Source organism: Liolophura sinensis, chromosome 11 (genome assembly GCF_032854445.1).
Source record: "Liolophura sinensis isolate JHLJ2023 chromosome 11, CUHK_Ljap_v2, whole genome shotgun sequence".
NCBI classification, from domain to species: domain Eukaryota; kingdom Metazoa; phylum Mollusca; class Polyplacophora; order Chitonida; family Chitonidae; genus Liolophura; species Liolophura sinensis.
Window position 1 is genome coordinate 4,447,503 of NC_088305.1, and position 66,403 is coordinate 4,513,905.

A 66,403-nucleotide genomic window follows, 5' to 3' on the forward strand; every position below is an offset into this window, starting at 1 on the left:
GAACGTATTCTTTTTAGAATTGCTATATTCGGGAGTGTTTGACTGAAAGGCAATGGAGTGACGGGTGTTTTTGTTGTGTGCGACTCGTTGACCATGTGATTTAGCAGTGGTGTCGGGAAACCCAGCTGTGGGAAATTTGTCATCATGGATCACGGGGTGACTTTGCCTAGCAAAGGATGAGGATCTTCTAATATTCGCAAAAGTATCTCTGTCAAGCAACAAATCAGAAGTTTCGATTCCTATATCTGGAATGCTGAAATGCGTATGACGGTTTGGACGTTCTATCGCGCTAGTGACATGTCTAGGTTCGGAAAACGCCTTTTCATTATCATCACATCTCACAACCGTCGCCTTAAAAATGTCAAATTTTTCTTGCTTCTGAGAACAGTTTATATGATTTCCAGGTTTCTGTTGTCGACTCTCCTCTCTGCACAGGGATCTAGGATCATGTCTGTTAGTCCTTTCCGGGGATGGACACATCGTAGGGTCTTCTTTCCAGGCTCCCTTAGGAGTGTTGTCAGTTGTGCCATGGTTGTTCTTGTGCCAGGTGTTTTTGTGGAAGTCGTTCTGCGTAAAGTGGTTGGAAGCTTTGGATTGAAGGGTATCTGGGTGGGGGGTGTTTCTCTGGTGCAGGTCCAACGCAGTGGGATATTCCTTTTTTGAGGAAACATGCCCAACATGTTTTGACCGATTAAGACGTTTACGTTTCTTTCGCTTTTGTTGCTTCGCGTGTGGAAGACCAGAAACTTGATTGTCCTCATAAAGCCGGGTTATCTGATCACCTATCTGAACCGTTACGCTGACTGGAAATGGACGCACCATGGCGTCTAGTTGGTTGGCTTTATTCTGAAGATTGTTATGAGGGAGTATGTCCGTTTGGGGGTTGTTGCGGATGACCTCGATCGAGTTGGGTGTGTTTGACTGCAGGTCATCCGTGCAGTATGCGATTATTGAAGCGTTTACATTGTTCTCAGTTTGTGTTTGTACATCGCTCCTGGGCACCTCGGGCGGGATAACCAAATCATCAGCTGGCGGGATATCATGAGGATTTTCCCCGTCAGCATTGGGTTCACGTCGTTGCTGTCCATGCCCTGTGTGGAGTTAGAAAAGTTATATAATTACTTCACCGAAGGAAACCGCAAGATGAGAATTACTCATTTATGAACAGATTTTTCACTTCATTTGTACAGTACATGCATTTCACTGCGAGACTGATATAAGGAACTGAAAAAATCTGGTGAGACGATTTTCTTTTTGCTTTCGAAATTGAGAACGGTAAGCACTTAATGAGGATATCTGCTTGCCTGTCAATGACTGTGACATACGAGCTATGGGTTCAGGCCTGGGCTTTGACAGCGAATTACTACCTTCCCCACCCACATGACAATAAACCATAACAACATCCGCACGCGATATTACAACGATATCACAAGCTCTTCAGTAACTTGCGGGGGCCTCCGTGGCTCAGTCGGTTAGCGCGCTAGCGCAGCGTAATGACCCAGGTGCCTCTCACCAATGCGGTCGGTGTGAGTTCAAGTCCAGCTCATGCTGGCTTCCTCTCCGGCCGTACGTGGGAAGGTCTGGCAGCAACCTACGGGTGGTCGTGGGTTTCCCTCGGGCTGTGCCCGGTTTCCACCCACCATAATGCTGGCCGCCGTCGTTTAAGTGAAATATTCTTGAGTACGGCGTAAAACACCAATCAAATAAATAAATAAATAACTTCAGTAACTTGCCAGACTTTCGTGATTCACCCCGGGAGCGCCGGGCTCCTCTACCCGAAAAACTGACCCTCACCGTATAATTAGCAACATTGTGAATAAACAATGAGTAATGTGTTGCATACCAGAAGCATAAATATAAAAAGTCCATAACTCTTATTCTAAAGATCAGGGGTTTGTCAGACATACTTCAGAGAGATATACATCACAAGGGGAAATCACAAATACAATAATCCGCCAGCAACGCTTGTGTGGTCATTTGCGTAGTTTTACGTTCACAGAAGATCTCTTATCTTCCACCAACATGAAGGGTATATCTGCACATGACATATGGGTAAGTGACTTGTGCAAACGTGGAATACACCGGTCCCTCCATATTCGCTCATCCATTAAGGTGACCGCCATCGTATACATCGTATAAGTGGGAAATTTTTGAGTTTGGCGTTAACATGTAGGTAATATGTTATTTACCTAAATTAAAAGTTGCACATAAAAGAATTCAAACTAACCTGTCTTAACCAAATAGGTAAAAAACACCAGAACAACCAGTAAGCTTCTCCAAGGATCTTCAGAAGAAACTGGGTAACCTTCAAATAGTTAAATGAAAACACAGCTTTAACATTTAGGTACACATTCATACTTTACTTGTTAAAGCATTCACAGTTTGTCATTTGAGGTGAGATTGTGCGCGAAAAAGTTATCCTCGTTGAAATAGGTCTATTTTAATTGTAATGGCGAAAAAGGTGACAGTAATGAGGGAATGAATAAATTAAATACGATATAAGGTAGTAGTGTAATGACAATTTTGTTTGATGCTATAAGAATGAGAGTTGATGTAAATAATACAAGAAAAGAGCCAGAATGTTAAAACCAGACCTGGGACGACAGTGTGATGATTGGCAAATGATAAGCTACCTAAGTTAAGGTTTTATTCTATCCTTTCATTCAAATACTCAAATACTAGCAAAGTACAAGCCACCTAGATTAAGCAGAATGTTAACTTTAACTGATTGGACGTCACTGGTGTAGAATTACTAAAAATGCTGTATTGTCTTCACGCTTAACAGGCAGTAGCATTAAAACAATGCAAAAGGGACCAGACATATTTAAGACAATTTGTGTTAAATCTAAATTTGTTTATTAATTTATTTGATTGACGTTTTACGCCGTACTCAAGAATATTTCACTTGTACGACGGCTACCAGCATTGTGGTGGGAGAAAAACGCAGAGGCCAGAGGAAACCCACGACCATCCACAGGTTTGCCGCCAGACCTTCCCAAGTAGCCGGAGAGGAAGCCAGCATGAGCTGGACTTAAACTCACGGCAACATGAGCTGGACTCACAGTCGAAGGCTTCTGGGTTATTGCGCCGTGCTGACGTCATTTGTATTAAAATCGCTGTTTACAGCTGACAGCTGTAAACTTGTATACCTCACTTTTATGTAAAGCTAGTTATCTGACTTTATTTGTGTTCACTTAATTACCTGCATTACAGGGTATTTCGTGCGAGAATCTTACAAAATATGCAACAGATTTGTAAAAGCGCCCCATTTCTTCTCCGCGTTTATCTGGTATGCTCTTCCACATTTCTCTCTCTAAATGGCAGTGGCCCATTTCTGCTGACCCAACTACCTGTGCTGTCCATTGAGCAAGGACGTTCAGTTACGAGCTATGCTGAAATATGTTAATAACAAAAAAACATACTGAGTATGTTTCATATTTTACTGATGTTTCTGGTCGAACGTTTTATGATTAAATCAGTTGTTCACGTATTTAACAGCTAAACGGTCTAGTATCTCCTGTGGGTGTATCGTATACACAGGTATATAGTTACGATAAGATTAATTGAAGGCATGACTGGGTTTTGAAGACACCCCCTATGTAGAGCTGTATGTCAGCTTCCACGTCGGAGGGTGGACAAAGTTCAAAGATAAAATTACATAAAGTTCAGATGCAAGACTTTTAAAACTTGGTTGAAAATACGGTCTTCTACATTTGTTTCGATAAACCAAAGTTTTTATAGTTGGTATTTGAGATCATTTCTTGATATATATTGTATTTGCATAATACTGCTATAAGTGAAGATGTAAATAAATATATTTGGGATAGAATTTTGTCTTTTGTTTGTAAGACAGACATTGGAAGCCAACCATGTTTATGTCATCCTTTTACAAGGACAAAGACATCATACTTACCGCCGGCAAGCTGATTGTGTCCCGATTTCTCCTTGAAACCACCGTTCATGGCAACGTAGGTGTTGGGGCCATGCCAGTAAGTGGTGCCTAATGCTGTCACAACCATTATCACGACAATTGTCAAGGCCGGATGATGCCGTAACCTGCCATGAAAAATACACAAACAAAAAAACGATCATTGCCATGTACTGATGGACGTGGTACTTCACTTCAGATTTAATATATTTATTTATTTATCCATTTATTTGATTGGTGTTTGTTGCCGTACTCAACAATAATCCAACTTTTACGAGTAGTCACTTATGCAAAGCGGGGCGGAGCCCCCGCGGCAAACCCACGATCTCAAAAACACCTGTACTGAATTTAGTCTAGGCGAATAAGAGGGATGCAAAATAAATATCACACTTATAGTCATAGAATATTAAAATATAGAGCAAGGTTTATCACACAGACAACTAAAAACTATGCGCAAAAATACTTTCATTTATTTTTTTTTTCAGATTATTTTAAGAGTGTTGAAAGGCTTCCAAAAATAAGAATTTTAGGAACATTATTTCAGTGATATTTTACTCATGGGTAAAAAGAGTTATACCGAACTTCAGTGTCGTGATTAGAGGTGGAAAAACGTCCTGTGATGTGAGAGTTCTTAAATTCTGAAGTCCACCTTAGAAATCAAATGTTTGAACGCCTTTAACACTGCACAAAAATCTTAAAAAATAAATGAAAATTTATTCATGCATAGATTTAGGTCGTCTATTTAGTGATGTATACGTCGATTTTTGGAGGTTTTTTCCTTTAATACTCAGACAGACAAACTCTGTTAAAAATTTCAAAGCAAACGTACATATTGTACTATTGTACCCACAAAGGCATCCTGAACAGATGTGATAATCATCCGAGACTCCAAACGTCTTACCAAAGAGTAATGTTATTCAGTTAATGTTTTCACTGCGATACCACCTTATTAAAACATTTTTACGTTTCAGTGTCATGGAGACACGAAGATATGTTAAATAAATAAATAAATACTGAAAATAATAAGAAAAAATAATTAGAAAATAATGCATTTATATGCTATATATATATATATATATATATATATATATATATATATATATATATATATATATATATATATATATATATATATATATATATAGCTCATGCTGAAGCTGCCAACTAATTATCCCTGATTTATTACATGTTTATGTTCATGTTCATTATTACTTTGTTTGTTTTCCCGATATCTGAAATTAACACAATTTGCATGAAACATAGTAATAATGCATAATAATTTTGGAAGTAAAATTTCTTTAAGGACTTGTCTTGGAAGACTTTGTCAAGAATTGAACGAATGCTTGCTGTTCAACGTCGTACTTAACGTTTTGTCAGTCACATGACGAGGAGGAGTCATAACGTGTATGTATGTATGCCTATACTGTATCTACTTGTGACAAGGGGAGTGCATGTCGCCAAAGTGCTGCCCCCACTGAAGTATTATGCCGCGGACACCGGATATGACACCTATCTAGCCACATTATACTGACACCGGGTCAGCCAGTCGTGATTCATTGGTCTAACGTCTTAGTAATGAGCGCCAAGCGCAGCAGCATCAAATACGATTTTTTGGTGTGATCAGAAATCTTCGGTATGACCAGAAGTCCTTTTCATTCTTATAGCTTTCTTATAGCTAGTCTGCCCGGCATTTTACATTTTTCTTCGATTTCTAACACATTATGTTACGTTTCTGCGCAGCTATGTATTTTTCTTTCTCTCTATTGCGCCGTGTTCACAAGTGTTGAAATAGACTTGAAATAGATGTCTACTGGGCCGTGGAGACTAGCTCCACAGAGGAAGACGGCATAAGCTCGGTTTGAACTCATAGCGACAGCATTTGTGAGATGCTACTGGCTCATTGCAACGCGCTGGCAGACTTACCCACCTGACCACTGAGGCCCCTGTGGTTGCTCTAGTTTTACTCTAAACACATACATACTGAATAGTGAGTGCTTGGGGTTTAACGTCGTACTCTTTTAAAGTCTTAGGTGTGACTCGATCCAGGATTGATGCTGTATCTACCGGTCCCGAAGCGGACGCTCTACCAACTGTGCTATCCAGGCCGGTTTACTGAATAGTAAAAGCAAGCAGCGTCCACTGTGGTTACCACACTTTTTACTGTACTTCTATCTGCACTAGTACTGCCTTTAATGGGTCACTATTAAATGTGTCACTGGATCATACATTGTATATTTAGCACACACACGTTTCCTACAACATGGAACTACCTCGGGTCAGGTATGACCATATAATTAGCTAGGATGACGTTTTACTTTATATAGTATACGGTTTGAGTTACATATAGAAGATCCGGGAAGAAACGTAATTTGACCGACATAATACATTATGTGTAATACATCACAGTTTAACGTGTTCAGAGTCCCAACTCGTGACATATAGTGCATGTATAGAAATAGTCTACATGCTGACGCCGCATGAATAATTAGATCGTTGCGAGCCCTCTGTATAATTTTATATGTATAAAACTGCAGCATAGCAAGTAAAACGACGAGTTAAATGCAGTTTGCAAACGGTCACAGATAACCTGTGAAGTACGGTTGCACGATTTGTGACGACACCGCAATATGTTGAGTAATTCTAGAGTAGCGATTTCTGCACTTTTTACTTAATTCTTCTTAAGCCATGGTGCGGGTAACTTGCTACCATTTAAGCATTTACACGAACAGTTAGAATAAAACACTGAGGTAAGGTAATTGACAAGAGGCAGTTACGTGTGAAAATTTGCCAATTGTATTACGCTATCGTCATTGCGTTGGGTTTCCTCACAATACCGAAAGTTTTCTATTATATTACGATAGTTATTTAAGTCAGTAGCGCAATACTTACATCCTGTTTATCTGCTCACCCAACTCCATCATATCAGTGTCTGAGCTGAAAGGGGAAGAAGGCAAATTTTATACCACACCCGTGATTTATTTGTTCAGCTATTATTTAAGAAGGTTCTCTTTCACTTTTTATTTCTATTCAATTTTTTTTTTCAACAATGTAACTTTTAGGGCGGCTCAGCATTAGACCCGACTTTGGTATAATACTCAACATCAATTGGAAGAAACATGCCTTAGCATGTTCCAAGTCGATAATCGCAAGATCCATTTAAAAAGCAACGTTTTACACTAGCTCCCAAAATGCAAAGGTATTAACAAATTATACAATAGGAAATGAAGCCGGTAACACACAAGAGAGCAGCGGTTATCAGTTTTCAATGATGCCGGGCAGACAGTGGATATTCCAGGCATGAATTCCATATCAAAGTTTAAATTCGTAGTCCATTAACACTTAAGCCTATATAATAATATCGTACATTTATTTCTGAGCAGTATTTGAGGCGATAGAACCGAATACATGCAAACACGTACAGGGAGTGATGACATATAATCAGTTAGAATATATAAGAAAACTTACATAGGTCAATATGTAAATGATAAGTAGCTTCGCGAATCAGTTTGTAACGATGCCAGGAAGAACTTTAAGTCATTTAACGTGCGAATTCCAAATCATATTTCTGGTTGAAAATCCTAAAACCTACCCCTTCAAGTCCCCATGAAAAAGACGCACGTCACAGCGGCTTTAACTACAACTGTGATTGATTGTAAAGTGGCGAGACAGACATTCGTAAACTTCCCACATACTTAATATGTGTCTTTAAAACAACAAATCTGCCCACATATACTGATTTGGTAAATAACTGTGTATTTAAACGAAGTACTAAATAATTACTAAATAAACAGTAGATAAACATAATGAACACGATCTCAATAAATAATATATATGTTAATAGCAATACTTGCACACATTAATGCAACATTGCGAACCCATGGAAAGGGAAGTCAGTCATTTAAAATAAGTATACGGGTATAGAGTAGAGCATTGCTGTATTTTAGATGATTGAAGTACTAACAAGAACAAAGGAATGAATGAATGAACTTAACAGCTACAATACGTATCCAAAAGTAAAATAATAATACGAAATATACAATTCATCTCAGATCTATCGAGTGGGATGTCATTAACTTTATTCAATCATACTTCTTATAGTGCATGCGCCGCTTTAGATCACTGCAACAACCAAAGCAAATTTTGTACAGAAACCTTTGACAGCGCCGACGTCACTGGGGACACGGTGATGAGACACGAAATGATGGCAGAAAACACAAAAAGGTTTGTCTAACCCTTCGCTTTTAATAATACTTTATATAAAAAAATATATAAAATATGCACAACTTAATTCATTCCAACAGACACCTGAACCACTTTTATCGACGAATGCTGATAAAATAGTTCCGTGCAAGTGGACACCAGTGGTAAGACTGGGTCCGACTCAGCTCCAAAGGTCAAGCATGTCTAATGCGGCAGTGATGTAAAGCGAGCGTAGAGAGCGGCGCATACATTGTGAGGAGCATGCTATTCAGTATCTAACCTAGAATTTCAAAGGGCAAAGTGAACACACATACCTTAAGCTGTAAACCTTGAAGACTCCCTCGAACATTAGAACCAAGAAATTCCAATGAAATAGAATGAATTAATCATCATGGCTTAATGCCACATCGGCACCATTGAAATAGACAACTGTATCAATTAAATATATTATTATAAGTAGCATTGGTCGCCTTCAATTATCTGGGAATCCCCTCTTAGTCATTCTGGAAATGCCCTATTTCTTGGAATTCACCAAGTTGCTCAAAAAAAAAAAACAAAAAAAAAAAAAAACATTGGCCTACTAACTGACCTACTGGCCACATTTTCACTTTCGATTGTCAATCAGGCCGTTACAATGTGCGATCGCACTGTATGCGTAGGTGGTGAAGCAGCCGAGATGGATTAGGGCTCAGACTACATAATTCATAAACTCGTCACAGTGCTTAATTCATCTGCACTGGAAGTTGGAAAATATTGATATATAGTTTCACATGATTGTGTATCAAATGATATTTTAAAACGGCATATGAGTTATCCTAAACTAAATGGGCGTTAACATCGTTGTATTTTTTTTACCTAATTCTACTTCTATACTTCTACTATTTAACCCTTTACACGGACAGTTAAGCTTGATTACATTAATCTATAGCACAAGTAAATAAACGAAGTAATTGCGACAAAGTTCAATTAGACGACCTCACTATTTGCACTTTAATCAACTTTAAAAGAATTGTTAGTCAGAATTATTAATATATGAGTTACGTATTCACACTACTCATTTAGATACATAAATAGTAGCAACTTGCACTCTCTCCGCTAGCACTAGGTACATAAAAACTAATGTGATAAGCTGGACAGAAAGTCTGCGGTCTGAGTGATGCTAGAATGTATTCTGTTATTATGACATAGTATTTATTTATTTACTTATATGTTTATTTGATTGGTGTTTTACGCCGTACTTAAGAATATTTCACTTATACGGCGGCGGCTAGCATTATGGTGGGAGGAAACCGGGCAGAGCCCGGGAAATCCACGATCATCTGCAGATTGCTGACAGACCATAGCATAAAATCATGTAACTCTGTTCATGTAAATGCTTAAATAATGGCACCTTACATACATCAAATATGTTTAGGTCACTCGTGCTTTAGCTAAGGACACATCTCTTAACACGTTCACGGGACGTTTATTTCTAAACGCCATTTTTACTGCATGTTTATGACGTCATTTGAGGTTTAATTATATCTATCTGAACAGTAACACTTCCATGGATGCCTTTCGTATCACTTTCATTTTCACAGATAGTTGATTTTAGTTGTGCCACTTCATGTTTGTTAATTTAGTTAATGTTAATGTATTTAGTTGATTGGTGTTTTACGCCGTACTTAAGAATATTTCACTCATACGACGGCGGCCAGCGTTATGGTAGGAGGAAACTGGACAGAGCACAGGGAAACCCATGATCATCAGCGGGTTGATGACAGACTTTAGCATAAAATCGTGTAGTTCTGTGCATGTAAATGCTTAAAAGATAACACCTTACATACCTGTTCTAAGCCACGGGGTATTTCAGTGTAACTATTCACAATGGAAAAATAATCTAATGCTATAGTTCGGAATGAATTTCATACATGCAACTTAGAACTTCAATAATGACAAACTACGTTTCCTTTATCTCCTTAGCTGAATGTTTACATCTGGAAAGGATATCATATTATACTTATCTAGCCTACTTGGATATAGCCTCGTGCTAAACATATATATATATATACAGATATATATATATATATATATATATATATATATATATATATATATATATATATATATATATATATATATATATATATATATATATATATATATATATATATATATATATATAAAATTGACCGCTTCACATGTAAGACTATATTTACATGTATGCAGATTAGCAGCAATTAGCTAACATATAATGTAGAAATAATCTTAAACAGCCTTCTTTGTAAAAAATGCTCGTATGATTACTCTTAAACTAAATGAAGGTTGCAACAGGACAATATGCCATAAACTTGTTACAAATCTGTGACCAGTTTATAACTCATAAACTTGTTACATCTGTAACTAGTGTATAACTCATAAACTTGTTACATCTGTAACCAGTGTATAACTGCACACAGTACGCTTAAGGACAAAAATGTATCAATGGCATAATAATATTCAGTTGTCTGTAAAACTGCTTAGTTTCTTTGTCTTCACACTCTACACACTCACTATAAGGTTAAGATTAAGATTAAGATTAAGTAACTATTGTTTCAACAGTGAATAACTTTTCAAGTGGCTCACGTTTGGTAGTTTACGTACAATAGCCTTATGAATACAGGGCTGTAGAAACAACAGCTAACTGCGTATAGTTTTCTCACACCAGTTAAATATTTAAAGGTATGATTTCTCTAGAGGAATTAAAACTGACAAAATCAGTTTAATACTATTATTTACATATTGATTTATTTAAAAAAAAAGGCAACCATGAACTTAAAAATATGCCGGAGCTGAGTGCTTTGGCAGGGTAATGCAAACATACATATATACAAAGGACAACACATGGCCTATCCCCATCTCCGTTACCTGACATCTACTTTACAAGGAGATGCGGTTCCCAAGCACACACCTTGGTAAGGTCCCAAGACACCGCCACAAAATCTGATAATTAACAAGCTTCATACAACGTTGGAGAAGATCTAACAGCAAATCCTACAATTTCCCAGACAAGGTTTAATGATCTTTATTGTGACATACGCATGTACTTTACTTTGACCGTATATTCTTTGTATTTAAGAGTTTTGTTTATTACATTTTTAAAACGTTTATGCCATACTGAGACCGTAAAAGTGTGCTGGCAAATATTCTGAATGAACAAGACTTTAGTAACGCTAAATGTCCCCTCAGCTAATGGCATTGTCACCCAAATACCAGGTAAGTATAAATTTCGCTTTTATTTATAATGGCGGTGTGTTACTTCCAGCACACCTTGTACATGTAGCCCTAGGCCTGTTTAACAATATTATGTGAGAAACGTGTGACAGAGAGAAATCCCCGTGAACCTCATTCCCTGCGGAGGCAATTAGTTTTAATCAAAGTTTGTTAAGGTTCGCTAACAGCCTAAAATTGTGGTGCCTAAACTGGTAGCTATGTAAATTTAACATATGATAGGGACAGGAACTGTAGGCTTAAGTCCGGAGAATGATTAGAGTCGTTGTGATAGCGCCAAACTGGTATCCAGACTGTTCTAAACGGTAAAATAGTCATGGTTTTTATCATTATTCTTAATTAACGGTAATTGCCCGACGTTGCAAAGTGTTGTTGTGACTGATGATCGATGTGGGTAGTTAAATTAGTACAGAAATTTTAAATCTAACGACAGAGTAAATCGCACAGCTGTGTTGTTGTTGTCTAGCCCTAGTCAAAATGTTTAATGAAGCTAGAACAAGTATTTTGTTAAATATAAGAGATATTCGGCACTTAGTGACTTCCACTAATAGGAGTCAGATCGGTTACGAGGTCTTATTGTCTTATATAGCGTTACGATGATTACAGGTAGGCCTAAATATCAGATGAGTTTACGGAGAATTTGCTGAGATGCCGTAGCCTGATAACCGGTCCAGTGAAATATACACAGTCACTACCATGGCAATCGGGGGTCTGGCAATTAAGAGATTTGTATAGTTTTTACCTGGTAAGGATCATTGTTCACATTTTCTGTATACCGGTGTAATGTACTTCTGTGGTGAAGCATGCTAGATGTTATTATTAAATATGTCATTGAATGTCATATTTTGTGGGAAATCCTATTTGAGTAGGCCGACAGGTCAATTGGTGTTTAATTCGTGCTTTTAGTGACGGGTGTTGAAAACAGTTTCATTTTAAAAGCAATAAACTTTATGTATGCTTATAACCTATAAAAGGCTTTAACTCGACCGCCTATGGATAACAACTCGTGTTAATATATATTAGACAATCACTGCGTAGCTTATGCGTAACGCTGTTGACCTAAATGGTATTTTTCAGAAATGAAAATGAAAATTATATGTACTTATCAAAATTCCGCGGATCTCCCCAAACGTTGTTAGTCCACTTTTCTGATCTAATTCTACCTCTCATCATTAGTACGGCAGTTCAGGAGAAACCTTACCTGATGAGAACAGCTGATTTTACCGGTAATTAAGATGTTAAGCTGTTATCTCGCGGACTCTGTAGGTGGATCCCTCAGGTAGGTCTCCTGGGTCTAGACTACATCGATGACGTCACTAATATATTACAGGTTGAGCTAAATTGTAATTACGAACTATAATTTAGGTGTGTCTTGTCTCTCACAAAGCCGTAGCGGATTAATGTAAATGTGTTGAAGACAGAAACCAGATCTCTCAAAATATCACTGCTGTGAGATGTGGTAGCTACTCAAACAAGGCGCTGTACATGTACCTCAAGGGAGACCAATATTATAAGCGCTTGACAGAGCTATTCCCCTTGATTCAACCAAAACTGTTTTATGTAACATTCAGTACATGTACAGTTAGGTGGGCATGACTTTCTGTCACGTTTTATGAACCCCTCTAGTTTATGCGTATTTTCCGTCAGTGCTCGAAAAATATTCGGAAATGACGTCATCGATGAACATACTGGGAGCATGAGGTCAGCTTAGCGACCACAATTTGTGTGTTCCCCCAACAAAGTTGTTTTGACAGATATCACCGTTGGCAGCAGGCCACTTAATTGCCGGACAGACCGCTTTACCTAAGAAAAGCTGTAGTCTATAGCCATTCTTACGGACAATGGAGAAAACTGAAACACTTTTTGGTCGTTTGCATGTTAAGCAACTCTTCTCAATACGTACAGAGAAATAAAAACCAAGCATTTCATGTACCTTTTTAAGTTAACATTTAAACCACGTCACACGTTTGATACTGCATACTTTGATACTACTTTTGTTGTGGCAACATAGACGAGTTGTTCATAATAATAATTTCCAGAATCCAAAAATAAGCTCTAAAATTGGGCTTCAGGGTTTGACAACTGAAAATGACTTTGTGGGATCAATCCCTGCTCAGATCAGACATCTGAAAAAAATTTAGATTTTCAGGAATTCGTGTAAAGCTGACCTATAAAAACTGAAATGCACGTGTAATGTAGGAACTCCTTGGTCAGGAGACTCTACTCTGTGAGAATGGTTCCATGATGCTTTCAACATTTATTATGGTTAAATACAGTAGACGAACCACCTCGATACTATCTCACTGGACTGAATTGAACGCCGAGGAGAGCAATGAACACGCATACAGGCACCTGTGGTTATGCATCCGATCACTCCACGTTAATTATAAAGGTGCAGTAAGCTTAGATAGACCGGAAGAGGAACAAGGCGAATAATAAAACTAAAAAGATATACGTGTAGCCGCGGATAACATCCTCTCAGGGATATGTTTTTTTTGTTTTTTGTTTTTGGTAACTTTCACCGCCATAACCTATCGGCCAAGTCATTAACGAAAGTTTTAACCAACGCATATTTGTGAAAGAGGGTCCAGTATGAGCAAATATAAAGGTGTGGTGGGGTGGGGTGGGGAGAGGGTTGTAGAGTGAGTGAGTGAGTGGTTGGGGTTTAACGTCGTGCTCAACAATTTTTCAGTCATATGACGACGAAGGCATCATTAGGGTGTATGTAGTGTACCTCCTTGTTGCAGGACGGATTTCCACCGCTCTTTTATCTAGTGCTGCTTCACTGAGACGACTTATCGAAGGCAAGTAAGCCGTCCCGCCTGAGCCATTATACTACATCTACAGTTATTTTCCTGGGCGTTGCGTAAGATCATAGTGTAGTCTCATCCCTCTCCCAAACGTCCTCTTAAATCCTTTTAAGGCAAATCAAAAACACGAGACCAATCCACTCGGTCGACAATGTCAAATATCAGAAAGACAAATGAAAACGGACAATGGAAAAATGATCTCATATGGCTATAACATGAGACTGTAATCCGCTGCTAACTGTATAGTGGCGAAAAGTGACGCTATTCATTTTCCCAAGAATCAAAATAGGAATGATATATATCAGTTTTATATATAAAAAGGATTACTCTTCCTTGTAAAATGTGTGGGAAATGAGTCGTCTTCGTGGAATGGAGGCATTACCAATTTATTAAAATACAATAACTAAGCTACCACTTAACACATTATTTGATATATTACACGCCTGTGCCAAGTAATCACACTGATCGTATAATTACAGTCCAATCGTTTCAAGACAACGCCATAACGTGCATCGACGTCATCGAAAATAAATCGAAGGGTGTGCAACATGTATATAGATTGAAGAGTTCAAACTCGAAACTTCACTACTACATTAATAAATGTTGATTATAAAGGTCTGGCCGAGCACATCAGTAGTAAGCCAAAGTCTGTCCAATGTGAAACTCTAGTTTTGACTTTGACGTATAAGAAGAGCAGGGAGGGGCGCATGCGCTGTGAGGGTATGCTCTAACCCCAGTACTATTCATACCAGTGTTGAATGACGGAGAATCATGTAATACCTCACAACATTTTTGTGTACGTTTCAACCGGAAAATACTTCATGTATGTTGATGATAAGTTTTACTCTTAAACAATAACCTGAAAAGAATATACCAAACGTCATGACATCTGTATTTATGTAAGTAAAAATGCACAAGGAAAAAACTGGGGATATGGCTCAGGCACGAATACAAACGAACATATATTTACCTATGCAACAGCCAAAAATCAAAACCGCAAAACAACTGGATTTGTAGACTGGATCCTAAGCTCAGGGCGATCTATGTAGCAGTAATATCAGAGAAATGGCAATCTGGTTATCATGGCAAACTTGCCACAACACAAAACTACCCAGTAAGTTCATACCTAACTATGTAGTAGATATCAGGACAATGGCAAGTTGTAGCTCAGGCACAAAATCATATCTATTTATGTAGAATATGTAGGGATTATAGCAAGGTGGCTAACATGGCAACGGTAAACATGAACAAATGTGATTCGTGACACATCATAATATCTGTATCTATGTATCCACCAAAAATTAAACCTGCACGAGGGAAGCAATTATGGTTCTAGCCGAGACACAAAATCATATATATTTACGTAGTATATGAAGGGATGATGGATAGAATCCACCGAGTATTCAAATTGAGTATGGAAAACAACTGTAAATATAGCCCGAACACGAATACATGGAGACAGACAGACGGACAGAATTGCTATGACATAATACGACCAGCCAAATGGCGCCGGGCCTGTATAAAGAGGATTATACTTTCGCTGATATCTTGCAAGAGTTAATTACATAAAGTTAACTACTTTTGGAGTATAGGTAACAGATTATTAATTTATTTATTTGATTAGTGTTGTACGCCGTTCTCGAGAATATTTCACTTATACGACGGCGGCCAGCATTATGGTGAAAGGAAACTGGGCAGAGCCCAGGAAAAACCCATGACCATGCGCAGGTTGCGGCAGACCTTCGCGAGCACGGCCTGAGACGAAGCCAGCATCAGATGGATTTGAACTCACGGCGACCGGATTTATAGTGTTTTACGCTGTTCTCGAGACTTTAAAAGAGGAAGTTGTAACTTCTTTGCTTGGCGTTCAGCATAAAAGGGATAGTGCAACGACTGGTTGACCTGTATCGATATAATGGCTAGGGCGGGCCGGCTTACTTGCCCTCGGTAAGCCGTCTCAGTAAAGCAGCACTGGATAAAAGAGCGGTGGAAATCCGTCCTGCAACAAGGAGGCACATCACATACACTCTAAGAATTTCTTCGTCATCATATGACTGAAAAATTGTTGAGTACTACGTCAAACCCCAAGCACTCACTCACTCACTCGAATGTAGACGTAGCCCATAGCATACCCGGAGCGCCGGAGTCCAATAACAGGGAAAGCAATGTTAAATAAAATATTAGGGTGCTATCCTAAAACGTATTGCATATATTGAACTCAGTAGCACAAGGTTGACGTTCCTTCGTTGATTCCTTGTGCGCATTCTAAATAACGCAACATACAAACTTCATGACAGCATGTATGCACGTATGCTTGAGGTTTTATGTCGTCATGACTTACTGTATTGTGTATTACAATCAATATGAAGCAAACTGTTTGGTGTTGTATCTTAAAAAGTCCTACATATATTGAGCTCTGATTTTGTATTTATATATAGAGCACAATAACACAAGGGTGATATTCCATCGCTGATTTGCTGTGTGAATATTACATGTTGTAAAGTACAAAATTTCGTGATAGTTCATAGTGTGTTAAAAAGTATGTTAAATGAAATGTTAGGGTTGGTTCTTAAAACGTAGTGTTGTCGTCATATGACTGAAAGCCTTTTAAGAACGACCTTAAACCCCAAGCATATATAAAAGAAACGTACGGTATGTATTGAGCTCAGATTTTGCACACATGTAGAGCACATTAACACGAGACTGATATTCCAGCGCTGATTCGCTGTGTGTATAAATTGCAATCTTCGCGACTTAATGTATTTTGTGCTAAAATCTATGTTAATAAGAAGTAAATGTTGGTGCTGATATCTCAAAAATAGGCCGTACGTGGGAAGGTCCGCTAGCAACCTGCTGATGGTCGTGGGTTTCCCACGGGCCCTGCCCGGTTTCCATCCACCATAATGCTGACCGCTGTCGTATCACTTATGCTCTGTGTGCATATTCATTATCGAAAACTAACACATTCAAGACTTCAGTACTTCGTGTATTCAAAAGAAGCATGTGTCTCCCACAGGTGAGCTCTCGCGTGATCTGGCTAACAAATTTAAGTTCCTATTTGTTTGCCCTGTGTTTCTGTATTCAATACATAGACCTGCTTCCTATGCTTATATTATTTTTAAACTTTATCTTTTAACTTTTTTAAAAATTTACCGATAAGTAAAACTTTTTAATGTAATGACTCCGTCAGCCATCTCAAATTATACACCCAAAATCTCGTTGCATTTTGTAAATTATGACATATAATTATGTTTCTGAACAAAAGTTACCAACATTTTACCTGTCTATATATTGACAAGGAGCTTGAAATTTGTGTATTTGAGCTCGCACCTCCACAGTTGAAGTCCAGCTGTCTACTGATTGAGCTAAATTTTAATTCTCACAAACTAATGCTAGTATAAGCGGTGGAAGACTGCTCCCGATACAGACTTGTCTTCAATCTAATTGTGCTCATGAAGAGTAACATGTGCTCAAAACATATTTCTAAGACCAAAAGATCAGAATCAGTCGACTTTGTCAATGACAAAAGTTTACGTAAAACAAAGACCAGGTGCACAAAAGTAAAGCGGAGGTCGTGCGCGCGTGTGTGCAGGTGCCATTCCCTATCCACACGACCCTCCATCCATCCACCTCTCTCCACCTCCTTAATCCCCATGCCCTATGAGGTCATAGAACCCTGCTTCACGCCTAACCAGTCATTTTTCACCGCTACTCACTCAGGGTTAGGATCTATTTACCGGGGCTTCGATCGTTACTCAGAATTAAGCCACGTATCTTATATACTACCTGGTCGATTTTTGTATGTGTGTGTTTTTTGTTTTTTTTTGGTGTTGTTTTTTGGAAAACTCTCTGGTTTCCGTCTTTGCAATGTCTTAATGGCCGCCTTCTAGACGACGTAGGGAATACGAATCGGTGGCATTGGTGGGAATTATCTAAAGTTGATGATGCCCGGGGAAATAACAATGCAAATAAACGTCAGAGACAAACTTTCAGCCCAACAGCCACTGTCAATGGCTTCGTCTTTTTCGAGCAGACGTCACATTTATCTTTTTTGTACTTTGCAGGAACGCAGTCTCTTTCCCATAATGATGGGCTTCGTCCGTAAAAAAAGTAAGCAAATGAGAAGCAAGACTTAGAAGGTTAAACCAGATGAGACAGAAAGGACAGTTCCCCGAGGGCGCAATACATAAACATAATTCGTTTCCCGATGAACATAACCTAGTCACATAATCATAACCGCCTGCACACATAACCATAACCACCTGTTCACAAAATCATAACCGCCTGCTCACATAATCAATACCGCCTGTTCACATAATCATAACCGCCTGATCACATAATCATAACCGCCAGTTCACATGATTACAACCACCTGTTCACATAATCATAACCGCCTGCTCACATAATTACAACCACCTGTTCACATAATCATAACCGCCTGTTCACATAATCATAACCGCCTGTTCACATAATCATAACCGCCTGTTCACATAAACATGTCAGCCTTTCCACATAATCATAACCGCCTTTCCACATAATCATAACCGCCTTTCCACGTAATCATAACCGCCTTTCCACGTAATCATAACCGCCTTTCCACATAATCATAACCGCCTTTCCACATAATCATAACCGCCTTTCCACATAATCATAGCCGCCTTTCCACATAATCATAACCGCCTTTCCACATAATCATAACCGCCTTTATAAGCGTAACACCACATGAACGATAGACCATACTTTATTTATTTCTCAAATGGAATGAAACTCAGTGCCATACTCAAAGAGTTTTTCGTACGAAGATGGAAAAAACATGAATGCCCGCAGATAAAACTCACTGTCCTTTTGGGAAGTTACTGTCGCACTTTTCCATAGATATGCAGTGATATGATGATATATGATACTGGCGGAGGACAAGTGGTCTTCAACTGACGTCACGTGGCGCATACGACCACACGAGCCGTCGTGGAGCGCGCATTGTCACTAATGCCACACAAGAAGTATGAGTGTGAAAATCTACAAATTCTCTGTCCAATAACGCGTTTGAACAATATTGGGCAATATTGATTGAATCGTTAATTACTATGCCAAAAAAAAATGTATTCCTTGCATGGAGTGTACTGGGTGTTGTATTATCTTCTAATGCATAACTGTTTCTATTTCATGTCTGAAAACACCAGAAAGGCAAAAGCAGATGTCTTGTCTATATGTACAAAAGTATTCTTTTGGTTCCATGTTTTAGCTGTGATAGATTTAAATGTGTCCTTTACGTTGTATATGTTATCAGCTGTGCTTATAAAAATAGGTTACCTGGAATTGTACCTTTCTTCGTAAACGTTTAAAAAATTACATCTTTACATTAAATAAAGAAATAATATCCATTCAACGAAATTCCAATAAAACCATTGGGGCGATTTTATGAGCCTGTGATGTAACTCCACCGCAATGCTACTTCGACATGATATCTGCCAAAATGATCAGCTTAAAAGAGGTTGTGACAATACTGTGGGTTTTATCCGAGGTGAAAAAAAAACGCGTCTGTCGGTGAACTGAAGCTTTGGAATAACGAAAACCATTTGTCATCCAGCAAACAATAATTGATAATTTTACTGTCTGCATTCCAACCGTTTTTGTTGACTCACCACTGAGCACCAATCAGCATGACCGAAAGCGATGGTTCACGTATTAAACTTGTGCCTTTATATCGGAGATTTTCTGTTCATCATATAGTCTTCTATATGTTATTTCTGCATAAACAATAATCCTGACGTTGGGTTTGCATTGCTTTTCAATGATTCTATGTTGTCATCACATTTAATAAACATTTATATAAACATAATGCAAGCGGACCAAGCCTCGGGAGCTAACAGCCCACTAGCTGATTCCTGGTGTATGCTGGTATACATCATACAATGTTTTGGACGGATCGTGCAAGCGGACCAAGCCTCGGGAGCTAACAGCCCACCAGCTGAATCCTGGTGTATGCTGGTATACATCATACAATGTTTTGGACCAAACGGACCAAACCTCGGGAGCTAACAGCCCACCAGCGGAATCCTGGTGTATGCTGGCATACATCATACAATGTTTTGGACGGATCGTGCAAGCGGACCAAGTCTCGGGAGCTAACAGTCCACCAGCAAAATCCTGGTGTATGCTGGTATACATCATACAATGTTTTGGACGGATCGTGCAAGCGGACCAAGCCTCGGGAGCTAACAGCCCACCAGCGGAATCCTGGTGTATGCTGGCATACATCATACAATGTTTTGGACGGATCGTGCAAGCGGACCAAGCCTCGGGAGCTAACAGTCCACTAGCTGAATCTTGGTTTGTAGAGGTATACATCATACAATCTTCTGGACGGATCGTGCAAGCTTACCAATCACTGAGTGCCAGCAGTCCACCAGCTGAATTCTAGTGTATACAGGTATATTTTATACAATGTTCTGGACGGATCGTGCAAGCGGACCAAGTCTCGAAGGCTAACACTCCGTCAGCTGAATTCTAGTGTATACAGGTATACTTTATACAATGTTCTGGACGGATCGTGCAAGCGGACCAAGCCTCGGAGGCTAACACTCCGTCAGCTGAATCTTGGTGTATACAGGTATACATCATACAATGTTCTGGAGAGATTGTGCAAGCGGACCAAGCCTCGGAGGCTAACACTCCGCCAACTGAATCTTGGTGTATACAGGTATACATCATACAATGTTCTGGACGGATCGTGCAAACATACCAATCATTGAGGGCCAGCAGTCCACCAGCTGAATCCTTATGTATACAGGTATACTTTATACAATGTTCTGGACGGATCGTGCAAGCCGACAAAGCCTCAGGGGCCAGCAGTCCACCAGCTGAATCTTGGTGTATACAGGTATGCATCACACATCGTTCTGGACGGATCGTGCGAGCGTACCAATCATTGAGGGCCAGCAGTCCACCAGCTGAATTCTATTGTATACAGGTATACATCATACATTGTTCTGGACGTACGAATCCTTGAGGGCGAGCAGTCCACCAGCTGAATCTTCGTTTATATATGTACATGTATACATTACACATGTTCTGAATGGATCTTACGTTTTTGGATTAGTAGTGGTTTTTGCAAATGTCAGACTTAAATTCTTCATTATAGGACGAGGTTTTATATCAAATATCTTTGTAGTGCTACTGGTCGGAAACGTGATTCGGACTTGATGTTGGAACTGTTCGGTATATAGCCCGTAGATTTAACTGAAAATACCTTTGTAGTGCTACCGATGCGGAATATGATTCGGACTTGACGCTGCAATTCTTCGTTATATAACCCGTGGCTTTAATACAAATACTCTTGTAGAGCCACCGGTCTGAAACATGATTCCGAAGACAAATGGAAAACACTGTAATTAAAAGCCAAAGTATATTTCTAATTTATGAAACCCTGGCGTAGTTGTGAGAAATAGAAGCCTAGCCGCCATAACTATATGTATATGAAAACAAAGTGGACATTCTGTTACTACGTCTACCACATAACAAATCTCTTAGAATTCGCAATACACATTTTCCTCAATTCATGCATACTTCAATTATCTTGGTCTACAAGCTTGGATCAGTTCCAAGGCACTCTGAATTTTTCACAACGGCCAATTTTCTGCATTGTCTTCTGTCCTGATCCAGGCAGCACTATTTAAACCTGATAAAGGCACTTGGTCGAAATTGCTTTCTGTGCCTCTGGCTAAACGTTCATTGTTCCGAACAAAGTGAGACTGGATGAACAGATTAAGACAGGACCACATGAGAGGTTCGGCTATGACAACAGATAACACCACACAGCAATGCACTGGCTCGGTTAACATGGAAACTCTGCCGATGATTTCTCACTGCACAATATCACCGGGATGTTAAACCCAATCCCCGCGGGACAGAGTATATCGATTGATGTAATGAAAAATTAGGGCATTTTACCATTACGTAAAGCGCGGTTTTCCATTGTAAGCGTCAGATATGCCCTGTGTCGGACGGAGCGCACAATACATGCAGAGTAGTTGGCAAACTTAATGCACGTAATACTATTAGTATAGTGTAAGATTTGCGGGAAAAACACAGCCGTAACTGCCACTGTATGTCGAAATATTAAACGCCATTTCAAGGAAATCCAAATAATACCTACTGCTGCTCAGCACTAGAGGTTAGAAACAGTACTGGTTGGCCCGGTATCAGTATGATGAGTGACTTTGACTTTGCTCGACTTTGACGACAAGCCTATGTCAATATTTTAACTGTTGCTTGCTTATTGGGCAAAGTAGGTATCAAAGCTTTTTGTCCTTCGACCTGAGTTACAGCATTTAACATTATTACTGTCGCTTATAAAAATAATGCAGAGGTGTGCATCTGTGCGTCGAAATAGACATTCGCATTCCAGGCGTCTAGTCGTTCCGTGTCAACAATTGCCATGCCAATTCCCATGTCGACGTTTGACTCACACCAACAAAGAAGTAAGAAAAGTAAATAGTGGGATCATACATAGATAAGCAGTCAACATTGATTAACGCTGATGGAAAGACAGAAGTGATGTTCTAGGAGATTGTGTTAAATCAGTGTAAAATTGTGCACCATGCTAGGCCATCTTAGAGTCTTGGACGACACATTTGGTCTGTGATTTAGCAACGTGTTACTTCGGCTGCTGTTTGGTCTAATTCCTCTGGTGACAACGCTACACTAAGCCTGCAAATAATGCTGAGCGCCAAGCTGTTAAGGTTGTCTTGTTAATGGGTGGAACCAAATCCTGGTAAGAACGTCATTCTATGTACAGCTGCACCAAAAGTGGCTACGTACAGCTCCGTCAACAATTCAGAAAACAACGCTGTTTTAGAGAACAGTTGGCTAATACCTCACATAGCCTATGTCCCATTTATAACATGAGAAACTGGCATCCGTCAGACAGTCTTGAAAAATGTTGAGAACTTTCGAATACAACAACAAAAACAACATACACAAAACATCAGAAGACTCCGATTAGCTTTCTTCCGTAAAGCTAATTTCTTCACAAGTTATTGTTGACACGCAGAACAAGAAAACATCTGCGCACATCTCTTCAAGTGTATGTTGTTGTTGTTGTCCAAAACGCTGTGTGTGTTCTGTTTATTGGACAGTCCGGTAGACGCTAGATACCGCGAGATAGTACGAAGCTTGGCAGAACTTAAGACATGAAGAAACTGCTATAGATAACAAAGGATTATACAATGTCCAGACGTTAAAAATAACTTGCAAAATAAAATGAATACATGACACTGGCCAGTATGGAATCTCTGGCCGAGGCTCATTCGAGAACATTTATTTAAAGCCAAGTAATAAAAGCTGTCTAGAATTACCAGATGCACAAACACAGAAAGCTTCAACTTTGCTAAATTAACCATGTAACAAACCCTGTTAATATCACAGTATGCTTTAGTTATTATTAATTGTTATTTAAGCCAACCACGAGTCTCCCAATTAACAAACGTTTGCGGGTGACTCTACATAATCTTTCACACGAGAGAATACTCTGTAGTGAAACTTTCATACGTACATTTAAATGATCTGGTTTTAATCTTCATCATATCCTACATTCGCACTGAGTTCCGTTGTTAAAATCCGAACTCAATAAACAGACTGCCTGTTAATTTAACGTAAACAGCAGCTGGATTAATTACAAAATCACGTAAACTGGACCAAGAGTAACATTTTTATGTTCATGTAATTCCACATATGAGTATAGACCATGGAACAGTTCACCTATTGCACGAAACAACACATTTGTAACAGTCGCCACGTCGTCTTACATGATCCCGCAGTGTTCATGTCCGGTAACATGCTATAATACAGCGTGCTATGCTTTCCATATTCTCTGGATACCATTCAGCATGCCCATGAAAGTCAGTGCTAGATACTATTCAATATTCATATTCGCTTCAGTATTCAGTAAAGAGTATTCGCATACTATTCTCTATTCACCATCCAGAAAGTATTCTGTTAACAATGTCAATGCCTTGTGAAGTTTCACTATCCAGACAGTACTAGTATTCATTATTCATACGCTGCAAAACATTGACTCTCCATGTATACAATTCAGTACTATCTACCAAGATGAAAGCACGCTATTCACATGTCTTTTCATAGTGCTGTCTCTTTCATTGTGATCACAGATAGCTAACACAAACTTAGCATAAACTTGTCCTTATAAAGGACATATTATTTACCACAAACACAAAAAATCGCATGCCTAAAATCGTTATATAACACTGTGACAGGGCATATAGTATTTGTGGTATATTTATGAGTCCACCATCAGTTTCCACAGGAAAATAATCAGCCGTTAAAAATAAATTCGGCCGATATAGTTCCGTGTTTCAAATATGGGCACCACTAAGCTGCGCACTGTATCAAAGTATACCATGGTAACCACGTGATGCGAGATCGAATGACAGCTAATAACACTTCATTGGGTATATACATATAAGGAAAGTCTGGCAAACATCGACAAACGCCAATAACTTAGTCTGCTTCGCATCCTCTGGATAACGGGCTTCCAAAGCACTATAAAAAGGTGAACCGATAATTCTGTGACAGAATTATATTTTACTCCTCCTGTGCTATCGCATTCTTCGTTCAGTGTCGTCCAGATTTCGCTATTCCAAAAGTCACATACTGTTACACTTTAATGGAGGTGAGTCGTGATTCCGGAAGTCGTGATTCCGGAAGTCGTGATTCCGGAAAGCATTACACCAATATTAACAGTCTTAAAATCATTTAAATACACCATGCCTCAAAACATTTATAATTGTTAATTGTCAAATGTCGTCAAAAGACATGATCTTAGATATGTAAAACCACAAATGCTGAAATGAAAAAAATGTACGTTCCAATGTCATCAAAAGAAAAGACAGTGATGACATATCATTTCTATTACACGACAAATTCATACATGGAAGCATCTATTCAAAAACATAATCACTTTCAAATTCACGCGAAACTGTTCCGAATAATTAGGGGAGACAACTTCCTCAAACAGTCCAAGAAAATAAATATGAACATATTTTTAACAATGTTAGTATGCGCAAGTCGGGTGAGAGTTGAGACGTCTAAGATCGCAGCCAAAAGCACTTGGTGGAAATGGAATTGGTGTTCAATAATCCTTAATGCAACTGCGACGCACTCCAAGATCACATAACGGAACAGCTCTTCACGGCCTCTTTACGTAACTGAAGCTGAGCATCTTGGACCCCGCTGAAGCGCTTTCTCCTAATGAAGGACCGCTGTCGTTTGAAGGTGGGCGTGTGTCGAGTCCCGGCTGACGACAGCGCCGCTACTTCTAGAACGTCCGTAACGCTCCGTGGACAGGATTTGGCGGAGGTTTCTGAGTACACCAAAGCACCGATTTGTTTGGCAAGACTGAGACCCTGTAACAACGGGAACGGGAGGAGATGTATTAATACATAATGGGAGTGTGTACGCTTGTTGTGTTGCATTAACTCTTTTACTATGTCAGTTCTCAACTGATAAATCGCAAGTTTTTACATACACGACCCAGGAGGAAACTATAAAAAGTTAAAGATAGCAGCATACGGAGCAAACACAGGGAACCAACGACAGTGTGATTGTTTGCAAATTGCCACATGTAACGGGTGAAACCAGACCTCTTGCCGGTTTACCTCTGTTAGAGTCTTATTCTAACTTTTCCTGTAAATCCTTAGGTAGTAGCAACTTATGCCTTCCATTAACGCCATGGTTTTGTCAGAAATAGGTAAATAAATGCAATTTTGTGAATTATACAGTATCATTGCAGCACTTTATTATACACAAACTTCGTACGGATTGCTTAAAACGTTGTGTTGTCGTCATATTTAACAAAACAATAGCACGAAAACAATGCAAAGGAAAGATATTCGACGAAGTGTAGAGGTTTAGGGTTGGACACTCACCTGATCGTATGATAGTACTGTTTGTTTTGTCTTCTCTAGTTTGGATATAGTAGACGTGTCCGTCCGGAGATCACTCTTACAGCCTATTAACATGATCGGCTGGTTTGGACAATATTCTCGAATCTCAGGATGCCACTGGAAAATAGAAAGATCACAGCATCACAGAATTGTATGTACATATCTACTGGTATTCCTGGACCACTACAAGCAATAATAAATTGGCATTTCCATTTGAATAGCGTATTTATTCGCATATGTATATATTTGATGGTTTACTTACGTCCTGTGCTAATAGTGATTTTATGAGTATAAATGACAGCAATCGGGAACAGATCATCGTGTCAATATTTTGTTTAGATCTTTAACCAGGTTAACAAACTTTTATTAAACGAGTATGATGGAGACTCTAGACAAGTGTTACCATCTCTTGATGTGATGTGATATTTATTTCTGTAATTAATTGGTGATCAACTCCGTACTGAATAATTTTTCACATATATAGCTGCGGTCGGATTCATGCGTTGAGGGATCAGCATGCATGGACTGTAGAGAAAACCAAAGCCTTTCGCCCGGAACCTGGATTCGAACTCACGACTTCATTACTGAAGGCCCTGACAGTCGGAAAGATTCAGCGCTTTAAACATCAGAGCCGGAGAGGGTCGACATTGTTTTGTTATATTCCAATCTCATGCAATCATGAAAGTTAAAGGTTTTCTACAAAAAAGCATCAAGCACACAGCAAGAGTAAAATATCAGTCTTTAATGACACGCTCAGCACGATTCAATATCTGAAATTGCAAGTTGTTTACTTTCTAAAGGTAAAGAATGTTCTCCAGCGAGAAACCTGCTCGAGTAATATTCCATGATCAAAAGCACACAGTTTTTTTTTCTACATTACATATTTGCTCTCGTTCATATTTCTCACCCTGGAAAAACAAGTATGACAAATAGTGGTGTTTAACATCTAGTTGTGTACAAGGTTTCGTTTATTCCTGATCTGGCGTCTAACAAACAAAAAACAAATGCTAGGCATGTTTAACACGTCAGGCCACACTCCCGAACAAACGGCTTAACAAAGTTGGTTAACGCTGCTTGAAAAAAAAAAAACAAAAAAAAAAAAGACAGAGAAGCAAATCTTCCTCAAACAAGTTTATCCACTGTTGTAAACACCTCGTCTAAAGTATACGTGGTCAATTAAAGGCTTCTTCAGTGAAAAAGATTAAGAAACCCAAAACACGGACTTCTGCTTGAAAGAGCATCTCACCTTTGTCTTTACGTTTTCCACGGAATCTGGGTCCCCAATAGAGAAGCATACCAACACGAGGTCCGCATCTGTGTAGGACAAGGGCCGTACTCTGTCATAACCGCTGTCACCTACAGTGATAAACAAATTACAACATATAATCCAACGTATGATTTATTTATCTATTTATTTATTTCACTGGTGTTTCACGCCTAAGTGAGTATTGCACATAAACGAGGGCGGCCAGCATTATGGTGGGAGTACATAAACATACTGAAACGACTTCCTATGATCGTTAACTGTTAAAAGATGACACTTTTTCACATCAAAGTTGATACCCTTCATGCTCATAGTGGACAAGGCAATTAGTGATGTAGGTAAACGCAGCCTGGTTCCTTTTATTACTCTGTTTGAGACACGAGTCAAACTGAGTGCTGGGAAATTCGTGTATTTTCATATGGCCTTAAAATACGACATTGCACAAAAATCACCAATCACCGCGAAGTTCTTTACTTATCCTTCAGTCATTTTTTGTTATCGAGACGAGGGTGACTTCTGATATACTTATATATTTCTTGTCTTACGTTTTGGTGCAGCTTGTGCTACATTGTGCAATATCACTGTGATCTGGCTTGCCTTCAGATATGGTATGGTTTGTCTTAAGCTATGGTATGCCTTGTCTAACTCTTTGGTAAGGCTTGTTTTAAAGCGTGGAATGGCTTTCCATGTCCTAGAATTTCATGGGAAGAGATTCAATACAGCCTCCATAAAATCAGTCTAACAACCCATCAACATTTCCAACGACGGCCTCACTTATTCTGCCTATTGTGTCATTAGCCGTGTAAAACGGCCAATTTCTGAACTGTCGAAAAGATACTCTAGGTACAACACATTTTTCCTGGAGCGACCAGAGGTCTATCGAAAAATTGCTACCAGGTAACAAGTGTTTATGGGAACCGCTGAATTTAATTTTGGCAGCAAGATCCAAAAACCAGGCAGGCGCTAATCAGGATATATCGGCTATGAAGGCTGACTGTTTCTCATTCTGGGTGTGAGAACCGATGAGTAAGCTACGTCTTGGAAGGTAGGTAGGTATAGGTGTGTAGTGTGGCTTATCTGACCTCATCAGACATTATTCGACGGCAGGATGACAGGAGGACGAGCTAGACAATATCTAACCATTACACCGATGACGAAACCTCGCTGCCCTTCCTTATACATCCTGGCTACATCGAATCCTAGACACTCTGACATGCAAACAGATAATATTGACGAATTTCCCAGAAAATTAAACAGGCATATTTGTCGGTACATGGCTTATTTTACTTAACTACCATCGCGTTTTTTCATTCAAGGCAATTAATGGTAAGGATTCGTGATGAGCCACATTCAACACGTTTTTATTATTACGCCAGTCAGAGAGAAATGTACATGTATGAGCAAAAGACAACCAATTATTAAATGTATAAATCGGTCAGCCCTTTGAAATAAGGGCATTGCAAAGCTTTCTCATTGTTCGTCATCGTCGATTTCGCCTCGAAGAACCCCTTTGTACAGCATTACCTAACGTCAAATGGCACATCTAATGGAACAAACGTTACACAGTGTGAAAATACAACACATTGAGTATTGACATGACAATGACTGGCTTACTTTATTCTTCCCCGTACTCGTTTCTGTACAGTGAAGAACAGCAAGGCGTCCGACTAGGACAGAGGCTATTCAAACAGAATCGAAATCGTGTCTGTTGTTGTTGAGCATTTATACATCAAGACTCTGAATTGAACACAACGTAACTTCCGACAGTTTGAGATTTTGTGAGACTATCGTCAATGATATCATTTTTACGGTGTGTTACAGCAGTTGCGACAGATCCGTTCTATGTTTCATGTACATGTGGTACATGTGAGTATAGACAAACTGAAATTCTCCTCTGTGAACCAGCTTATCAAGGGAGCATACAAAAACTGAAACTCACCTCTGTGAAGCAGGCAATATTGAACCAACTCTGTGAAGTCAATGAACATACACAAACTGAAACTCACCTCTGTGAACCAGCCAATCAATAGAGCATACACAAACTGAAACTCTCCTCTGTGAACCAACCAATCAATAGAGCATACACAAACTGAAACTCTCCTCTGTGAAGCAGCTAATCAATAGAGCATACACAAACTGAAACTCAACTCTGTGAACCAGCCAATCAATAGAGCACACACAAACTGAAACTCTCCTCTGTGAACCAGCTAATCAATAGAGCATACACAAACTGAAACTCAACTCTGTGAACCAGCTAATCAATAGAGCATACACAAACTGAAACTCAACTCTGTGAACCAGCCAATCAATAGTGCATACACAAACTGAAACTCAACTCTGTGAACCAGCCAATCAATAGAGCATACACAAACTGAAACTCTCCTCTGTGAACCAACCAATCAATAAGCTGACCCATGTCCGAAATGCTCTAAGAGTTAAGTGTAACGTAGAATTTCAATATCTATTCTCAAAGGGCAGCCTGCTTTGTGCATGACGGCCGATGTACATAACGACTTGAGGTCAATCAAATCGTCCCGGTGAAATCCCCGTGAAATTCAAAACCCATTGGGTGGGAACAAATGGCTGTGTGGTGTGTCCAGGGCAATGTAAGTGAAATGTAATCGCCTGCTGAAGGCGTCCAATCAACCTTAATCACCACGTCTGGCCTCAATTGGCAATGCCAGACGGATGGGTATTCTTGGTTATTGCCAATCTAATCGTCGGCAATTTGGCTTGGCCTTCAAGTTTCAATGTAACAACGGTGTCATTCGACCAGTTTTCGACACTTTTACTTTCACTGCCTGTGCAACATGAAACCACTCTCCACGAATCTCGCAGTCGTGTTACAAAGATTAGACATTGCCAGGATATTTTATGTAGGGTTGTAGGTAATAGTCATTCAATGCCGCAAAACATACACCACGAGCAGAGTAGAGCTTCTACAGACAGCGGTATGGGCGTGTAGAAAAAAATAAACATACGTGCTCGTGAATAAGCCAAATGACGCTGCCATATGACATCACATATATCATCTGCCGGCTTCGCAACAGTCCCAGGTTGTAAATATTTGTGGCGCTTCCCAGGCTTGTTTAAGGCAGATTGTGGAAACCATCGCAGGATTGTCTATTTTATACAACTGTACTAGTCACGAGACTGGCTGTATGTAGGGTGTCTGTGTTTATCATAAGCTCGTCTATAAGCAAGGCGATGACAAATTTAGACCTAAATTGAGTATTTTGTTTTGTCTTTCAACGCGGCTAATAGTCAAAATATTTTTTGTTGAAATTAGGGCTACAGGGAAGTCAGTGCATCACAATTCGTTGGACAAGGCGTATTCTCGTGGTTAGCACTATATCGATATGAGCATATATATCTATTAAATGTAATCACGGGAAAAGATCAAAGCTGACAATTACCCAAGAGTAACATAATACACTTGTAAGCCTTCGGGCTGTACAATTGTGTTCTATAATTTTAATACTTTGCAATTCAATGAGAGGATTCAGAGTGCCATATTAAATTCATTACACTGAGTTGCACTCGTGCGTATCGCTCGGCCTATTATACCACCAGATCTAGCATCCATAGCGGCTCTATTTAAAATATATATTATATTGAAATGCATTCACCACAACGTCCACAGATAAGCTTCTGAATAATAAAGAAGAGCTTACCTACATAACTAACTAAGCTAAGTACCCTCGTACATCTGTTATAGATCCTCTAATATAAAAGTAGACATACAGTTTAGTGTACGCGCCGCATTTCTCGTAGGAAAAGATATTAACGCAAGTTTTTCCACTGTCACATTTTCACATAACAGCGACCAAACAACGCCTAATCAACCCATACATTTGAGTTTATGATGCAAAACTATTTATTATCTTTTTGGGGGCATAAACACTGCGTGGATATCATATAACTGATTAAAGAGGATCCATGTAATACGAATGTTTATTGTCCATTCAGTGAGCAAATATGCAACGTACAACGCAACAGGGATTTAATATTATTGACTATACAACTAGAAATATAGCCGTACATGACACGCTAAAACAACTCTGACTAACTTGGATGACAGTATATCCTTTCGTGTTATCTGGATGGCATAAACCGACCACAATCCCATGACTTGAAATATCCTTCCAATGCTATAGCTTTGGGAATGATTGTGCTTGTATTCTTTGTGTACATATACCTTAAAAGTCAAATTCAGAAACAGATATACATTTTATATAAAGTAAATAATACAAGCCTTGCAGCATACAGAGTAATACCAGACCAACGGTGACAAATTATCAGACGTAACCAGTGAAATAGTTGTCAGTTTAGGGTTAGGGTTTTATTTTAACTGTCCATGTACATGATTAGAGAGTAGCAAATTACACGCCCCCAAAAAGTACGTGAACATGCATATTAATTTTTTTATCCAACTTTTAAATATACACGGAATGTAAATTATTAAATTTTGATAGAAGCTCTTGCTTTATCTACGGACAAATTAAACTTCAATATGCCCATTATCCACGGTAATAAGGATTATAGTTTGTGTGAGAGCTTGCCAGAGCTCACATATATAACACCAATCCACCGTCCAGTTATATGTGCACGTATAGCTTCCACTGAGCTGTCCTATCATATATCAATCTTAACTACTTATTTCCGACACTAAAGTCATGTTCTCAACACATATACACAAACAAACGGGCAGACATCCATGAGAGAGAAGTGAATAAGGAACAAGTCTGTTTCCATCAAGCATTTTTTTGATGCATGCGTGTATTGATAGTGGCAAGTTTATTTTTTATAATAATCAGCACCCTGGGTACTTAGAGGCACATACTTTAATGTCAGCTGATGGGTATTGTCGTGTTGTTTGATTTCACTCTTAAATCCATCACTGAAAGTGGATACATGCTCTACAGAAAGCAACTGTCTTAGAGTATTGTACAACATCGCATTGATATATAGAATCGGGGATCGGTTTTGAGCTTATTGTCTTCATACGTAATGGGGACTTTAACGGCTTGCAATTAGTCCGTTTTTCGCATTTTGTTTGTGCAACGTTAAGTTACACTTTTAGTACGATTTGGATGTCTATACGATACCGAATATGCGAAAGAAGGTGCGCTGAATTCTACCTAAGTAGAGCTGTATATGTAACTTGTTGCAAGCCCAGTTGTGTTAAAGATGGTCTATAAAGCGGTATGTGCGCATGTTTGTTTTGCGATTAGTTTGTGAATGCACGTGTATAGGTATCTCTTGTGTACCAGCGGTAAACAGTAACTCTTATCAGTGTTAGCAGAGTTTACATGTGCGAGTTGCAACAACAACTCCGCTGTTTTAATTTAGCCAATGTTTATGTACGCAAAGTAACAGTAACTTACTTTCCATTCTCTTTTCTTCCCAATAATTTATGAACCTGAGTGTTACTTCACATTACTTTCACTTCACGTAACTGAGTGAAATCAGCGCTGTAATGTTCAGACGTGTAACTTTCTTTTGTTTCTAGGAATCATCCAATAGATTACGCAAATCAAATGAAAGACCAAAGACTGATGTATGCACAAAGACTAAAAGATATAAAGAGCGTATATATGAGAAGAACGTTGGTCTTTGTTGCTAGTTTGGATCTTTCCGTGGCCGAGACGGTTAGCTTGCCAACACGGCGCAATGACCCAGAAGCCTCACACCAATGCGACCGGCCCCGATAGCACAGCTGGTAGAGCGTCCGCTTCTGGAGCGGTAGATCCAGGGTCAATCCTGGGCCGAGTCACACTAAGACCTTAAAAGAAGAAGTTGTAACTTCCTCGCTTGGCGTTCAGCATGAAGGGGTATCAGTATAATGGCACTGGCGGACGACTTACTTGCCTTCGGTAAGGCGTCTCAGTGAAGCAGCACAAGATAAAAGAGCGGTGGAAATCCATCCTGCAACAAGGAAGGCACATCACATGCACTCTAAGGACCCCTTCGTCGTCATATGACTGAAATCGTTTTAAGTACGACGTTAAGCCCTAAACACTCACTCACTCACTCACTCCCACACTCCCACCCTCCCACCAAATCGGTCGCTGTGAGTTCAGACCCACAGCGACTGACCCACATACTGGTTTCCTCTCCGGCCGAACGTGGGAAGGCCAATCATCAACCAGCGGATAGTCGCGCGTTTTCCCCAGGGCTGTGCCGGAGTTTCCTCTTATCATAATGCTGCCCACAAAGTGAAATATTCTTGAGTATTGCTATTAAATAAATCACATGTGGTGTGTTAGTCTGTCTTATATGATGTACACCGCAATGGAACGTCACTGTTTACATTTTTGTCAGTGTGTTTGACGAGAAAGATTCCGCGGCTAACTTCCGCTTCTTTAGCACACTTTGTCCGTTACCCAGGGCAAGGCTACCTGTTGACAGTTTGTTTTGTCCCTGTGCTGAGAATTCTCTTCAAATTTACTCTGACAAAATAGAGACATTTTTCAGAAAGCCTATGCTTAGCCTTCGTTGACATTAAGACGAACAAGAGCTGCAATAAAATATTCCTACGACCTAATGCGAATCCTGTGGAGCGTTACTGTTCAAGTTTGGGATAACATTGCTTTAATATACGGTACATTTGTGCGACGGTTTACTGATATCAATATTAGCCTAAATCAGAGGTTGTGAACTTTCACGCAGTACACACAGTGGTCAAATCCGAAGCTTGTGGTTTTTACTCTCCACATATGAGAAACTGTGTTGAAGAAGCTGGCAAGTATTTGAAGAGGTTATACTGCACATAGACTTTTCTGTGAATTTACTGGGTGGAAGCTCTTAGAAGGGTAAACGGGTAAATGAGAATATCTACGGCATATTGTGGCATTTTTGTGGCAACTGATTCAAGGTATCTGAAGATTTATCATGTATAATTCGGTCATTCATGTGACGTTGTACCTGAGGCTGATTTGAGAGGAACGGTATACTAGTCTAGAAATTATAATGGCGGGCTTCGATATATGCAAAGTTTCTTCCAAGCTAAATCATACAGTTTCTATGTATAGTACAGTATTTTTTCTACCTGAGACATCTTGTTTATTGCTAAAGAGCTCTGTCAAGATACATCCCCAAAACATAGGTTTCGGTATCCTACAGACTGTTCATTAGGGAGACATGCCCTTTGTCACACAAAATACTACCTGAACAGTGTCACATTAAGCAATTATGCGCAGCCATATAAGGCGTAGAGAACAACGTAAAGTTTCAGCCAACATAGGTATGGGACGTTGTCACGTTATTCTGCCCAGAAAAATTAAAGGAAAAGACAACACTAAAGTGAAATATATGTCAGATGGAAGACCATTAAAAACTAATGAAAATAGTTGAATTTAATAATTTAGAATTTTTCCAGCCGAACAAAATGGTGCTAATAGATCAGATTCTGTGATGATCTGTTGTGACCCAGAAGGTATCAATGACTATCACATCTACTTTTGCCCGAAATAATTCGTTCTACAGTCAAATCAGCGAATGCATTCGTACATCTGCATGTATATGCATTTTGAATGATGAAATATAGCAGTCTAATGTGTGTTAAGTAGCAAAAACCTTATGAGATGTCACTGGTCCCAATGTGGTCAGAAAAGGCCACCATACAATAAACTGTTCAAATGCATTTTACTAGGTCAAACAAATAGAAAAAAAACATAAATCCAACAATTTTACCGGACAGTTTTTAGTGGTTTTTCATCTGATACATGCTTCATTTCAGTGTTTTCTTTGCATTTAAAGTAAAAGAATACTATAATGAGTTTTTCCAACATCCAGTGTTGTGATTAGAATTGTAAAAACTTCCTGTTCGTAAAGCCCACCTTAGAATTCAAATTTCTGAACACCTCTTTTACAAAGATCTAAAAAAATGAAAGTACATTTATGTAAAGTTTTCAGTGATCGGTTTAGTGATGTCTGCTTTGATTTCTACAGGTCTTTCCCTTTAAGGCTTCTATGTTACAGCATAAAAAGCTTGGGAATGGTATGATGTTACGGTGGAATATAGTATACAGGGACAGGGTCAAATCGCAGCCATAGAAACTACGAAACAGTTTCACGTTATATAGTCGAAAATGCCTTAACACGACGTAGCAGCCAATTGTGATAATGTTTCGTGAAACAACCAAGAATACTATCGAATAACTTTGGACGAAAACGCAAATAATGTAGCATTACGTAACACCATGGTCTAAAAAGAGGTGGAATTGTTATGTTAAAACCTAAGAAAGTTTGAGTTTTTAATTTAGCTAATCTTCAAATTCCATATCCGCTGTGCAAACCGATGTAACCTCTAAGTATCATGAAACCAGCTACTTAACTAAGACATTCAAACCACATGCACATTTAGATCATAAAGGCGATTTCCTGTTTACAATTACTTTGGCATTTAACATACACTTCATTATGCACTATGTTCTGAACACACTAAATTAAATACACCACAAAACTGTTCCCCTGAACTGATGTATATCTATCCGATAATTTGTGATAATTTGAATTAAACATGTCAAGCACGTGTGGTGAAATGCCAGAATTTACAGCTATAAGCCCTTGACTTTACACACGCCTAGCACATGTGGGAGTTTGCACCAACAACGTTCGCCACTCTGGGGAAAACTTTGGCTATGAGTTCCTGACATAGCTATTAAGGCTTTGTAAATATCCTTGCAGAATCAAATCCCTTTACACTCTCGCGAGCGAAGTATAAATAGCTCTTACTGTACATCCAGAAATCATTTAAAACGCTTTAAGTATAATGTAATAAAACGTACCCCAAAAAATGAATTCTGATTATAAATTAGAGCAGAGGCCGGCAACAGCCGAAAGCACTCTGGGCGGTGAATTACTCTTCTTACAAACCTATCCATTACCCCAAGGAATCGATACCAAATGAGAGCGGCTTTCAAATAACATGGTGGTATTTACGATATGTCAGATTAAATCGGGCCCTGTGTCATTCAACCCACGCCGGCTTAGCCCATGCAGTCTCCCTACAGCCCTACTCTCTCAGGGATGATGCAGTTGTACAGCACAGTCATCTAGCGCTCCGTGGTTACATAACAGCATATACACTGTATGCTCGGTGGAATTCAGGACACGGTTTATCCATATCTACAGTAAACTACAGCTGTAGACCACGTTTAGGCTTCACCCAGAAATCTGTCTCATTACACAGATTCCTTTCGGAATTTAGGAATCAGAACAGACATATTCCAGCCGTCAACCAAAATGGGAGTTCCTTCTCAACAATTGCAAGGCTTATTCCCAAAACGACGTTTAACACAAACTACCATATAACAAAAAAAAAGAAAAAAAGAACAGAGTATGAATTTCATGCATACAAAAAATAAGCAGGCAACAGCTTTCAATGAAGCTGGAAATACGCAAGGAATGTTCTAGCCGGATGATTGAAATCAGTATCCAAGTGTTGTACTATGCCAGTTTAAGTTGTCGATAATCAAAATATGTATATCACTTCAGCTTTGATTGCAACTGGGTCATATATCGAACGTGGCGATCCACATGTCTGCTATGCGCAGCATATTCATAAATTTATTTCAGTTTGTTTTCCAACTGCTATACGCTGATCTGTAAAGAATAACAACGATGCGCACAGATTGTAAAGACAGCTTCAGCCTACACAATTGGCAGGCGTCGTCAGTTGTTGTTGATATCTGTATATATGCAATGCATTCAAGGGCTCCTCAAACTTCACGAATACGCAACCAAGTGCCTGGTATTAGCTATAGCCCATTCAGTCCAGTGGTGTGCATTATGTTTTCAATTCTGCTCAGTGACTTAAACTAGAAAATAGGTTTTAATTTATACAAACACGTAGGATCAGCAGACTATTTCGGTGGGTGAAATTCCCCATTCACCATGGCATATAAAGCAGATTGTAGTCCTCAGTTCTCTTTGCTATTCCATCTTGAAAACATAGAGCGAAGTGACAAGGGCGAAAGGTGAAAAAAGGTTATGAGATATGATCGTCATTTCCCCACATCCTCAATAGCTTAAAAAACCCCAAGTCAACGAATACTTTGACATAAAATTTTAAAAACGCTACTTACAGAAAAAACGCAGGGAAACGTGATTTTTCTCACATTGACGTGAAGATTATATTGTATCAAGGCTTATAGTTTCTGCAAAGATTTCTTCAGTCTTGAAGGGTCTTGAAACAGCCTTTAAGTCTCATTGCTGTCCTATTAACCCGGTTGGCCGCAGGTCATAACTGTCACGTTTGTCACGTTTTGATTTTTGCAAAATCAGTGTGACACTAGGACATTGCACCAAGCTGTCACGGTTCACTGGACGCAAATCAACGTCCCTTAACATCTATAGCATGGTACATTTTTGGATGCTGATTTAGTTAAATCGCCTAGAACATTTCTTGCGTCCTTCCGTGGTAATGGACAGCTATTTACTGCTTCTCCGCGCGTGAATCCGTCCTAATTCCTCACTTTTTTATTTTTTAGTAGTTTGTGTTGCACGTTAATTTGGGAAATTTGTCCATATTGGTTGGTGGCTGGTATACGAGTGTTAGTTTTGACGCCTTCGTACATACAAGGTGGAAGCTTTAATTACGGCCTTTAACGGTAAACTTCTATGCGTATACACTTTAAAGTTAAAATTATGTCAGGGAGGACAACATATGGATGTGCAGGGTGTCAAAAAAGTTTTAAAGTTACCGAACATCTTGACCAGATGTTATAAGTCTTTTATTCTTTGCATGACGCATTAAAGCGGGAAAATACACAATTTAGGGGTTAGAACTATGTTCTGTTTGTCCTATACGGTGATATAGTAACCGCTCGCTTAATATGCAGAAGGACACTTAGCCCTCTGAGCTGGACATATAAACTTATACCACACAAAAAACTCATATTGAATGACACGGGAGGTATGGGGCAAATGGCATGGCTGAGACAGCATTTCAAACATAAATGCCGTTATAAATTATTTTGTGGCGGAAAAAATCCGGGCAGAATAATCAAAGACTATTTCCGCGGGCTGTAACATAAAGCCGAAACGCCAATGCCCTTATGGCAGGACAACGTAACGATGCTCGGGCTTCTCTATTATCGATCACTTTCATGTTTTGCGTTCCTCGTCATAAATTAAGCAGAAGATCCAGCTGATGTAACATTCCGCTGGATCTTAAACTCCCTAAGGCTTCGTAAAGACGGCATTTCCAACAGCTAAGATTCACGTCGCTCTAGATTCCGTGGTAATAGCGCTCTTAGCTTCTTTATAAACTATGAGTGGAAGAACTGTCCAGCGCATGATCGACTGAAGCCAGCCGCAAGGGAAATCCCTAAAGCAAACTCACTGGCCATAAACAGGAAGACTTAAGAAGCTTAGTGTGCATAAGAAAGCATTATAGTCCGTAAAGTGCGCGTAAAACGTACGTCCGTCCCATCTGTTTGTCTGGTATATAACCGTTTTAGCTGGAAAATGGCACTAAGTAAAACGTGTATACACACTACAGATGACTATCTTGCTCCCTAGTTGGCTTAAAACACAGAGCCTCTGTCCGAACAAACCTCAAAAAGAAAACACGCAGTGTTAATGTCAAGTTCACTGGGTTTTCCTGTCATTAAAATGCCTAATTTGTCCGCTTCTTGGTAAAATGATATACTTTCAATAAGGTATACATTTCGAAGGTGGTCTGTATAATCTACTTACAATCCTCGTCTAGATAATCATTCATTGCATGTACCAACCCAAGGAATTTTTCAGTCCAAATACATAAAAGTATACAATTCAATACCTTTGTATACGAAGCAATTATGCGCAGCCATGTAAGGCGTAAGGAACAACGTAAAGTTACAGCCAAAATAGGTATCGGACGTTGTCAGGTTATTCAGCCCAGAAAAATTAAAGGAAAAGACAACACTAAAGTGAAATATATGTCAGATGGAAGACCATTAAAAACTATCCAGGAAAATAATTGAATTTATTTAGAATTTTTCCCGCCAAACAAAATGGTGCTAATAGATCAGATTCTATGATGGTCTGTTGTGACCCAGAAGGTATCAATGACTATTACATCTACTTTTGCCCGAAATAATTCGTTCCACAATCAAATCAGCGAATGCATTCGTACATCTGCATGTATAGGCTATGCATTTTGAATGATGAAATGTAGCAGTCTAATGTGTGTTAAGTAGCAAAAACCTTATGAGATGTCACTGGTCCCAATGTGGTCAGAAAAGGCCACCATACAATAAACTGTTCAAATGCATTTTAATTTGTCCGCTTCTTGGTAAAATGGTATACTTTCAATAAGGTATACATTTCGAAGGTGGTCTGTATAATCTACATACGATCCTTGTCTAGATAATCATTCATTGCATGTACCAACAACCCAAGGAATTTTTCAGTCCAAATACAGAAACGTATACAATTTACTACCTTTGTATACGATTTTATACGACTAATTTTAATGGATAGTTTAGTTTTTATGTCGAAAAGGTGGACATGAACAACACAACAAAGCTAAGCGCAAATTCCTTCATTCGAGGAAGTTTCATCATCACATCTGCCTGATTGGTGTTTAGAACAAATTCACAATAATGAACTTACATGCCGACTGTCAGCTCTGTGACGTTAGGCATAGAGTAAAGGCCAGAAAACAAAAGCGAAATTAGAATACGTGTATTCACTGACTCGCATTCAAATACAAGAAAGAATCCCACGAGGCGAGCAAACGGACTTTTAAAGAATCCGAATGATATTATTCAGGCATTCAGTCTAGGTATAGCCCGTTAAATATAAGGGCACATTTCTGCCAGAACTATTGCATTCAGATGTTACTCTTAGAGGTCACACGTAACAGTCATACTCCGCCAGCCGTGTGCTAATCTAAATGTCTTTGAACGTGCAGAAGGCACTAAATGAACTCTTTTTGCTCTAAGTTGATAAACATCACTGTTAGCATTGATTCATAGTTGCGTTCTGGCATTGTGCGGGGCTTGACCGCGTTTTCAGCACTATATGTCGGCCACATCATGGCGGTGTCTTCAGGTATTGGGGACTGGCTCTCATGATCACGTGATGATATAAAACCACACCTATAGAACGACTTGCATTTTTATTCTTTTTAGCGGTACATAGGACACAGTCAGCTAGATATATACGAACTTCTAACAATTGCAGACAGACAAGAACTTTCAATGTTTCATTGCGAGTGTAGTTTTTAAGTAGTTGTTTGGCACCATGTATCTTCAGTGTTACGTAACGAATTATATATTAACACTTACGCTTTCTCCTGTAAGAAAACACACAGGGTACACACAATCGTAAAGCGCATGCCCATCATTACCAGTCTCACCTGACGTGTCCCATATAGACATCTTTATTCTGTATGTGCTGGAGACTTTGTATGTGCCCGTATACGTGTCAAAGCCAGTCGGCGTGTATTTCTGGAAGTAGAGAAAAATGCAAGGGTTCGTTATTCTCAACATCTTTTCATTTCTGCGGCATGACGTTTTACGCACTACCTAAAATCGCTACACTTATATAACTTGGGTCACAGAAACGTGATCAGGGTATCAATTACCAAACTTTTTAAAAATGGCACTTGTTGCTGTCTCGCTAGTCGTTCAGCACTGAGAGGTTAGAGCAAGGTCAGGTGTGAGTATAATGTTATTAGGGGTTGAATGTCATTTGATTTAATTATTTATTTGATTGGTGTTTTACACCGTACTAAAGAGTATTTCACTTATACGACCGCGGCCAGCATTATGGTGGGAGGAAACTAGGCAAAGCCTGAGGGAAACCAACGATCACCCACAAGTTGCTGGATTGCCTTCCCATGGCCGGAGAGGAAGCCAGCATTAGATGGATTTGAACTGATGGAGTGTCACATCTGCTGTCTTCGGCAAGACACTTCAATGGCGTTCGCAGGATGGACTCGCCCTTCCACAAAAGCACACAGTATATATACACACAAACCTAATGACTTCTTGTCGTCATATGATATGATTGTTAAGTACGGCGTAAAACGCCAAGCGTACATACATATATGTAGATGCCTATTATATCGTTTTCCGTTGGTGGGAGAGTTAAGCGTGCGTTTATTTGTAATCTTGAAGATTTATGTCACTGTCAATAGAATTTCAGTATAACATGCATGGACTGTCCCGGTGCTGTATTAACTGAGACAGTGAGACATGTCATAACCGGAAATGCCTGACGTAAATTCCGAGGTAGCTCACTCAGAACAGACTGGTCGACATGTGTCCTATCCCTATACGCTTAGCGGCACCAAAGAAAGTACATGTTCTACGACTGCCAAGTTTAAGTTCGGATACCTGCCCCAAATTCACTTAGTATACCCGGAGTATTTTTGGGAACATTTTTTCTCATTTGTGTAATAACGCACTTTAGCGGATGTACCATTAAGAATGCGTTTGCCTAACATACAAACACGAGTAATGTTTTTACCACAGTCAAGGGTATAAGATCCTCTCTTTCTAGTGCACCGAGCGGCCAGTGTGTTTACAGCACACCAACGGTAGACACTTCAATGTCTTAATTGATGACCAAAGTACTAAGACCAGTATCCCAGAGTTCGACAATTGCACTTTTAGACCCAGCCTTTCCAGTTAATCGACACTTCAGCGTAAGTTCTTTTAGACAAATCCATTGTACAATCTAACGAAAGTAGAAATGGCCACGGTTTTTTCAAACTGCGTGCAAATTATGAGCACGGAACTTGGGCGGTGTCCAAGAACACAGAAGATGAAAAAAGATAGCTAATTACAAGGACTCAAAACCCTTTTCAACATTAACGTCAGCACGGTAGTATTCATAAGCAATTTTTTGTCGTAAATCTCAGTTCTGTCTAAATATATCTGACAAGGATTGACATTTCTAATAAAACAAGCAATACAGTTCCTACATAACACACCGTGGCTGATTTAAATCCAACGATTCCCCCCAGAAGTTCGACGCACTTTCGGCAAGTAGTTCACACCTGTAACAGGGTCTGTTTTTAGCGGGAGAATAAGATGAGTGGTAAATATCAACAACTTCTCATTGGCCACGAATATGAGTGTTCTAAAGGCATAGACGTCAGTTTGCTGGCTATAACATTTAGCGCGTCTCTCAGTTCTAAACAACTCTATTGCGACGCCGTGCGCTTTGCAGGTTGCCAAGAAATTGCCAAGCTGTTCATATACGTGACTGTCTTATGCATTTAGTCAGGCTGTGAAAATAGGCGCATGTCCTGAGGCAATCTATGGTTCTAACTGGTCTGACGTCGAGAACAAATAAAACCTTGATAATTGGCTGTCCCATTTGCCACCTGCGATAATCAACTGATTTTATATTACATTTTCAGCCTATCAATTTTATTTCGAAACGAATGACCGTAAAGCAAATGAAGCATTAGCCATCGTCAAATACATTCATCATTACAACCAACCCACACAAATGATTGATTAAAATTAATGACAGCATGCATTGTAGCAGATTAATCTAGTCAAATCCGAAACTATCAAAGGGTGGATTCGGTTTAATCACTGATCGAACGGATTTAACCCGTTTTGTATCTATACGGCTAATTCAGAGGCATCCGTAAAACAACACTATTGAACATGCTCATTCGCTTTTAATCTCGGACAAACCCGTCCGTGATTTAGTCTTTACCAAGCTCAGTAGATTCCTCCCACTCTGCATTTCACCAGTCTCTAAAGGGTATCCATTATCATGATTAACTTATGAAAACAATCATAATGCCTGCGGACCATCATTCTGTTTATGTTCTAGTCTCTCGCCGAACACAGGTATACGCTAAATATTTCTTCGGGGAATTGAGTATCCAGAGCATTTGTGTTTAAAATAACACGATTACTTTGCAAACACAGCAACGGAGTGAGCGCAGAGAAAATAATCGGAGCGTCCGTATCCGGCCTTCGTCCCTCTCTTGATTTTAACCAGCTGGCTAGCTGGATATAGCCCTAAGCTAACCAGCAGCACACGCCGTTAACAGATGTGCGGGTGTTGCCTTCACTAAGGCTTTTTGTACCGAAATAAACAGTTAATCGAAAGAATTTACAGTTTCCTGTAGCAATTTGTCTGTGGAGAAAGAATTGGTGTAAGACTTGGAATATCTCACTTATCTGGAAGTCAATAGTGTTGAACAACGCCCTGCGAAGTTACAGATGTTCACGTCTGTATAGCTGACAACTGGTCACAGGTAACCGTTGAAATACGGTCTCTTGTCAGTTTACCTCAGTCAGGGTTTTATACTGTTCATGCAAATGCATAAATAGGAGCAAGCCCCCTAGCCCAATGGCTTAAGCAGAATTAACTAAAAAAATGCAGCGATGTTAATTGCAATATATTACACCTCACTGGTCTAGAATTACTGAAAATGCTGTGTTGCCGTCATATTTGACATACAATCACATTAAAACAATGCAAAGGGGCCCCGTTGCTGCTGTTGTTAGGAGAGGAAATGATCAGCAGATAGCGTTCTGTATCGTGCACTGATAGAGGGAGAGATAGCGTGATAACTGAGCCTCAAATCGGGGGCCATTAGTTTCGTGATCTCTGTTTTATTCTCATCTTCCTTTATTCCGTCAAGCCTTTTTAGCAGCGAGACTGGCATCTTCGTTGTCTTCCCTTATGAGAAAATATGATTTTCCCCACGCGAGATATTATTTTCCGGAGAGAAAAACCGAAGTCAATATTCTATACAATAAAAATTAAATTTTACAATGCTTGAAAATGGCTTCTAAGCTTCTTATCTTGCTTGTAAAACAAAAACACAAAGAATCGTTCCACATTCAGTTTTATGCGAAAGAATTTCTTAATGACGCTCACCATCATATTTTTATTATCTCATAATCACGTGAGCTAAATACAGAATTTCCAATGTCAGTATCGTTCACAATATTCTTGTTGTTCATATTTTTTCACATTGATCAAGATATTTTAGCATAGGAAATGAATGCAACAAGTTTCTTGACAAAAATCACGTACGATGTCATTGTTTCCAGGTCAAACGCAATCTTGTTTACAGATTAGAAATCAAGGCATAGTCTATGAGTCATAATTTACCATCATAAGCGACATTTCTCTAAATCACTATTTTATGAATCTATTTATTTACAAATGTTGTTAATTGTAGTTTAACATCATATTAATATACTGTCACTCAAAATACCATGTTTAGCACATATAAGTGGGCACTATTTTTAACACGAAGACTGCTCTCCTATTCATGTATAATACGACCGTACTTGTTCATCACCAAAACACAGCAGGCTTTCGGTTTTTCTATTGTGGGTTTGAGTAACCCTACTCCGACAAATGGGAAAAAGCATGGAAGGCAGTCTATTGGGTCATCAATAACCGCTCCTTATATCGCGACTGTCGACAACTGCATTATGGCATAAATGAAAAAAAAATTGTGCCCAAAAGAAGGAGGCTTAAACCTATAGCGCGAGAGTGCTAAGTGCGAAATGGTCAACAGCTGGTGAAGGGCACGAGTCATTAGGTAATAACTGGATGGTTAATAGAGCTTATCTTTCCCAGCCAATTGCGCTGGCTTGGCGTATCGTTCGAGATAGGCAGCAATTTACAAAACATGGTCAGCAAAGGCGCCATTTTGACGACAGTTATCGTCGTCCTTGTGTATAGACAAACGAAGTATATCGCTGTTTAGTAATATCTCAGGCATGTTGTCCTATAACTGTATGACACACGCGAGGGCTACGTCCGTATGCCTATGGAGAAAACATGTGCTCGAACTATTTGCCCTTCAACAGGAAATCTGAGCGGACCACGATGGCAGGCAAAACGGAAAATGTCAGACCCTGGGGCGGATATGTGAAGGAGAATGCCAACAATAACTGGCCAAGTTATGGGTGACATAAGAGGATTACTAGAGTATACCACTTGACTTGTCTCCATATTTTATGTTCACCGTGAGGTCAGACTACAGTACATATTGTCTGCGATCTATTTCTAGCCGTGATGAAATGAGAATCGGCAAAAAAAGCCATAGCATATTCCATTATTTCCCATTATGAAAAGTAAACATCCGTTCCTGAGCGTTCGTCCCCAATAATACCACTTGCCATTTGTTCAAGCGTTTTGAATTTCCAAAATAAGTTTGGGCGATTCGAAACTAAATCTCACCCTGTGTACGAATGTGTCCTCTTCAAATAACTCTGTTGGCTGCAAATTACAGTTTCGTTGTTTCATTTTTCATTTGGCTAAGTGTTTACGCCAAAGTCCAAAACGCAAAAGTCCTAAACGGGAGTGATAGAAGCACCAATAAAACTGAACCGGGCGCTTACACCAAATAAAACGTAAAAACAGTGAGTAAACGTTTTGAGGTGAATTACAAGATAAGCATTAAGTGGCTTTAGTTCCGCATTAAATTCACCATAGTTGTGCTGTTACATCACAAATCAAAAACGTATCGATAAGGAAACAGTTTTGCACGATGACTTTTTCCATTTTTTTTATACTTTTGACAGTTAACAGCGGAAACTGTGTGTACCAAGGACCATGCATGTCATGGGTTTAGCGTAATCGCTCGTTTTGTTCAAAACGTTTCTGCACATGCGTATGCTTCATCTCTACAAATGTAGACCCAGAACCATAATACGCACGCGCTGAAAGCGATGTTTCATGCCCCGATATTCAAGCGCAGTCAGTGCACGTGTACCTGAACCTGCACTTAAATGTACCATTTTTCTTCATAAAGGAGGTCAGAAATCTTATTTTTCCGTACATGCTTTTTTTCAAGGAAACAAGAAGTCATCTGGAGCGATTTATAATATGAAAATGTATAGCACGATATATAAATGTTCCATATGCTGTGGTTTCAGCCGATCCTATCCATGGAATGTTTTTGCTTGTATTAGACATACCGGTGGCTGCCAGACCTTTACGTTATGGATGGTCTGAGTTAGGCGATAGAGCCGAAAGCGTTGAACCCTAAATGATGAGCCTGAGACTCCACTTGGGTTGCTATATGGGAATTATGTGGAGTCTAGCACCCGTGTAACTACAATCGTTTGGCCGTGAAATAGACTGTTAGTTCCGGCAGGTGACAGTGCCCCCTGTTCATCAGAATAGAGTTCAAGGACAGTAATTCAGGATAACCTATGACAAGTAAAATAAACACTTGTGAACAGAGATTGTCGAGCGGGAACTGTGAAGTTGTCAAATCATATCGGTCTCCTGTCAAAGTGAGGAACTCTCTTCGGTTTTAACTAAATTAAATCAAGATAGACGGCACTGGTCGGCTTCCAGATATCGCCACTTTGATGACGCGCATGCGTAGTCAGATACAATCTTTTCTAAATGAATCAAAACACGTTACTCTGAAGTTCTGATAACGTGTCACGTGTTTTTACGAGAAATGAAACACTGATATCAGCGGCCGAGAGGAAATTGATGGCACTTTGTGTCTTCTTTAAGCCTCATAGGTCCATGTATGAAGTGACATCCGGCAAGGTGAGTGATAAGAGAAATGATAATGTTAATTGAACAATTAATTGCTTTATGCGTCAAAAAAAAAATATATGGAAGACGATATCAACCGACTGATGGGTGGTCTAGTTATAGGGCACACCTTGCATTCCTTGAAATATTTTTTGCATGGACTCCAATCTACAACTGAAGGCTGACTACTAATGTGTGTTCCATACCGATACTATTTTATGTTCATGTATTTGCAATGTTATACTTTTTGTGCAACAATATTTCATTACAATACTTAAAGGTACAGTCATGCACGTTTAAACTATTGCTTCTAACATTACGCCTTAGGCGTATGGTGTGTGTCACGCGATTGGCTGGCCCTGGTATTCAGTACACAGCAACATAGCGTTAGCTCATTATGTACCAACTGCAGAAAAAGTGATACTTTCGGCACTTTGTAACCAACACTTTAAACCTAAACGTTTCTAGCATGGTAATATATAAACGAATCAAAATAATTATTCGACAGCTGAATTCAACTCTGAACGCAGATGCAGATAGTTGAGAATGCCTCAGGGAGGCTTCGATATATGTGCGGATTTGCCTTACCCAGCAGCACACATGTAGACAACCTCGTTTACAGGCCACAGGCCATTTACATACAAACCAAGCGATAGTCATATAGAGGGCAGAGGATGGCTCCAAAGATTGCCTTTGTTCCACGTCACCAGATATCACCGATTCGAGGGTGAACGAAATTAGCCGAGAAGACACGTGTTGGCCCGAAGTATACCCTTAGAGTGATTGAAAGGCATGCTTTGACGGCACATGCTCGTTATCTCCATAGAAACGAGACAGGAAAATCAGATCCATCTGTACGGGTATATATGATAAAGCTACGTAAGATAGAGCTCTTTGGGGAATCACCAGATACGGACATCGATACGAAAATAACCGAGTTTTGCCGAAGGTATCGTCCATGCTTCCTGGTAATTCAACGCCCCACATAGTCTACCCAGGGCGATGCAATCTCAGGAACACGATCGCTAGCCTGTTATATTTTTTTTATGAATGGGCCGTGAATTTAGACATCACATTCTTAGGACATTGACTACGTGGTACTCAAAGGAGTGCTTTACATCTACCGCTAAAAGCGTGGGGCGTCAATAGAACGCCATGAAAAGGAGCTTAAAGTGAAAGACGATAGTCTTTGAAAAATATTAACGCGACAAAGACACGAGACCCCAATGTGAAGTATCGGGTGGGGGTTACAATTTAAACACTACAGACCTGTAATTCTAACACAGCACTCTGTGACTGTCTGGGGTGTCGTGCTCAAGTATATGTGTTTGTCTGACTCACTGGCTGTGATCAGAACCGCCCGAGACAAACACAATACTTACATCAGCAGAACACGTGTGTGCATCTGCAAACGTATTCAGGTTTAATTCTTATGTTAACAGGCCCATACTGAACAACATGAATCTATGCGTCGAAACAGAAATTCGAATACCAGCTAGCGTAGAGCAATGATCCAGGAGATCATCAACGCAATTCAAAGTCCAGATCATTCCGGCTTCCTCTCCTGTCGTATACGTGGCAAGGTCTGTCAACAACCTACAGGTGATCGTGCTTTCCTTAAACCATAATGGTGGCTGCAATATTTTTGAGTGTGGTGTAAAACTCCAATCAAATAAATTAATAAATAAATTATGTAACTTTGAGCACTTATTCTGGTTTAGGTAAGAAATCCAGCTCAAACTTCAAACTGACACTTCGTGGTACAAATTGTATATTGAACAAAATGAAACGCTCAAAGATTTCTCTAGGATACAAGTTCACTTGCTTGTTAAGAACCCGTGATTGTACTTTTGTCCGATCTGTGCATCTTTTAATGCCCAGCCACGGACCCGTCCGTTGCTCTATCTCTGGATCTGGCAGTATCCGAGGCGTGACCAGGAATACCCGGCTACTCTTTCCTTATTCCCTGTCATTCCTCAGACGGGTAGTTAATTACTGGCAGGCTATCTGAAGTCAGTTGCCTTGCGCATTAGAAAAGCGGGGACTAGGAGCCACCCGTGAACGTTGTATATTTTCCACAAATGTTTTCTCTGACCTTCCATCCATCTCCACGCGTGTATTGAGACTAGTTGTTTTATCACCACGCTTGTCATTCTGTGATTAAGAACAATGATCATCAGAGAGAAAGAGCCCATCAGTTTCACCCTGAAAACAACCCCTTGAGAAAGAGGAGATGAGCTGTCTTTTCACACGCCCCACGCTGGTTATTTTTACACATGTTTGCGGATGGTCCAGTGTTTCTGTGTCGTACAGGGCACCGGTTTATGAACCCAGTCCCGACAGACCTGGAATTCCCAAAGCAGTTTTCGCAAAGACAACGTGCAGGAATCCCCATGCACCGACCAGCTGCATGATTGCACAACTGCACGGCTGAATATGGTAACAGGTAAACGGAAGCGCACACCTATACCGGCACAGAAATAGTCCACAGTAACTATAACAGTGAAGTGGTATTCATAAGTGGATATTGCTTGTGAAGTTGGAATGTCTTGTTTTTAGGAAAAACTCGACACATTTTCAAAACACGGCCTGCTGACAAATCCCACCTTTCCGTTTACACAGAACGTTGGAATCTCGCTCAGATGTGGATTGCGTTAACAAACTGCCACACTGGCTTCCGTGAGCAAAATGTGGAAATTCGAACTGACCAACAAAATCCTTTACATGGCGGGTATACCTGTCTTCTCCGGTACTACCTTTATTTCAAGCGTGCCTAAACTCTTAATATAAAGCATTGCACGATGCAAGAGGAACATATGCCGTGCACAAGTGACCATGAATGTTGGAAATAAAAGTTTGTCACACTATTCAAAACACCATGAATACTTGACAGGGATATTTGTACATCCTTCAAGACCACAGGCAAGAAAGAAAAAGAACAAAAAATATCAGCTGGTAAGACCCATAATTCAGGTTATAAATTTACACCATATTAAAAATCTCAATAATTCAAGCGTTGACCTGTTCAATAGAATTGAATGAAACTCTGAGCGGGTGTCACCAGAAGTTGTCTGTACCAAGTCTTCTCTCCGGTACAGCTATATACTTAATCATTTGATTTAATAATCAAATGAGTTGTTGGCTAGAAAAAGCAGTATTTAAGTAATTATGAGAGGCGAAAACGCTTCTTAGCAACCAAAGAGGTACAATCAAATTAAAATACAATTTGGATACCCTTAAGAAAAGTTCGAGGGGGTCAGCAGGTCAACTGTCTAAATCAGGTTTTGTTGATATACATACATAAGTATAGGTACAAGAGCTTGATGGAATGTTATGTTCAGTCCCTGTTTATGAAGACATAAAGTCGACGATGTAAAAAAGGACTAATGGAGAACACTTATCCCTAGATGAAAATAAATCGTGAACCTCTTAACCTGTTTTACGGTTTTGTGAATGAGTTATCACTCGCCAGGTAAGAGAACAATAGTATGTCTAATTCTACACAGCGTATATATATATATATATATATATATACCTAAAAACCATATGGGCTAGTCCCTTCATGAGTGACAGGTGCTTACTGTACTCAAGATGGGTGCAGTAAACATTTGTGGTCCGTTCCACATGAATGACTTCAGCCACCTCATGTATTCATTTTTTTAAAAGTAAACCCAGCAAATATCGTGGGACTGGCACCATGCTGTTATATACTAGTCTCACTGTGTAATTTATTTTTCAATGGGTCATTCAGCCGTAAATGTTCTCATCTCTTGACCAAATACATTGATGGACATGCCGTACTTCTGTTCATCAGCACAGACCTGGTTCGTCAACATTCGTTCAGACTATGTAGCAGCCGAATTAAGCCTCTGTGCCCAAAAAACGACTGGGCTTGAAATCTTCATCAGGTCATTCCCTAAGACGAAACGTAACCTTCCAGAGAGACTGATAACGCAAGGCAGTTTATTCCCATGGTACTTCTAAGATATGGGATAGACATTGTGTTATAGAATGCAGTTAATCATAACATTGAACCTATAGATATCAACATAATCGTTTACTAGTCGTCGGACGATCCAGGTCACTCACACAAACCAATCCCCAAAGGATCGTTCAACAAAATTCCCCAAAGAAATAAAAAAGTATACAAAGTTCGAAATTAAAACAGACTCACACCAGGAGAAACAGACAACAGTTTCCAGTAATGTTGGAAAGGCGCACGGAATGGTAGTGAGTAGGACTGATTTTACCAGTATGCGAATGAATAAAATCAGTTTCCAGCTCGTGTACTATGCTAGTACGTCGATATTCAAAATACATATCTCAGTTACGCTTTGACCGAAGCTGCTTAATACGCAAGGTCGACTGACCTAATCTTGCAACAAAGCGATATTTATTTCTGAATAACGAACGATGATATCTTGCATTTCGTTTCGATAAACTGTGCTCACACAGAAATATTAAACGTCTTGATATTCTGATGTAGGCCTGTTTAGTTCCATTACACAACGTTCCATTGCATACGTGTAGGCGTAAACCAGGAAGAATTCTGTTCCTAAAAATAAGCTGAGGTGTTCTAATTGACCGGATAACTAGGTTGACAGGACTGGTCAGTAGTAAATAAGCAGACAACTATAGAGCATGAATTGGCCATGCTTGCAGATGGTCCCTCGTTAGCCATATGTGGAATGCATAAGGCGGAAACTGGAAGTGAAATACCGGCCACTATCGATAATAAATGGGTCATTTCATTGGCTCATTAGCAGACCGGATGTGCTGAGAGAGTTAAATTTGTCCACACGTTAGGTAATTAACCAACAGGCTGATAAATTACTCTAGCTATATTTCAGTTCGCTCGTTCCTTACCCTTGTGTCGGTTTAAGGTTACACCGTGACTGGACTATGCAAACTATCATACCCCCGATCAACGGGAGCCCGGCATTCGTAGACCAATCGTCAATACCAATGTGCTTTGAAGGACAACAATCTCAAGACCGACTTAGAACATAGAACGTCCACCACAAATCATCAAAGAATTCAGAAAAGTAAATGAAGTATAGATTATGGTGTATTTCCTTCAGTCTGTCTCCTATATTCAGCTGTAAAATCTGTCATAGTAGCAACCAAAATTGCCTTTAGTGAGTGACATGTAACAACACAAATTGTACAAATCCATATGTTGCAATTACGTATTCCAGAAAACAAAATGAAGTTTTTCGAATTTATAATGTTAAAGTCAATACGCCTTGTTTCCGCACAAAGAATTCATTGCCCCGAGTGAAGTTATAATTATTCAGAAACCAGTGGCATGCTGGATATTGGGCGGAGTTTAATTTGTTTTGACGAACGGCAACGCTAGTTACCTAATCTGAAATCCGGTTATCATGTTAAAATAATACTGTAGTCTATTCGCTGAGACAAAAGTGTAGCTGTGTTACTGTGTGGAGTTTGTTCTAAGCGCAACTATTGTAAAACAAATTACTCTCCACACATTTTGCCCACCACGCCATTTGTTTCTGAACAATTATGACTTCATCCGAGGCTTCTTGGACATGAAACCAGGCTGATGGAGTTTAACATTGTGAATTAGAATAAAGTATTGAGATGCGTGTTCCTTGCAATGATATAGACGTACAACATATCAATGTGTAGAGTTAGTATTGTTACGTGTCAACAACTTTTGGTAGCTAGTATGACTGATTTTATAGACAGCTGAAAATGGGTGACTGGCTCAAAGAAAGACTATTTTTTGCGACACTTTTAGGGAGAGGCCGTATTTTCATTATAAAGTCAAAATATTTCGCTCTAAAAAAGATGCCCGGCACGTAAGATAAAAAAAAACAAAACACCGCGTTTGGTCTCGTACCAGATAATCCTCCTTTCGATTTCACAACACAACTGATGGAGTTCAGCCGCTGGTAGAACATTGCCCTAGCTAAAGAAGTCAGTCAGAGTCAGTGAGTGTTATTACGTCGCCACTTACGGGGAACATGTGTTTTTGTTTAATTTTTGGGATGGTTTGTAATGAGGGACAAAGTTCAAATGATAACGTTGTGTAAGGATATGCATTCAGGACAACATGCTGAAAAAATTCTTAACACAACAAAGATGGTGAAGGGCTACATATAATACTATACTGAGATCACGAAGTACTTTGTGTTGCAGGACGGACAAGCACAATAACGGCTAATACCCACTTGACTGTTGGCAGTTGTGCGAAAACTTCCTTTGGATGGAACACATGCTCCTGGTACAGTCTTGGCACTCTTGTAATAGGCCAATGTGTTTGTATATGAAATGTAATAACCATAAAACATTTTGAGTAAGAATTAGCCAACGATCACACTCATCGCTGCTCCAGTTTTTACTACTTATGCTCTCGTCTTTTATATTCAAAACATTTATCAGAATTGCAGAGCTGAATATAAAATGCTATATAATGTTCACGCACTCTGTGGTGTACGATTCAAACGCTCGGGATTTCCCAATGGGCTACAATGTGAACAGTTAAAATCTATCTTCAGTCGGTTCCACTACATCTTTACGTCACAACGTGTTTAATATTGAAAGTGTGATGGTTTCTCTAGTAAAACTAGTAAAATTAAACATGCACGATGTACGAAAATTACGCTTAAGGAGTGTGGTAAGCTTTTCAGCGTGAGTATAGTCGTCAGACATGTCGACCTAGCTGAAGAGCAACATGTCCGATAACAGCTGTTCCAAAGTCGACGTTGTAACTAATACCAGTCTGAAGGGAGCGTGGACTGTGGGCTAAGTGTTAAAACAAGCGGGCATATACATAAAGAGAATAGCGATTATACCACACAGATCAAGCTGATATCAACGTTGGCGGTCAATCTGACATTTCGCTGCCGCTAATCGGCAGTCAATGGCCAATCACCTGTCGATCTGCCCAGACATCAGTCACACTTTATCGAACCCAGTCTGCTCATAAAAGTCACTAGGTACGTTAAAACCCCATGTCCAGGGGCGCTGGACGTTATTCCCTGCCCCCTGGCGACCATTCAAGTGTCTGGAAGGTTCAGCTAAAGCCGCAGCCAATGACCCATGGCAATTGACATCTCAATCCCAAGATCGCTCACATTTAGCCTTGGATTTGACTACAATATGGTGTCAGAACAGTCATTTTGTAGTCAGACTCGCTTGGGCATATAAAGACTTATGGCGGCACAACTCGTTGCAAGAATTATTGGATCAATGCATGGAGAAATAATTCAGATCGGTAACTGCTAAAACCATCAGTCAGTAAACCATTCGGTCAGTGCATTAATCTGATTTTGAAAGCAGCAAACAAGAGTTGCTCGTACATAAACAAGTTTCATTACCGTTGCATACAGATATATACGTATGCCAGCTGGCCTAACTATATATGTATGTCTATCCACAAAGTGCCTGCTCTATTTATTCTTTTACTTGTGCATATCGTTGTTGTTTAAAGCCATTTTGAAGAATTTTTCACATGTCATGGCAGTCAGTTTTGTGGATAAAGAAAACCAGTCATCCTTGAATAAACGATGAACTATCCAACATAACATGTGATGCATAAGCCTGGACGCTATACTGTTGAAAGGATTGCGCAAGCGTCCACACAAGCGACAGACTGTGGAGTAGGTGTAACGAAAAACAAACGCAGAACATACATATAGCTTCCTCTGAGTATCTATGAAGAAATCAGCTCAAACAATTAAAGCGTGATTTCCTGCTGAGTGCCACTTTTGACGTATTATAAGACGCCTCACAATCTATAAAAGTATACTACATCATCCTATGTGATTAAAATTAGCTAACGACATCTATATGTATAATTTAGTGAATAGGGTGAACAGAAAGATTAATATACTGATGTGTGATGAACAACAGAGTGGAATGCAATATACCTCCAGGGTGATTCAAATTAGCGGAATACGACATGCTTCGATGAACAAGGAAATACGTTTTTTTCTCGATTGTTTGTAAGTAGTTAGGTTTTCCGGAATACTCTAGTTAAGTTGAAATGAATAATTCATTACGTACCCAGATTTGAGTGACTGCCCAGGCGGGTCGAGCTTGTAACAATGCAGACCAGATATCATCTAGTACAGATCCCGCGACATAATGCTTTTTGTGCAGACTGTATATTGGGGTATCTAGTACGGACATCGGTAATTAATGAATACATATCCTATTATATCATTATCAAAATGGCAACACAATGCGAAAGGGCGAGGAGGCCACCCTGGTGACACAATTAGCTGTCATCCACGCCTATTAACCAATGTGCTGATTGTTGTTCATTTTATCAACATCGTCAAATGTGAACCTATTTCCAAATGAGCCTAGAACCCAAGTCCCCTGCTCCACACCCAGAAAAGAAAACACAATTCCAAATAAATCCAGTCCTAAACGAGCTTGAAGCACGCCCCCCCCCCCCCCCATTCCCTTCAAGAAAAAAAAAAAAGAAATCCCATTTTGAAATGGGCTTGAAACACCAGTTCCCAAAAGGAAACCCATTTCTAAAAGAGCCAAAAACGCGAGTTGCCAAAAGAAAACCCATTTCCAAACGAGCCTGAAAGACGAGTTCCCAAATAATATTTAAAGGATACATGAAACTTTTGGTTTTCGTTCTTAATCTGCAGATTATCATGTGTAATAACATATAACAGTGCAAACAAAATTTTCAGCTTTCACTTTGGGGGGTAAAGTGGCTTCAAGGTTGAGTTTTCTTAAGGCCCCAGCGGTCAGTCCGAAAATTAAGTAGCTTGTGGCGGTGACGTCAACGATGATCCCTGTTGGGGGCGGAGGTATTGGAAACAGGCCGAATGGGACGGGTGAAGGGCTCAGAGGGGGCTCTAAGCTGGCCTGAAGAAGTCACGCAGTACCTGTGTACATGTCACCTTGCCCACTCTGTTCCCAGCAAAATCAACCATGACGTAATTTCCGAAAAAATCCGACCGTTGACGGAAAATATGCATAATAGAGACGGGTAATTAACAGATATAAAAATACCCCCCAAATCAGACTTTTTAACAAAAATTCCGGGGTATAATTTCTTCATTTCGTATAGAAATAAAATCCTTGTTTTTTCATGTATCCTTTAAGAAATAGTTATACATAGTAAGTAAAGGTCGTGCATGTAAGACAGAAGCAATGATTAGTGTTCAAGGATGATGGAAGACAGTCGATATTCTAAGATTTAAATTCCAACCAAATTTCACAGTTGTAGAGCTTGAATAATGTCAAAGTCAAATACAAATATGGGTAACTCAGCCGCGCTTTGAATTTCAACAGTTCATGCGTTGCTGAGGTAAATGTCAGCACATGAACTGATGACAGTTTATTACATATTGATGTAAGAAACATGGATGTTTATACATTGGGAAATACTCTGGTATTTGTATTGGTACATGTTTAACAACTTTATCTAATTACCCTTATCGTGGACTCGGAGCTGTTTAAGCGTTCCTTTCTTCACATCAACATCATGCCTTTGTCAGCCTATGCAATCAAAAGGCGACAGAGATGCTTTATTCGAGCTGGAAACTCACGAACTCCGAGTTTGAAAATGGAAACCGCTGACAGCTCTTCTCATCAGTACATGCTGTCAGCTCTGCTTAAAATTATTTACAAATATTTCTTACATAATGAACTTGGAACTCGTGCATTAGGTTGATTTGGTAAAATGGATCTTGCGATTATTGACTTGGAACGACACTTAACAACTTGCAAGCAGTATTTTGGACATGCCTCTTACCGTTAACAGGCTATTTAGAGCCTATTGGTAACACAATCGGGCAATATCTGACCGTGAGAGCGGCGAGTGGTGTATATCCGCACACAGCGTGCTGTGGTCAGCCTTATCGAGTATATTGATCGTTACCGTAGATAGGTAGAGGAGGAACAATTGAGTCTAACTTCGGGTCGTTGGCGGGGGGAGGGGGTGTTATCTAATCTGTTATCACAGTATCCCTTACACAGACCGGTCAGGGGTCAAACTACCCTCCCAGCTGGGCGGGGCACTTCGGTACACCCAGGAGAGTAGAGATTAACGCTTGCGTTAATAGAGTGCGTCCGACTCTATTGGACGGAGATCAGTGTTTCCGATGAACAGGTGCCAGTGTGCAAGTGAGTAAGCCGTGGTATTTTGGTAGCGTTTCTGACAACTGCAGAAATACTTACAAGCTGAAATATGTCTATGATGCATTGTACGTTTAATCTAGTATTACTTCATTTTCTAGGTGGGAGTTTCGAGTTGGGACTATTATGCTGTGCAAAGCCACGGCTATGAATTCTAAACTGAAATTCTCACAACACAGTAGGACCCTACTATCAAACTCGATAGAATCTCATTACACCTGCAAGCATAAAGTGACTTATGCCAATTTATTGTATAATTTGAACCATACACATCAATTCTTCTTTATAGTCAACAAAGCCGAACTTAAATGCAAGACGGCATACAAAAGGACACTTTTTCATTAGCTAACTACACCTCTGTTGACAGTTCCATTGATGGCATACAAAAGGATACTTTTTCATTAGTTAACTACACCTCTGTTGACAATTCCATTGATGTCGATAAATTATGTTATGGAATTCTCATAGGAATCCCCAAAATATTGGCAAACGTCAACTGGCGATTCCTGATATTATGTATGCGGTAAATTCACGAAACGTGCCATTCCACAGAATATGTATGACCTGACAATAATTTCCTATAGATCACTCTCCATTCCCAGGGCAGCCACAATAAAGAGATCATCTATACACATGTCATGTACTCGTATTATCATTTGGTGTACAGGCATCTGGCTCATCTGACATTTGATTAAGTAAGTCTATTTAGAGGTGGTTATAAATAATTAAACTAGCCTATAAATGATCGTACATCGTGGTAAGCCGCACATGGCTTATGAACGACTTATGGAGACCATAAGTTGCCGTATGGCTGTTTTATTTGGTCGTGTGCGAAGGGTAGTTTTTGTCTGTTTGCCATTTATAGGCAGAGAAGAATTAACCGGACTAGAGCGTGAATAGAGAGTAAACCAAAGAAACGGCGACGGTGTGAGTTGACAAATGGTCACACGCAGCCGGTGAAAAGCGGCTTCCTGTCAGTTTAACTCAGAAAGGGTTTTATTCTATGTATGCATGTAAAGACAAAGATAATACTACCTTATCTATCCGCCACCATCGTGGCTTTAACCAGAATTAGAGGTTTGCGAACATGGTGCACCGTCGAGTTTCAACTCGCTATCCAAGGCGACTTTAGTAATGAGATATATGTATACGCAGACCAATATTTAACTGGTTAGAAAATATTAGTATGTCTCTCATCTAGGTAAAGGCTACGAATAGAGACATCAGACTGAGCTAGGGTAGATTTGATCAATGCTCATCAAATCAACCCTCATTGATTGGAGACTTAACAGAAGCAGATTTACACTGATTGATGTTTGTAGAGAGACGTGTTCCCAGTCATCAGTTACTGTTTGCCATACAAATACTTCGATAAACACAGTTCTATAGCCCTATGTTTACAGGCAATTCCAAACTAATATACATGCTGATGATATGATAGCTCTGGTCGATAATCTAGCGATACATTTATACCAGTAGAAATGACTGGGGACAGTTCTCTATTTGGATATCGATACTTACGTCTATAAACTATCACTAATGACATCATTGTTTATGCCGTGAAGTAAAATCGATCACAGAAATTCTTTCCGTTAGCTAATGAATGCACCAATGAATAGACCCTGTACCACGGGGTAATGATAGGTATCCAGTGTTGTATCCTTTTTCAACCATTTTGGGCAATTTGAATACAAACTATAAGGGAATGGGGACATTTAGCAGTACGCTTGGTAATACTGCTTATAGTCATGCACTACGATGCTGCATTATAGAAGTACATAAAGGTGTCTGATTTGTGTTAAAAAGATATCAAAATGGGATGGTCTTTTCTTTAACCGGTTCACTCGAGCAGAAATGCCAAGTCTGGGTTCGTGAAGCGGAGTCCACTTATCTCGGAGTACCCTACTCGTGCGTGGAAATTGTGCCGTGGGAACCATCGCTAGAGTGACTCGAGCTACACTGACAAGAGATCATCCACCGTAGCTTTGTGCACTGAGTACGCCAGGCGCTGCGGGTAAACAGACGTGACTTAAGTCAACACTTACCTCCAAATACTCTCCTTTTATATAGCGATTGATGAGTGTTGTTTTGCCACAGTTGCAGTCTCCTACAATGACGATCTTCGTCTGCACACAAGTCACGGAGGGATCAGTCGTCTCTCCGTACATCTTGCTATAGTTAAATCGTGTGGAGTCAAAATCCGAAGGGGCTATACTGTCATTCACCAATTACGTTCTTATTAATATATCCGCCTCCACATATGTCACAGTTCATCAACTCGATTAACATGAGCTAATCAAAATCTTGTAAAAATAAAACACAAATTTCACACGAAAAAAATCCTCCTTTAGGATCGAGCGATGATCACAACACTTTAATAATTTATAGGCGAAAAATCCTGCGAAATCCGACGAAAGAAAAATCGGCGTCGGCACCTCGATCCTTGCCCAGGCTATACAGCTGTGGTAAAGTTCACAAACTCGATTAACTTGAGGATTAAAGATTCAGCGAAATCAGACAAAGACAAGAGCTTAAAACCTTGGGTAAAATCCAGCTGGTGCTCGAGTCGGTATCACGTATCAGTCACTCCTTCAACACACACACACAGGCAAAGTGTGCACACCTAACTGAGCGTTCGCGTCTGCCTGATGTGTTCTCTACGGGCTGTAAAGGGGTAAGGTGCTTATCGCCCAGACTATACCGCTCAGTTGAAATCCGTTATCCTATCTGATAGCGGACGTTCCCTTTCGAGATGACGTTCAAAACAGCTGGCTGCCGGAGTTTCCCCGTGAGGCTACCTCCACAGGGGTGCCCAGTCTGGGTAAATAAAGCCCCCTTTTATATCTCTCACCTTAATCCCACCTTCTGGTTGATCTAAGGGCCAAGTGGACCGAACCGAGGTAAATATGGAACCTTATCAGCTTGTAAATATTATATCGCGTATACAGGCGAATTCGGGTTTCCAGGCTTAGTCTCCAGGTTCCAAATTTCAGGTGGAGTTGCCCTGCTATTTCACCAACCTCTGACTTAAGTCCATGACAAGCTTCTTAATCTCTCGTTGATCCGAATGAAGTGTTCAGATTTTGCCGTCTATCCCTGTGCTAAAAGCGGCATCGGCCCGACAGACCCGTGCGTCTACTCCCTGTACGACCGACTAACCTGTTGACTGCACCCTAATGCCCCATTCATCAACTCAACAGGCGGAGGTGTGCCCGTCAGGCCTCGGGGAATGTCTATCGACCCGGACCGGACACAGTTCTTCGGTAGTCACTGAGAGGGAAGAAAGCTTCCGTTAATTTTGGACGAGCTGCAGGCCAGCGGAGATGTAAAACTGACAGAGAAGAGAGATAGAGAGCGTTCTCTTGTCTGACTGCTGGCTTAACACACTGCTCTACATTACACTCATCCAAATCAATGTACCCAAACAAGCCGGCCCTTACTCGGCTGTGTGAGTACACAGCCAGCACGACTCATGAATGATCTGCCTCTTACGAGCCGGGTTTCGGCTGACCTCTCGGGCGGATATCATTGGTTGTCAACTAGCCGAAGTAACGAGCGCAGCCAATCGGTGACGGGCGTATAATTGCAGATGTCATCACGAGACGCAAGGTATACGGAGTCACAAACTGGGTTGTTTCGTACAACCCTTCTCTTTTTAATAGCTCTGTGTGAAAAGAAAGAAATAAAAAGCGATAACACAATGCTGTCTACGGGACGGGGCGTTGCACTGACGTTCCGCTTCAACGACTAACCCATACCTCAAATCTTACAGTTTTTTGTTGCACCTTACGGTAGCTCTGCCAAAAGTGCAGAAGTTTAAAACTATATAAACAAAACAAAAGAAACCTAGCAGAGATGAAATGTGAAGGAGACACGGACTACATTTTTTTCTTCTTCCTTAAAAATAATTCGCACAAGATACTTGGCATCTTACCAGCAGAAAAAAATTCAACGTCACACAGACACACAAACACATGATTTATATGCTCTTACAATTTCTCTGTGTTCTGAAATGTTTTAGCAGTGTTCTGGAATGTTTTTACCTTTGTCCTGAAATGTTTTTACCTGTACGATTCTAAAGCGGCTATGCTAAACTATGTTAGAGACCATATCGTGTCGAATGACGTTTCAATAACATGGATAGAGTCCGCCATGGATTCGATAATCTAACCACATGACAGTGTACTCCAGATGTTAACATTTTATTGTACAGCATACGACTTTCGTTATCCGCTATCGAGACTTAGCTAACTTTCTTCGCGTTACACGTCTCCCCATTCCTATATGCGTCCGTGGAGAATGCTTCTAAGAGAAGGGTCATATGGTGAACTGACCAGTTTAATTGCCTTTGTGACATGTTGAAGCCTTTAGAATGTGTTCCTACTGACATAACATAATATTAAAGAAATTTCAATGTTGTTCCGATATTATCTTCGGAACGTACAGTTAACGGACCTGAGGATGTCTGATGGATATGTTGATTTAATAAAAGTCAAAGGATAGCAAATTAGAAGATGTATATATTTATTTATTAATTTAATGTTTTGAATTGTTGTTTAAAGACGTATCTATAAATGCTTTACCCATATGATGGCGACAAGGCTTACGGGTGGAAGAAACGGGGGGCACGATCGTCGCAATGTATATACCTGAGTTATTTATTTGGTTGTTGTTGTACCCCGCACTCAAGAATATTCCACTTATATACGACGGCGGTCAACGTTATATGATAGGAGGAAACCGGGCAGAACCGGGGAGGAAGACAGCATGAATTGGACTTGAGTTCACAGCGAACACATGGGTGAGAGGCTCTTGGGTCATAACGCCGCACTGACAGGCTAATTATCTGGACTACAGAGCCCCCCCCCCCCCCCCACACACACACCTTGTTGGACTTGAAACATCGTAATGCGTCATTTTGGCACGAAAGACTGAGCCAGGCTATTTGTAGTAGTCCTGAAATTTCCTAACCATTATGAAGCCTGGCCGAGGCCAGAAAAGAAAATACAACAAATACTATAATATTAGACAAATCATAATTATACTGATGAGCAAATCACAATAATAAACAAATAACTTTTGGTAATAAGATGTGTGTCTCCACGCCTCTTCCGAAATAACCACCTATGTGTAATTAACATATGCCGCTTCTGTTTACTGTCTCACGTATTGTAGGGATATAACAAGCCTCCAGGGGTTTCTATTCCCGCCAGTTACTCTTTAATGCACTTTAATTCCATATATAATCCATTTGTTTTCAGCAATTTGGGTACTTTGCCCTTTTTACTGCCCCATTTACTTGAAATTGGTGAATGAACAAATCAAATCAAATCAATGTCAGCCGTTTGAATATGGAATACTTACGACGCCATGCTAGAAAAAACGGACACAGGATGGCGCGTCACTGTTACACCATGTTCATATATCCAAAAGGCAAAACAGTTCCCCCGTGACGTCACCTGAAACAGACGCGCTCTGAGGATATACAAATAAGTCGCGTTTAATTGACCGGAACTGGTAACAAAATGGCTCTTTCGATTTCCACAGCCTCCGCAATTTTGCTTAATTTTACTTTAGATACTTCGGTTACACATTATTTCAAAAATGCACGGTTATGTTTTTTTGTTTAATTGTATATGGGGGGGGGGGGCTTTATCAAAGCGTACATAGGGTTGGTCTAGTGTTGTGTTTTACCGGCTTTTGGCTAGTCGTTAGACCTGCCAGGGATCAAACCAGGCGCGGTTCCTACAGAAGACATCGAAAATGGTACTTGGTGCTACTTGGTGCTCAGCACTAAGAGGTTAGAGCACGGAAACGGGACTATGGTTCAGCCGGTGTCAGTATCATGTAATTGGGTGGTGTGTCATGCCTGATGTCTTCGGTATCATTCCTCAGTGGCGACAGCACTTTGGCGGCTAAGAAGACTGAGTATATCGTACACACATCTAATGATTCCTGGTTCCCGGTACGACGAGCAACACCAAGCACACATGCATGCATTTTTTTCTTTTAACAGGTATAGAGGCTGACAGGCAAGATGTGGTACGATGTAGCTGAACCTTGTGTATAGCTGGTGTTTAAATCACTTGGAGTGAAGTACTGGCCCGTTTGCATCGTTGCTTCGTTCTCGTACAATGCAAAAATGGCAAGAATAAAAGCAACATTGCATATGTCTGTAGATCATTTAAAACTGTTGAGTGCTTATCTTTGCGTGAATCTTTTCAGAATGGTATTATACATGCGCATTTGGCAATTTTCATGCGCAATGCAAACCGGGGAAGCGGATCGGGGGAGATTTTTACCGTTGCACATGAACACATGGCATTCCACAACGGTTTGTAAAATTAAAATCCTTTTTGGAGGTAGGTCTTCAATTAAAGTATGCCGCTTGAACTTTAAAAACTCGTCATTAGTCGTTTTCAGAATACCCGCCCATCCACATATTACTCGCACCATGAAAAAAAACGCGCCAAGTGGACGAGCGAGGTAATTCCATGCCGGGCCCTATTGTTTCTGCAAATAGAAAACATCAAGAGCAAGATGAAACGGCTCATGCTGGATCTGTATACATCAATGTGTTCTAAATGTACAGCTTTCATAATTACATTGCGTAAGTTGCGTTTCTTTTCGGCAAAAATGTTGTGCCATAGGTCCGATTATTTTACCGATCATTATTATATAAGATAGCATATTGTACTGTCACAAAAAACGTCCAGGGTAGCTATAGAGACCTGGGAAAAGCCACAGGTGCTATCTCTTATAAAGTAATATAGACTTCCGTATTATGGTGTCAGATGCTGAAACAAACGGAAGCATGGTGTTCGGACATTTATTGGAACGGTCCAAACGTACAATGTGTATACGTACTATCCTGGGCAGGATTATATATACGCCTGGAATCTTGCCTATAGCCCAGCCACGATCTCGCGCTACACTCCATTAGGCTGGCGGAGAGTTTATATAAAAGGCAACGAGTTGCAATATATCTAACTGTTAACTATATTGCTTCTATCAATGGTATCCCTAAGGGAATTTTTCATTCCTGTTAATACTGGAATAAAGTTGAATGTATGACTTGTTATTGTGGAAACACCTGGCGAGCTATAGGCTTGCTGGTGATGAAGGATTCTATCATCATGCCTGGATTTTTCGTATATTGATTTGTGTTTGAGTGTGCTACAGCTATACTGTTACTATGCGGATCCCAGACAAGGCGGTGTGGGTCAGGAATGGCATGGAGAGTTGTTCTGTTGGTTCCGGGAAGAAGTCACGCAACATGATCCTTTCTTTCCGATCCCTCGCAGATGCCCGGCAAAATTCTACATCTTTGTATTATACATAACATCAGCTTTCCATTACCAGCTTCAGGAGTACAGCATTGCAAATTTCAATACTGAATAAGATCTTTTTTCAATTTTTAAAGTTGGCCGCATTGCATCTTCTTCTTTTGACAGTCAGGCATTGATCTATAATGCATATGAGATTGCCATGGGCTAAACGACTGCTGAGCATCTACAGCACCAACCTTGCCTTCGTTTCTAAGGAAACGCATTTGCTCAATCCATAAATGTAGACAAGCCACGTTTGGAAACCAAAATCATCAGCGACTGAAATAATCATTAGCATAGAAAATATTTTATATTCAAATACACACAAACGATGTGACCACACTTAGGACATAAGGCGAGTTGAACATAAAAATATCTGTACGATCCTTAAAGTTCAAAGTACAGTTTAAACATTTATAGGCATTTAATTCAGAACAAATGTATAAACAAAATCTAAATGTATAACAAATCAATTTTCAGATAACTGCAGATTTTATCGTTTTTTGTACCCATTTCGTTTTTATTATGTCTAAAACTTTTATCTGTACAGATGTAATGTTTGTCGTTGTTTTCAGTATGTTTGTGCGAGGCAGTATTTTATTCGATATTCAGTGGGGTCAACTTGTATACACGCACATGTTCCTATACAACATGACAGGCGGGTTTTACGCAAATGCCGTACATGTGCGTGCAATGACAATGTAGTCACCCACAGCGGTAACCTTGTGCCGTTAGGATACACGCACTTATGCCATTTGGCATTCCTTTATCACTGGAGGCGTCTTACTTGTTCGTTATATTTGTCAGAATATGGACATTATCCATCGGATCAGGCACTGACATATGTCAGAAATACACATTTCATAGTTCTTTTGATCGTCATGTGAATTCCACTGAGGCGTTTAAACTCCTTCACAGTGGAAATATGTCCAGAGTTGGAAAGCTGTATACGTGGACACCTAATCACTACAGAGTTATATGTTCTTTGTTAGAGGCGTGTTTTGACAAGCACAGTCTATATACACTTGTTAATATTAATGCGTTTCACGATTTACTTTGTACATCTCGTCATATTGTCTGACTTGAGCCGACATTACCGCTGAAGGTAACTGTAAGCGTCTTTAAGTTGACACTACGTTAATTCCCCACGAGGAGGAGAGGAACTTAAATGTCTTAAGTTTCACAATGTGTATAGTTCTCTTGTAAGTAAATATAGACAGAGCGTCCAGAATCTTTGACCGTGTATCATTCCGCTTAACCCAAGGTTATCAGTTGTATGTATTTATGGTGTGGAATTAGATCGCGACGCTGGATATATGAATAATTGCAATCAAAGCGTCTTTCCAACACCACTGAAAACTATTGACTGTTTCTCTTGCACGAATCCGTCCTAATTTAATACTTGATTTTCTTTAGTACTTTACTTAGTCCTTTGGTAGTTTGTGTTAAATGTCGTTTTGGGAATGGACTTTGCGATTATTGACCTGGAACGTCCATCTTTGACGTCTGGTACACGAATGTCTGTTTCCACGCAGAGATTCTCAATGTACATGTACATACGTGTACATAACTCCAGATCAAAGATAAAGGATGTTCTCCAATGCATGCTTGATATGCGTATGCCTTTCGTAAACCATGAAGGAAACCTATAAGTTGATAATCCCAAAACCCATTTCCAGAACAACTGAAAACACATTTCCCAAATGAATATATAAGACATAGCTATAGCGTTAAATATAAATATTACATAAAGTTGGCGAGAAGCAGCTATCGGTTTTAATGATGCATGCAAACATGGAACGAAGGAAGGTTTAAGGCTTAATTCCACCTTGACAATACTTTAGCCATTTTGTGTCGGGAGATGCACGGAAGACATTCGATGTTCTACTTATTTTAGTCATTGGGTGTAATTGTTATTCTCACGGTATGTCTGGAAGAGACCAGGTGGTTTTGACGGGATACCGTATTGAGCAGTCTTGTTTAACACACAATCTTATTCTCGAAGTGGGTATTGCTCCTGATTGTGTTGGATGTGT

At 39.8% G+C, this 66,403-nt stretch overlaps 2 protein-coding genes across 2 annotated transcripts in view; both read right to left on the reverse strand.

Moving 5' to 3' along the window:
• LOC135477778 (uncharacterized) overlaps positions 1–4,019 on the reverse strand; it is a 7,271-nt gene extending 3,252 nt beyond the window's left edge. Inside the window, exons 1-3 of the mRNA XM_064757981.1 lie at positions 3,914–4,019; positions 2,228–2,305; positions 1–1,091 (exon numbers count right to left, since the gene is read on the reverse strand). The exon at positions 1–1,091 is cut by the window's left edge and continues 3,252 nt beyond it. Of these exons, the coding sequence (XP_064614051.1) occupies positions 1–1,091; positions 2,228–2,305; positions 3,914–4,019 (1,275 nt within the window). The remainder of the gene's footprint in view (positions 1,092–2,227; positions 2,306–3,913) is intronic.
• Positions 4,020–23,455: 19,436 nt separating this feature from the next.
• Positions 23,456–60,487, reverse strand: LOC135477597 (rho-related GTP-binding protein RhoE-like). The gene is made up of 5 exons (XM_064757761.1): positions 59,085–60,487; positions 40,769–40,859; positions 27,397–27,506; positions 26,133–26,267; positions 23,456–25,610 (listed from the first exon to the last, which is right to left on the reverse strand). Exons 1-5 carry the CDS (start codon positions 59,205–59,207, stop codon positions 25,374–25,376), a joined length of 696 nt encoding a protein of 231 aa, XP_064613831.1. The 5' UTR covers positions 59,208–60,487; the 3' UTR covers positions 23,456–25,373.
• Between the last annotated feature and the right edge of the window lie 5,916 nt (positions 60,488–66,403).

Bases quoted from the DNA above. Each gene is read 5' to 3' on its own strand.
- LOC135477597 (XM_064757761.1), bottom strand. From the start codon at position 59,207: ATGTACGGAGAGACGACTGATCCCTCCGTGACTTGTGTGCAGACGAAG. The intron at 40,860-59,084 runs GTAAGTGTTGAC...CTCTACTTCCAG, and splicing joins TAAAAGGAGAGTATTTGGAG to AAATACACGCCGACTGGCTT. The intron at 25,611-26,132 runs GTGAGTGTCCAA...CCGTTGTTACAG, and splicing joins CAGTACTATCATACGATCAG to GGTCTCAGTCTTGCCAAACA.